Source organism: Macrotis lagotis, chromosome 1, assembly GCF_037893015.1.
Source record: "Macrotis lagotis isolate mMagLag1 chromosome 1, bilby.v1.9.chrom.fasta, whole genome shotgun sequence".
Taxonomy (NCBI): Eukaryota; Metazoa; Chordata; class Mammalia; order Peramelemorphia; family Peramelidae; genus Macrotis; species Macrotis lagotis.
The window spans coordinates 917,621,974-917,693,058 of record NC_133658.1 but is presented as its reverse complement, the minus strand read 5'-3'; the positions used below and the strand labels follow the sequence as shown (position 1 = coordinate 917,693,058).

The 71,085-nt window shown below is 42.8% G+C and overlaps 3 protein-coding genes across 4 annotated transcripts; 1 reads left to right on the top strand and 2 right to left on the bottom strand.

Moving 5' to 3' along the window:
• Window positions 1–8,656: 8,656 nt before the first annotated feature.
• On the bottom strand, window positions 8,657–14,667 carry LOC141509971 (platelet glycoprotein VI-like). The gene is made up of 6 exons (XM_074219886.1): window positions 14,555–14,667; window positions 14,144–14,179; window positions 13,707–13,991; window positions 12,282–12,575; window positions 11,877–11,951; window positions 8,657–10,843 (listed from the first exon to the last, which is right to left on the bottom strand). The coding sequence occupies exons 1-6, from the start codon at window positions 14,586–14,588 to the stop codon at window positions 10,704–10,706; spliced, it is 864 nt and encodes a 287-aa protein (XP_074075987.1). The 5' UTR covers window positions 14,589–14,667; the 3' UTR covers window positions 8,657–10,703.
• Window positions 14,668–41,553: 26,886 nt separating this feature from the next.
• Window positions 41,554–46,430, bottom strand: LOC141509973 (leukocyte immunoglobulin-like receptor subfamily A member 5). 2 transcript variants are annotated; one of them, XM_074219895.1, is made up of 6 exons: window positions 46,294–46,430; window positions 45,900–45,935; window positions 45,448–45,732; window positions 43,971–44,261; window positions 43,537–43,611; window positions 41,554–42,425 (listed from the first exon to the last, which is right to left on the bottom strand). In XM_074219895.1, exons 1-6 carry the CDS (start codon window positions 46,325–46,327, stop codon window positions 42,322–42,324), a joined length of 825 nt encoding a protein of 274 aa, XP_074075996.1. In that variant the 5' UTR covers window positions 46,328–46,430; the 3' UTR covers window positions 41,554–42,321. The 2 variants fall into 2 exon arrangements, with proteins under 2 accessions (XP_074075996.1, XP_074075997.1); XM_074219896.1 differs by lacking the exon at window positions 43,971–44,261.
• Window positions 46,431–57,096: 10,666 nt separating this feature from the next.
• On the top strand, window positions 57,097–60,490 carry LOC141509152 (leukocyte-associated immunoglobulin-like receptor 2). The gene is made up of 4 exons (XM_074218466.1): window positions 57,097–57,194; window positions 57,571–57,606; window positions 57,759–58,043; window positions 60,291–60,490. Exons 1-4 carry the CDS (start codon window positions 57,161–57,163, stop codon window positions 60,488–60,490), a joined length of 555 nt encoding a protein of 184 aa, XP_074074567.1. The 5' UTR covers window positions 57,097–57,160.
• Window positions 60,491–71,085: the final 10,595 nt, after the last annotated feature.

The window sequence follows — 71,085 nt, the reverse complement described above, 5'->3', positions numbered from 1 at the left end:
TCTGAATGTCATTTGATTGAAAAGTGACTAAACTGTCCTTCCCTTTTAGCCCATTGACTTTGCTGTGAAATTTTTCAACCTAGGAAAAAATAATAATGGTGATTAAATGCTTGCAAAACACTTTACAAATATTTTCATTTGTAATTCTTTCATGGACCCTTGGAAGTAGGTGCTATTAGCCCATATGTATCCTCATAAGTATAAAAACTTAAGAATAGGTTAAATTAGTCATGGTCAGCATCAGAAATTGAATTTGAACACAGCTCTTTGTAGATTGAAGGACAGCTCTCAATTCCTGAATGTGTGCCAATCAGCAGCCCATTACAAAAATAAATGCCCAACAACATTTTTTATGCCAATTTACATCATGAAACAAATTGAATAACCATCAACTGGCTGAAGAAGTTATCGTGTAGGAATTTCAAGGCTTATTTTAGAAGAGTAATGTGAAACCCTTGAGATTTCAGAAAAAGATTAAAATCATTTTGAGAACATTATGTAGATTTTTGATGTCTTTTGAGGTCAGTGCTGCAGAAAGAGGTCTTCCCCATTAATCACATCCACAAGTTTTATCTCCATCAAGATTTCCCCAGTTCACAGTCAAGCGTGAGCTCCAGATGAGAAATTTTCCATAATGATTACTTTTATCAAGCTTCTTTCCAATGTGAATATTATAAAGTCTGGTGATCTTATCTTTTGGCAAAAGACAGTTCTTCATAGAACACATTTTTAAGTCTTTTCCTCACTGTTAATTCTGTGATGGAAAGATGATCCTGGTCTGAGGGCCTCCCACATTGAGTCCACATAAGGTTTGTCCCAAGAATTAATTTTCTGATGTCTTTTTATATTCAATCCATCTCATATGATTTCTTTTATGAGAAATAAGAAAGAACTTCAGCCTGAATGATCTTTTACATTGATTATATTAATGGTTTATTCTCTAGTGTGAATTCTTTGATGTTTAAATACAGGAAGAATGTATAGTATAAAAGCTCTACCACATTCCAGACACTCAAAATGTTTCTCTCCAATGTGGATTCTTTGATGTACACATGCCTACTAAAAGTTTAACTACATTCATAACACTCTAGTTTCTTTCCATTGTGGATTCTTGCATATGGAGTAAGAATGGAGCTGTGTTTGAAAGCCTTTTCACATTGATTTCATTCATTAGATTCCTCTCCAGTAAGCATAAAGTTTCTTTCCAGACCTATGAAAGGATGGAAGGAATGATCCCTGAAATTGCTCTACAGGGAAAAAAAAACCCTTAAGAGCTCCTTGGTGGAATTTGCCACTTGAGGCTTTTTCTAAGAAGGACTGCGAATGGGAACCTGATTCCACCTCCTAGTCCCAATTTCTTCTGAGCTCAAGGTGGCAACCTTTGTCTTCAGATACTATTTTTGATTGATGACAACTCAGGAATTACTGGAAATAGAAAAATCTAGAACCTTCCCCACTTTGTGGCCTCTTCAAAAAAGCCATGTCTAGTTTCTCAAGACATTTTCTTCAAGGGAGACTCTCCAGTTCCTGCTAAAGGAAATTCTTTCCAAAAGAGAGTGAAGAGGTCTAGGAAAACAGAAAAATTACTAGTGAGAATGTAAATGGAAAATTTACGACTTAAGTCAAATTTTTTCTCCAAAGGGATTTAAGTCTTCCAAGTCAAGAGGGGAATAACTAAAATTGTAACAAATTTAATAAAAAGAAAAAACTTGAAAATTGGCCTAAAGAGGAAACTTTTAAAAAAAAATTAAATATTTTATTTACTTTTTTTCTAACTATAAGCAATGGTAGTTTTTAACCAATCATTTTTTTGGCAAGTTTTTGAGTTTTAAGTTTTTCTCCTTCCCTCCCATCCTCCCCCTTCTACCTAACAGAAAATAATCTAATATGGGGAAAGGAAAGTTTTCAATGTATACTTCAGTCCTGTCTGTTTATCAGTGCTTCTCTCTGTGTATAGAAAATTGTGGGCCTGGAGATAAGAAGGACAAAGTTTGCCTGGGATGCTTATGTATCTGTTGTGTTCTGTTGTATGGAAGTCTGACTCCCCCCCCCCCCCCCCCTATTAGCAAATATGAATATCCCCATTGTATCTCTGTTCACTGGGTGACTCATCTTGGAGGGGGGGAGATTCCCATGCTTTGTGCAGGTCTTTAGCATAATTGATAAGGCTTTTAATTGATATTCTAAGTTGGAAGGGGGCACTTTCCCCTGACCTCAAGGAATTCCTGATCAGTGAAATCACTGCCCCTAGCAAAAGTGTCACAGAAGCACATTTGAGTTACTTGAGGGTCACTCCCTTGATGACTACCCAGAAGCAGCTTTTTCAGATCCTGCCTTCTAATAGTGTAATGTATAAGATCATTCCCCAGAACTTCAGTTTGGTCCAATTTTCCAGCCGGGTCAGCAAACTTTGAGAAATCTAATAAACTCATATATTAATCTAATTCTTTTTGTTCTTTCTTGAGACCAAGGCTACTGCTTGTCCCTTATAAGGACAAATTCTAGAGGTTGACACTGTGTTTAGTTTAATTCTTTATTAAGGCCAACCTCATGGAGGTATCTGAGGTTCATCAATCATTTTTATTGCCTGTATTTTAACTAACCTTTCCCTATAGCCAGAGGAAAAAGGAATGTTCATAATATTTAAAATGATAGTCTTTCTCTTGATTTTTTACTATTCCTGCCCACTTTGGAGAACTTGGAAAGAAAGATAGAAAGAATTTTTTTCTTCTTTTGCAACAGACTTTTACAATAATTTAAAGCAATTAGAGATAAATCAGAGATTAGAGCAGAATTTCTCTGCTGTGAATTTCCAAATTGTGTATTTTTGCTAAAATATCCAACTGAGTTTAAAGGTAACTTTTCTGTTATTTGTTTTTGTTTTTGTAAGGCAATGGGGCTAAGTGGCTTGCCCAAGGTCACCCAACTAAGTAACTATTAAATGTCTGAGGTTACATTTGAACTCAGGTCCTCCTGACTCCAGGGCCAATGTCCTATCCACTGTGCCACTTTGTTTTAAGGAAAAGTTAAATTGGGAGGAGACAAATTGGTTTGAGACAAGCACTGGATATCTTTCTCTGGGCTTTCCCCTTCACCAGAGAGCTATATAAAAAGACAAAAGAAAACTCCTAGGACTTTGAATAACTCCCTTTAGGAAGAGATTAACAAAAACTTATTAACTAACCAGCTCTAATATAAAAGAAACTTCTTTAACTCTGAGAAGCAATTAGAAGATAAATAAAACTGAATTCTTGCTTAATTTTTTCATGACCCCAATTTCTTCATGACCCCATTTTCTTATCATAGAGTGGTTTGCCATTTTCTTTTCCAAAATATTTCACAAATGAGGAAACTGAGGCCAACAGGATGAATCAACTTGCCCACCATCATGCAACTAGTGTCTGAGGACAGATTTGAATCAAAGAAGATGAGTCTTTCTGATTTCCTACTTTTAAATACTGGGTTTACTTTGGGGATATTGGAGATTCATGTTCAAACCACTGAAATAAAGTGAATATTGCAATAAAGTGAATCATATGAATCTATTGGTTTCCCAGAACACATAAATTATATTTATACTATAATGTAATTTATTAATTATGCAATCATGTTATTTCTTTTCTTGAAAGTACATAACTGGGGCGGCTAGGTGGCACAGTGGATAAAGTACAAGCCTTGGAGTCAGGAGTACCTGAGTTCAAATCCGGCCTCAGAAACTTAGTAATTACCTAGCTGTGTGGCCTTGGGCAAGCCACTTAACCCCATTGCCTTGCCAAAAAAAAAAAAAAAACCCTAAAAAAAAAAAAAGAAAGCACATAACAATTAAAATTACTAACCATTATCTGAGCTTCAAGGACTTGTAATTTTTCGCTAATGGCCGCTAGGTGGTGCTATAGTATACAGAAAGATGGACATGAAGTTAGGAAGACTCATCTTTCATTGGACCTCAGACACATTTTAGTTGTGTAACCCTGGGCAAGACCCTGCTTCCCTCGGTTTCCTCATCTGCAAAATGAGTGGAGAAAGAAATGGCAAACAACTCCAGATCTTTGCCAAGAAACCTCCAGATGGGGTCCCAAAGAGTCTTACATAAAACAACCACCTTTTTTTTTTGGCTGGTGGAGGGTCTTGCCTTCATGTCAACATCTGCTGACTGATATCTTTTTGATCTTCTTTCACCACAAAGGACAGGAACCACCACCACCACCACCACCATTTTTATATTAAACTCCCCATCTCATATGAGCGTCCCAAAACAATTACAAGAGTAGCACCAAAGATCACTGATCACAAATCACCATAACAGATATAACAATAATCATGAAAAAGTTTGAAGCATTTTGAGAATTACCAAAATGCAACATAGTTCCTTGATGTGAGCCCATGGTATCAGGAAATGGTGCCAAAGAATTGCTCAAGGTAGGGTTGCCATAATTTGTTGAAAAGCAAAACAAAACCAAAATAACTCACATTTGTGAAGTACAAGAAAATGAACTGTTTAAAATTTTTTTTAATTGTAAAATCATGGAAACAATCAATAATTTCATTTAAAAGAAAGACAATAATTACACAGCATACAAAATTTGTGGGATCCAGCAAAAACAGAATTTTGGAGAAAATTTGTCTTTAGTTCTTAAAGAAGGCCATAACAATCAGGGAGATGATACCAAGACAAGCACATGAACTGGATTTGAGTGAGGGGGGCTGTATTCAGTGGCCAGATAGGAATCAGGATGACTGGAAATGGCCCTGGATGTGAGGCAATCAGGGTTAAGTGACTTGCCCAAGGTCACATAGCTAGTGTCAAGTGTCTGATTTGAGCTCCTGTCTTCCGATTTCCAAGACCGGTGCTCTATCCACTGCACTACCTAGCTGCTGACTAAAAGAACAGTAAAAGAGAGAAAGAGCTGATCAATTAGTTGGGAATGAAACAAAAAAATAGAAAAATAACAAATTAAAATTTCATAATTAAACAACAAAATGCAAATCTTGAAAAATCAAAGGAGAGATTAATAAACCTAAAATAAAAATAAAAATCAATGGAATAATGTGTAAAGCTAGGAGCTTTGTTAGAAAAAAACAAAAAACAATTAAATAGACAAAAATAAAACCAAACGATCACTATCAAAAATGAAAATGGTGAATGCACCACCAACAATATGAAATGAAAGTTATTTTAAGAGGTATTTTGTCCAATTATATTCCAGTAAAACAGACAATCTAAGTGAAATGGATGAATTTTTTTTAAACTAACAACTTTCCAAATTAACAGAAGAGGCAAAAGAACACAACTCTTTCAAAAGAAAGATCAAGAACTTCTTTATTGGATAATTATTGTGGATCTGATTCTTGTAATGAATCATTTTATCCTTTCCACTATCTAATGCCAATAAACCAGGGACAAAGAAAGATTTTATTATTCTTAGAGTGTGGTAAACTCTATCTACCCTTGAAGAGGAATATCATTCACAGTGTAGGTAGAAATTTTATGCATTACAAGGTGGTTGTCACTGTTATTCAGTTATGTTCATTCAGAAATTCACTTTAGGTGACTTGGACAGAGCACTGACCCTGGAGTCAGAAGGACCTCAACTCACAGTTGCCCTCAGACACTTGATACTTATTAGCTGTGTGACCTTGGACAAGTTACTTATTTCTATTGCCTTGCAAAAAAACTAAAAAGTAAAAAACAAATAAAAAAAAAGAAATTCACTTTCATCACTTCAGGTCTATGTAGAGTCAACTGTTACATGTTACATTTTGGTATCTAGTCTTTGCAAATCATCAAATACTACAAGTCAGGACCTGATGCTTTTGTTGATTGTTTTGCAATTCCTTAAACTTTTTTTCTTTTTTTAACTTCTTTTTTCTTATTTTCTTTCTTTTGCTTATATATTTTTTCAAAAACCAGTTGTTAAATTATTTAGCAGCACACCATTGCCTGATTCCTTCCTCTTTTTAGATAAACCTACTTTAGGTTTCTCTGATGTAGGGATCCTAACAGACACTCTTTCCTCCATCATGTAAAGATATCAGGGGAGTCACTCATTCTTTGGGGTTAGAAAAGAGAAAATGGAAAGGATCAGATAGAAAAAGTTGGAATAAGATGCTGATCTCCCACTAACAGATAAAAGGAGGAACGGCTCAGACAGAAAAAGATTTATGGAGTTAGGTGCTAACAGAGTATCTTTTCCTCAGTCAATAATAATCTTTTCCTCAGTCTTCACAGAGCTGATATCATATATGGAGCTCTGAAAATCACCAACATTCATATCACAAGGGCAAAGGTCTAATGTTAAATATCCTATAAACAAGAGTTTCTAGGTGAGTGGGCAAGACTCATGAAGACTTAACAAACTAAGAGTTCGAAGCTTCAGAGTCTTTTTCTTTCTAGTTCTTAACTAAAACAAAATAAAAGCATTAAAACCATCTATATACTTCTAAATGAACAGTCTAACATATTCATTCATCTTTTTAACAATCGACTCTATAACAATTTAATCTATATTCAAAAGAAATACTGATCTAAAATTACCCAAAATAACGACTTTTAAAGTCAATGCAATTAATAAATTTCTAGGTTCAGGGATCTTTTAAAATACTTACCAAGGCCAAATAGCACAGCAAATTCTGACTTATCAAAAGCATCCTCCTAGAAATGACACAACTTAAAATAAGACTAAAATAAATTCAGTTACCCCAGTTACCCCTACTACTAAATAGTATCATGCAGAACACGAAGGAATAGTTTCAATTATTTAGCATTATTATTTACAAGGTCTAATTATTTCAAGTACTTACAGGGCCTAGAATTTTCAACTAATCTAAGGTCAAAACTTTAAGGTGACAATTTCTCATTTTAGACTCTAATTTACCATGATTGCTAATAAGAGTCATATTTCAATCAAATCATCTTCTTTCCATCCTATCTTTATTCTTTCTTTCTTTCTTTCTTTCTTTCTTTCTTTCTTTCTTTCTTTCTCATCCTCTTTCATTCTTCTCTCTTTCCATCCCTTCTTTCTGTCCTCCTTTATTTCCTTTCCTTCCTTCCTTCTTTATTTCTATCTCTTTCCTTCCTTTTTTTGAGTCTGCTTGTACAAAATGATTAATATGAAACTTTTTTACGTGATTACACATGTATAATCTATATCAGATTGTTTATTGTCCCAAGAGGGGTGAGGGGAAGGATCAATGAATAGAATTTTGGAACTCCAAACTTTAAAGAAAGCAACAAATGTTAAAAACTTTTTTTATATGATGTTGGGGAGAAATAAAATATTATTGTTAAAAAAAGAAAAGTAATGAGGTTAGGGAAGGAGATATTGGAGGAGTTTTTACTTTAAAATGTCTCTGAAGTATGTGCTGAGACATTACTTGCTAAAAATAAACAAAAAACCTGGCAAATATAGAACAAAACACAATTGAAAATTCTTGAAAGATATGTAGCTCTTTTAAAAAAATCCTAACTTTTCAATGAAACAATAGACCATCTTTTTAATGCCTACATTTTTGGGTATTATATAACTTGTAAGCCTGGGAAATCAATGCCTCAAGAATTCAAATTGAGAATCAATTAGAAGATTGGAGAAGTACCTTATATTTTTTATGAATTCTGACACTTAACTGGTCTTTCAAGGCTTCATGGTTTTGTTGAAAGAGGATTTTAAGAGCCAAAAGTAGTCTGCTAAGAGTTGACAAAACCAACAACAGTTTGTACTTCATCTGCCAATTTTATCTTCAAGAATCCTGTTTCCTTCAATCCTTTCCTCCTTTATACAGACAAAAGAGGGCTGGGAAGACTTTGACAGATCCAGGAAGCTGTCCCTTTCTCTTTACCCTATCTGATAAACCACATAGTAGGGCTAGACAAATGCTTATTGACTGATGAAAAAGCTACCATTTTCTTAGGTCAAAAGTAAAGGCAATTCTATCCTTATAAAAACTGATGAGCATCCTCCTGTTCTACCTGTCCAGATAAAACTGTACCATCAGTAACACATCTTCTCTATCAACTGTAGGTGGAATGTGTCACACCCTCTATGTAATAAACTGCAGTGAGATATATCTTTCCCAGTTTTTGCTGTCTCATTGGTATTAGCTATTCAAAAGAATAAAAAGAAATTCCCAGAATAGGTTCAAGGAGTGAAAAAAATCTATTTCCATTAGAAAACATGCTAGAAAAATGATTAAAGTGTCCAGGTCCTTTGACTGAGAAATCCCACCAGGACATCTGTTCCGAGAAGGTCCAAGACAGAAAAATTGACTAATGCATATAAAAAATACTTACAGGTACTTTTTTTGGAGTGGAGGATGGGCACCAACTGCCTAGAGAAAGGTTGAAAAGAACCTGATTCATTAGTATGATAAAATATTATTGTGGAGGAAGAGATAACTAATAGGATAAATTCAGAGACAGAGTATGATAAACAGATGAAGACCAAAACACAAGAGAACAGCATTAAGAATGAAGATGACAACATAATGGGAAAAAAAATCAGTAAAAAAAGAAGTTGAACCCTAAGCAATGGACAAGCCAAGGAAAACTGTGTAAAAGAGATGAGGAGACATAGCTAAAAACTGAATGGGTGACCAAGAAGGAATACAATGCAACCATACTGAAATGTTTTACATTCCTTTTCTTTATTTCAAGGCCGAACATAATGGGGAGGGAGGGGAAGGGATGCAGGATTCTATGATGGAAAGACAAGAGTCTTCCCTAAAGGGGGCTAGGCTAGGAATCAAGAAGAGATCAGGTCATATCTGACCTCAGATAAATATTAGCTGATTCATCAAGGCAATAAACATTGATTAAACACTTATTATTTGCTAGGCAACTACTAAGATTGAGGAATAGTTTGTAAGAGGTTAAGAAGACATTGGAACAGTCATTGGGCGCTACTGAATCATCATCATCATCATCATCATCATCATCATCATCAGCTGCTTCCAGAGTTCTTGGCCCATGAAAGTAAGGAAGTCACAGAGAGACCCTGAGGCTCAGCAGGACAGAGGTTGGGATCATGATGGTCCCTATTGATAGTGGGAAGGTGGAGCAATGACTGATCTGTCTGAGGCTGAGGATGTGACCAGTGTATGCTGGGCTCCCAGTATCTCAGGTCCAATCTCACAGAGGAGGCTTTCCAGCTCGGCACTCACTGTGGCTTCCAGATGATTGCCCCATGAAGGGGGTGGTTTGGGTGACAAGGGTCTAGAAGCAAGGGTAAGCATCAGGGAGGAAGGTCTGAGCAGAACTGAGGGGGGAACTGCCTTTTGGGGACAAGTCCCCCCCCAGAATTTGCCTGGGTGAAATTGAGATTGGGGGCGGCTGGATTGCACACCTGAATGAATACCTATAACCAGATGAGATGATATTCTTGACCTTTTGTTTTTCCAAATAAATTTTGTAACAAAATTAAATAATTTTTGGTACTATATTTGGAATGGCACTGAATATAGAGATAATTTTGGTGAAATTTATTATACTGGTCCTCCCTACCCATGAACAATTTATATTTTCCCATTTACTAAAATATATTATTTATACACAAAGAGTTTTTATGATTTTGATCATGTAGTTCCTGAGTTTCTTTTTGGGAGTTGTCCTCCAGATATTTTATATTGTCTAGGGCAGGGCTGCCCAACATTTCAGATCTGGGCCACATCATCCAACAAAATCTTGCCAAGGGCCGCATATAGAATTTAATATTCATTTATGACTACAATGTAACCCATATTATGAATGAGCATAGCCACAAAATGTAATAATGTAATAAGGCATAATAATAAAAATAAGTATAACAATAAAACATTTACTTTTTAAACAAAGCGTAAGAACCTGAGCGTATATCTCCCATACCAGTGCATCCATCTATATCAGCTTTGCCAGAGGTTGTCGTAATGTGAAGAATATTCCCAAGGCACTTGTCTGGAATTTTTGTTCTATGTTGCTTCAACGTAATCCTCCATTGGTCTTTGAGACTGCACAATGCTAGTTACATGACAAACTTGAGCCATATTGGTTAAGGTTAAGCTGGTCTGGGATGGTGCAATGTGGGTCCAAGGCTCCTCTGCTCGTTCTTGATTCCCATTACCCGATGTGGGCAGCATCAATTGGCTGCCCAAGGGCCTCAGCTTGGTCACAGTAAAGTCTGGGGTAGGCTAAGGCTGGGCTAAAGGTGTCCTGAAACGGTGATGGTCAAAGCCATGCAGAGGGAGGGCCAAGGGATGCCTCCCACCATCATTTTGCTCTCTCTTTCTCTCTCTCTCTCTCTCTCTCTCTCTCTCACTCACTCACACACACACACACACACACACACACACACACAAACAAATATGCAATAATGTTCACTGATGGAGGAAATAATAAAACAGAGGTTTCTATGAGTCCTGAGATGCTTTAGTTTGTTGTATTCAGTATTTTTTCCTCATTCATTATTGAGGGATGTTGTCAATGATCATCTCTGTTGAGAGGTGGGAAAGAAAGTGTGAATATGTGGGTATAGAGTGGAGGACCCCAGTAATGGCAGTGGCCCAGATGGCAAAGTCTGGAGTCAAGGTTGCCCATTTTCAACATGACCAGAGTTAGGTTCCAGGGAAGGCAGGGCCCATCCCTCTGTAGAACTTCACAAAACTCAAAGGGTGCACACTTTCAATGAACCCCAAACTCTGTCTTTCCATCTGTCAGGGAATGCTTCAGCTCCTCCTCACGGTCCCCTCTGGTGCAGACAGGCTTCAGCCAGCAGGACACCCAGGATGATGAGGACCAGCCCAGCTAGGCTGAGGCGCACGAGGTTACCCACGGTGTAATTCTGGGGAGCAGGATCCGGGAGGGGAAAGACTGTCCCTGGAAGGGAGACGAGACTGCCCTGATCAGTGGAGGCCAGCATTCCCCTGTTTCCCCTCCCAGGTTCCTCAGGCCCTGGCTCTGGGCTTGGAGGTTCTAGTCACTCAGTGATTGGGAGCAGGACTGACGATAAGGACTGGGGGGTCCTATGAAGGGAGGGGATGAGGCAGTCTCCTGCTCCTCAGTTCCTCTTCTCTCCCTCATTTTTCATCTCCTGAAATTCTGGCAGGGGAACCCAGGGAGGCCAGGAGGGTCTGGAGGCAGCTTGGGTGAGAAGCCCAGCTCTGCCCAGACATGCTGGTGTGGGATGCTGGACACGACCATCCCTTCTCTGGGTCTCACTTTTCCATCTGTTAAATGGCTGCATTTGCTCAGCGGCCTCTCCTGACCTGTCCATTTATGAGACCTGATGCTTCCATGATTCCTGTGACTCATCTCCTAACACCGGTGTGAGCTATTGGGGCGGGGTGGGGGGGGAGACACAGGGAGAGTAGAGAGGAACTGGACTGAGAGGGAGGGTCCCTCTGGACCCTCAGACTCTTTGTCCTGGTTGCCCCCAGAACCCTGAGGTTCCCTCTCCGCCCTGGGGCTGGGTCCCTGAGGCTTTGCTTTTTCAGGAGGGGCCAGTGTTGGGCAAAGGAGGGAACAGGATTGAGAAGTCCTTCTGAGGCTTCCAGCTTGGAGAAATCGGGGTTTCTGCCAGGGATGACAGAAGATCAGCCCCCTCCCCAAAGTCCCAGCTATGGCTTCATGGATGAGGATTGAGAGGTCACAGGGACTGCCGGGGAAGCAGAGAGAAGGGATTGGGCTGGGGGCTGCCCTGCCCTGCTCTATTCCACCCCCTCCCCAGCCCCCACCTTGCCCAGCCTTGTTCGTCCTTCTTCCCCAGGCTGGAGCTTCCCCTGCCTCTGCCCCTTCCCTCCAGCCCTCCTCATGTCTTGGGTTGCTCTGCGTAAACAGCGCAGGCCTTGACAAGAGATGGAGAGTAATGGGGAGACAGACTACCCCACCCTGAGGGTCACTGGTTACTCACTGGGTAGGGAGGATGTCAGAGCTTGGTGATCCCCAGGGCTTTGTGTGAGGGGAGGGTCCTTTGTGGTGCCTGGAACTGGGAGAGGAGAAGGTGGAGAGCCTGGATGACATTTAACATCCCCCCTCCCTACAGGTTCCACTTCCCACCTCCTGAACCCCTTTTCTGGGACCTGGAAGACACTATCTATCTGTGGGATCAACATCACTGGACAGGAGGCAATTGGAGAGAAGCCAGGGAAGAGAGGCCTCACTGTCTGAGGATGACCCACTGCCCTGGCTCTCCATCCCTTCCCTCTGAGCCTCTTCTTCCTCAGCCCTCATAAGCCCTGGAGTCCCAGGGGCAAGGCCCTGAGCAAGAAGTGTGGGGGTCCCATGGACAGAAAGGGAGTCTTTGGGGGCTCCTCACCTGTGATCCTGAGCACCAGGGGGTCACTGGGCACTGACCACTCCTGGGGGGCATGCCAGTGAAAAGTGTAGCATTGGTAAATCCCTCTATGGGCAGGAGTCATAGCCGGGATGGAGAAGTTGGTCTGATATCTCCACAGGGACTGTTTGGTGTTGGACTGTTGGATCTGTTTTCCATCCTTGTACAGAGCGGCACTGCCATACCATCCCTCTGCCTGGCACTGGAGGATCACATTTTGTCCTAAGTGCACCTGGGAGCTGGGCAAGGCTGAGAGGGAGGGGGCATCATGCAGGCCTGGGGGGAAAGGAGAGTCTGGAGTTAGGACTGTAAGCCCCCCACCCCCTTTTATGGTGTGGGAGCAGATCTGACTGGGGGAAGCCTGGCCAGGGCCTGCCTAGGCCCTGCCTGGGGGTGGGGAGCTCAAAAACTGAAATTTCACAATTTTTCTGAAGGAGAAAAGAACTCATTTCTGGAGGAAATGGAAAGTGGGTGAATGAGCCAGAAAGGGGGGAGAGGGAAGAAGAGACAGACAGAAAGATTGAGGCAAAGGGGAATAATGGAGGGGGGACAGGAAGGGGATGGGAGAGGAAAGAGAGCTCAGGCAAGGAAGGAGGCAGGGACATGAGGGCTGGGAGCCCTGAGAGTCATCCGTGCAGCTTTGTCCAGTTATAGGCTCCCCCAAGTAGACCCTGTTCTCATCCTGGAACCTGGAGAGGGAGACGGGCAGGCCCTGGGACACAGGAGAAGGAGCCCAGGAATCTTGGGTGGGATTCCTAATTCACTCTCATCTTCCTCTCCTAATGTGAGGAGATACCCCTTCCCCCCTCCCTTCTGGACCTGAGCAGCAGGACCGCCTCCCCACCCTTTCCTGGCACTGGGAGGGTCAGGGCTGGGAGGGGGAGATACCCCAACTTCCTCGTTCTCCTCCCCAGGGAGACCCCCAACTCTGTCTGGTCTCAGAACCAGCTTAGCCTCCTGCCTCCTCTCTGGCCTCAAGATGGATATGATTGAAGAGTTGGTGGGCAGAGGACAGACACCTGGGCCTGGAGTCAGGAAGACCTGAGTTCAAATCCAGCCTCAGGCACTTCTCAGTTCTGTGATCTTGAGCATGTCACTTCCTCTCCATTTACCTTAGTTCCTTCAACTGTTAAATGGGGATCATCATATTCTTTCTGGCAGTTTTATTGTGAGGATTCAATTGAGACAACAGGTATAAAGGGCTTGGTATACAGTAGGAGGCACATATATGCTGATTCCCCTCCCCCACCTCCAGCCTCAGAGGGAGAGCAGAGGCAGCGCCAGGGGAGAGAAGAGGAAGGGCAGAACCAGAGGGAAGCTGGAGGTCAGGCTGGGTTAGGAGAAACTTGGTCTGCTGGGACCCTGAGGCTGTCCTGCCTGGGGGGCTTGGGGTTGGGGGGTCCTCACCTATCACCACCAGCTTCAGGGGGTGACTGGGCTGTGACCAGCCAGAGGAGTGATTGTAGCGGCAGGAGTAGATGCCAGCATCCTGCGCTGTCACAGAAGGGATGGGAAACTCGCCCTCTATTCCTGAGGGCTTCATGTCCTGGATCACCATCCGGCCAGACTCTTGTCCTTTCTCCAGTACATACATTTCAGCCCCCCTTGACCCCCGGCACCTGAGGGTCACTCTTCTCCCTAGAGACACTAAAGGACCAGTGTCTGCCCTGAGGAAGGGCCTGGGGGGTAGGTCTAGAGGAGAATGAGAACTGTCAGTTCCAGGGGATCCCCATTCCCTCTGTCCCCCATCCTGTGTCCCCTTCCTTTAAACACTGTTACTCCAGTCCAGGCCCTCCCCTCACTCTCCTAGGGGCCACTGTGGGGAGAAGGAGGGAAGGACTCACCTGCCTGTGCCCACATTCTCTGGTCCAGACATAGCCCTGGAAGAGAGGACTCTGATTGCTCCCAGCCTCCCACATCCTCCTCACCCAACACCCCCGAGGAAGGAGACAAAGGGACCAGAGTCTGGGCTTAGGAGGGGTGTGAGTAAAAGGGACTGGACACGATAAGACACCTCTAAGGGGAATGCTGTTTGTCCCCCTCCCCGACCTCCAGTCCCAGAGAGAGAATAGAGACAGAGGCCCATTTTTCCCCTTCTTACCCTCCTTGCTGTGTAACCTCAGTGGGCCCTTCTCTCTATGGCAAAGGTATTCTTCTGTATAACTGGGGGTTCTTGCATAAATATCTATACCATGTAATGTTTGTATGAATTTGAGGGTTCCTCCTCACTCTCCCCATCTCTACTCAGGACTCACCAAGGCTCAGCAGGGCAGAGAGGATGGGGGTCATGATGGTCCCTGTCCAGAGTGGGAGGGTAGACCAACCGGCTGATCAGTCTGAGGCTGAGGATGTGACCAGGGTCTGCTGGGCTCTGAGTCTCTCAACTTCAGTCTCTCTGAGGAGGGTTTCCAGCTCCTTGCTCAATGTGGCTTCCTGTTGCTTGCCCCATAGAGGGAGGGGTTTAGGTCCTTGGGTCTAGAATCAGGTGTGAGAATAAGGGAGGAAAGGGTGGCTAGGTGGCGTAGTGGATAAAGCACCGGCCCTGGAGTCAGGAGTACCTGGGTTCAAATCCGGTCTCAGACACTTAATAATTACCTAGCTGTGTGGCCTTGGGCAAGCCACTTAACCCCATTTGCCTTGCAAAGAAAAAAACAAAAAAAACCTAATAATAAAAAGAATCAGGGAGGAAGGTCAGAGCAGAACTGAGGAGGGAATTGCCTTTTGGAGACAAGTCCCAGCCCTCTAACACTTTCCCTGGGAAGCATCCCCAGACAAGGCTCAGCCTTCTCTGACTTCCCCAACCCTGAGCAGTGGACAATGGTCTCAGGGAAACAAGAGCTAGCATTTCTAGGGTGCTTTAAACTTTCCCAGGTTGCTACCAAGAGATCTCACTATATCCTCACTACAATGCTGAGAGAGGTAAGTGCTAATATCCCCATTTTACAGATGAGGAAACTGAAGCAGAAAGGCGACTTGCCTTTGGTCACATAGCTGGGATCTGTTTGAGGTGGGGTTGGAACTGGAGTCTTCTTTATTCCAGGCTCAGAACCCTTTAGATATTCTGAAAAGAAGTGAACAGGGTGGGGCTTAGGAAGGATATTGGGGAGATAGAAGGTCCCCAGCACAATAGCAGAATAGAAAAAAGCCCTAAGGAGACAGATTTTCTTTTTTTTTTTCTTTTTTTCTTTGCAAGGCAAATGGGGTTAAGTGGCTTGCCCAAGGCCACACAGCTAGGTAATTATTAAGTGTCTGAGACCGGATTTGAACCCAGGTACTCCTGACTCCAGGGCCGGTGCTTTATTCACTACGCCACCTAGCCACCCCTGACAGATAGATTTTCACAAGCTCTATGTTGGCACTTATAGCTTTAAAGTTGTTAGGGTTTGGGAGGGTTTTTTCCCTTTTTGAGCTCCCAATTCCTTGCTCTGATTTTTTTTTAGTGGATCATAGTGTTGACATTGCATCCCTTCAGTTTAGAATATCATCCCCTTGGTTATTCAGTCTGATCTGGACCCAATTTCTGTTACCACAACTGTCACATTTCCTTCCTCCTTCATTCTTTTCTCCTTTTTCCTCTCTCTCTTTTTCTTTCTCCTTTCTCAGTATCTTGAGGAGACTGGGAAGACTCCTTCCTCTGCCATCAGCTTGAGTCCCCACAGGATGTATTCTTTCCTTCCTTCCCTCCCTCCCTCTAGCCCTTTCTCCATCTTCCTCTATCCCCTCCCCTTTCCTCATTTTCTCCAGTCTTCCATCTTTCCCTTTCTCTCCTTCCTTTCATCTTTCTCTCCTCTTCTTCCTCTTGTCTCTCTATCCCTTCCTCATTGCCTCTTTTCCTTCTCAGGTTTCTTGAGGGGGGTGGGGTCCCTCCCTTCTCTGCTCTTAGCTCACATTCTTCAATCTGTGTTCCCTCATTTCGGGGATTCCTTGACCAGCTTCCTAGTTCCATTTAATGAGGCATTGAGCTTTTACACATGGATATTGGCTTGAAAGTCTGGCAAGGAAAATTGCAAGTATCATAAATGATTCATGAATATAAGTTCAGAGTGATTAAAATGTTTTTTTTAAATAAGACATCTTAATAAATGGCACATCTCTGTCAAGGGAAGTCGGGCAATGAATCCCAGAAATGTTAGGTCTTATATACACTTTGAAAAGTTTGTTCCTGTCCCTTTATGCCAATCATTGGCTGGGGTCACAAATCTAATCTCATGCATTTTCTCCACCCTGCTCATTATACTAAGGAGCAAAATCAGCTCTGTCCTTGAGCATGTGCAAAGGGAGAAGGATGTAGACCCTAGGTTAACTCAGAACTAGATGGGGAAGACCTGGCCTAATCTCAGGTTTTGATCAGGTTGAGGCTAAGGCTTTTGTCTTAACTCACACATCTACCCATAGGCAATAATACAGGCAGACCCCAATCTTTGTAATGTAAAATAACAGTCTCCCTTCACATTCTTGTCAATACCCCTACATTACTCACACAAGCATTATCCCCAAACTTTTAGGGTCCCATTCCCTAGTATTTCATAACACTCTCAGGGGACTGAAGAGGTGGGATGAAGGCTCTCTACCTAGCTCAGCTCACATCAAGTTCACATCCAAAGTGGCATCTATGACTTTGACTGGGCCAGGGTCTCAATGTGACTCTGGAACCAAGGCTGATCACTCAGCTTCTATGGATCTCTTCTTGATAAAACACTGAATTTGTTGATGGATGCTCAAGAAGGAAGTCTAATGAGTTCCTACACCACAGAATCATACTGAAGTAGGGGGCCAGTTGTTCAAGGACCAGTGAGGACAGGCATTGACCTTAGCTTACCCTTGTGACCTGAGATCCATGTAAGATTGGCTGTGGCAAGAGTGGAAAGATCCTCATTCTCTCCAAAGAACCTTAGGGATGTCAGAAAACCAAAGGGCAGTGCCTCTGGCCCATGCAGTAATATCACCCAGGAGAGGGCTGCAATGTGCAGACCAGTCACTTAGACTCCTAGGTCTCTAATGTACTGATTGGAGATCTCATAAATGTTCCTGAGGATCCAACTCTCAGAAACTCTGAAGATTCTGGGACTTCTAATCCTGGAATCTGAAGATCAGTGCAGAAACCCAGGGTCCATAGAAAAGGCCATGTATTCTAACCCAACCATCCAAGAACACAGTAAGGAATATAGAATGGTCATAGCAGAAATCCCCAGGTTGAGAATTAAAACTTGATTGATGAATTAGCCTCATAAAAGGAGCATTATGAATAATACTATGAATAATACTAGAAAATCTAGTATTAGTAATCTAGAAATATTTTCAAAGAAAGAGAAAGTGTGTGTGTGTGTGTATATATAAATTTACATGTGTGTTATGAGTGACAGAGGATGGGAAGGGAGAAGTATTTTCCACAAGGACTTCTTGAGTACCTATATCTCGATGAAATTAAATTAGAGATAAAAAGTGAAGTAAAAGTCATGGACAAAACATTCAGAAGGAGAATAAATAACTGGAAAGCCACAGTAATAATCATTATCTCATTAACACTCTAAATACTAGCATTGACCAAAGAAATCAGTCACCCCTTGTGACAATCTTAGAACAAAGCTAAAAAAAATTAAAAAAATGAGAAGAAAATGTCAAATATCTATCAAAAATCACTTCATTTGAAAAAAGGGACCAAGGAGAGACATTTTGAGAATCAGTGAACTTTCTGAAAAATGTGACTATAAAAACATCCTGGACACTAAATGTCAAGAAATCATAAATGAATTCATTGTATTATATTTCCTAGATTTTAACTTCACGGCAAAATGAAGATGAAAAAGAATGATTGATCAATTCTTGAAAAAAGAAAATAGATTGAATGATATTATGGCAAAAAATCTAGAGTTCTTATATCAAAGAAGAAAAATCTTTAGATTTTCTGTAAGAAACTGTTCCATTGTCCAGAAACTATAGTCAGAATCCCACAAGACCTGCCAGCTTGTATGTTAAATGAGAGACCTTAGAATACAATATTTCTGAAAGGTTGACAACTAAAAATAACATTATCTTTCAAAATTGAGTATAATCTGACAAGAAAAATTCTCTAGTGATCTTTAATGGCATATAAATTTTTGATTGTTTCTGATGAAAAGACCAGAGTAGAAAGGCAGAAGTAAAATCACAAAGAACTGAGAAAATGTGCTTGAGCAAATCCAAAGGATGAGTTAATGCTAATAGGAGAAAAAAAACAAGTGTTTCTTCAGAATCTTCAGATTTCAAAGGGTTTTGAAGAAAAGAATAAGCAAAATGGATTTGGAATGGTTCTGTTCTAAGTGTACGAAGAAAGAAAAGAGAAGAGAGTGTGGTAATTGGAATATATCTATGGAGAAAGGAAGAAGAAGTGGGAGGAACTTGCTATTTCTCATCACTATATTATGGGAGAAGAATATGCCAAGTTACAGGAAGGGACAGAGAGAAAGGGCCACAAATGAACTTTACTTTTTTTTCTGCAGTGAATAAAGTAGGGTGGGATTATGCACATTCTGGTGCAGAGATACATCAAACTTAACAGAGGAAAAAGTAGGGAGGGGAAAGCATTTAGGAGAATGGATAAACTCGGGACAAGTAAAGCAAAAGCTATTGAAAGATTTAACTTGAAAAAAGGTCATTGTCTTTCTAGACATATTTGGAAGAAGATATTACCTGGAGAGGTGATTCAAAGGAAAATAGAAAAAAAATAGTAACTAAAATCAAAGAAGCCAGAATATAAGGTCAGCATGGGGGAAAGATTAAAAATCCTGTGATATGTATGTGAATGCAATGAATATTATTTTGTCATAATAAATGATAGAAAAGATGATTTCAGAAAACTGGATAAAATGAACTGATGTAGAGGGAAGTGAGTTGAAACACAAAAAAAATTGAACATTTTTTTCAAAATAACTCTGAAAGATTTAGAAACTTTGATTGATATAATGTTCAACCACATGATCAAAGGACTGATGATGAAATGTATTACTCACTTCCTGACAGAGAGAGGATGGCCACAAAGTATAAAGAAATACATTTTTAGAAATAGTCATTGTGCATGAATTTGTTTTGATTGTCTTTATTTTTTCCCCTTTTGCTTGCTCTTCATTTTTTAAGTTGGGGAGGTGGTCAGGAAGAGGAGTTAGTGATAATGAAGCTGAAAAAAGTAGTCATGCTGACATTGCAAATCTGGCCAGAAGAAAAAAGAAAAAAGTTCAGAAGGAAGCTCAGACAAATAGGACTATTAGAAGGTAAAGTGTATAAGTGACTACATCCTTACCAAAAAAGTAAAAAACAAACCATGACATGGAGGCTCATAGATTTATATAAATCCCTCTTCTGTCAGTTTAGGTCAATAAATATGTATTGGGTGTGTTTTTAAAATGTAGTCTCCAAATTCTGATTAAAAATAAACTTATATGCGCATACATCTATATGTGTATGCATACATATAAATGTATATAAAAACACACTCACATGCTCACATTAAGAGGTCTCAGCCCTCTTAAGCCAGCAAAAGCAGACTCCAACTCAAACCCAGGTTGTAAGCCTAAATCTTTTGCCTTTTGGAATATCATATTCCAATCTCTTCTTTCTGTAACTGGTAGAAGTGATAAAGCTTCGGAGAATTTTCCAGATTTGGGGAGCAGCACACAACCTGATTCAGTCATATGATTCAGCAGAGTAAAGGCTGACTTTGAAATGGAAAGAAATGAGTTCACATCCCAGGCTTGCTATATGCAACCTGGGGAAAGACAGCTAATCTCCCTGGGCCTTAATTTCGTTTTCTGTAAACTGAGACTATGTGTATAATCAACAAATTTCATTTGCAAATAGAAAACAAAGGATCTTATGGGGTTTTTAAAAATATCCTAACTAGTTTTTCCATTGCCAATGGAAATAGGTTTCAGGCTGTTTTTTGGAAGGAGTGGGGGGAGTGAGGAACCTTTGCTCAGAAGAGTTGACAATTTCTGGGTATTTTTTTTAAAGATATAAGCATAAATGCAGTCACTGCAAAGGTTAAATATTTGGCCTTGTGCATCTCATAGTGTATATTAGAGATACAATCAACACAGTTGTAAATGTAGTCATTTATCAGGAAATTTTTTTGGTGAAAGTATTCCACCTCTGATTTAGTATTTGGGTCTAATCAGTTAAGACCTGGGGTGAGTCACCTTAATTTCAAGAGAGTAATGTCACAGAAACGTAGAAAAGTTTTCAATCATATCAAGGAAAGGAGGGTAAATGGATAGTTCAAGAAAGATGAAGACTGAAAAAAACCATTTAGAATTAAGAGCTTAATGGTAAATTTTGGCAAAGCTATTTCAGGTGAATGATGAACTGGATTGTAGACTGCAGAGATTTAAGGAGAAAGTGGGAAAAGAGTGTAATTATTTATTATAAATAGGTATATCAAGGACTTTGGCCACAAAAATAGAGAAAAGATAGAGAGTATAATAGTGGGAACAGATGGATCAAGTGAAGAGGGTAGAAATATGGGCTGATAGAGAGAGATTCAAGATTATCAAGAGAGTAATTTTGATCATGGGGAGTAGTCTATTGAAGAAAGAAGGATGAAACAGGATTACTTGTTTTCATAGAAGAGTTTGCCTTGTCGAGGAGAGGGGTCAAATCTTCAAGTGTGATAGTTATGAAGAAAGAGCTAGGAGTAGAAAGATGAATAAAATTGTAGGAAAATTTCCATAAAAAATCAGATGGGGAGTCAACCCTCTAATTTTATAGTTGAAAACATAATGATGTAGAGAAATGATTTGTTTAATGTTAGACAGAAAATAGATCTGGGACAGTTCTCTCACCGAAGATCTGTTGTTCTTTCTACCATAACACCCCAGTGGATACAGACATCACAGTTAGCTTATAATTAATCTTAGTAATATAGTAAGTCATGGCTAATGGGGTCAGAGTAAGAATAATAACAGAATCCCTAAAGGATTTGTGCTAAATTAGTTCAAATTTGTTATTTCAGAAAATATATCTGATAATTTTAATCAGTCTCTGTTCAATTAGTTAAGGATTGATAAACAAAGTACAGTGTTATAAATGGCTCAAGTATACTTAGTCCAGAGTGATTAAAATGGTATTTTATTAAGACATCTTAATAAATGGTACACCTCTCTCAAGGTGGGAGAGGGGCGAGGAAATCCCAAAATGCTAGGTCTTTTATGCTCTTTGAAAGGCTTTGTTCCTGCCCCTTTATTCCAGTCATTGGCTGGGGTCACAATGGGTCACAAATCTAATTGATACATTGTCCCCATACTTTCCACCTGCCTTGCTCATTAGTTAGTATAATGAGCAAGAAAAGCTACCTCATTGAGCATGCACAGAGAAGGTCAAAGTCCCTGGGTTAAATTTAGAACTAGGTGGGGGCACACCTGGCCTAATCTCAGTTTTCAATCAGATTGAAGCTAAATTTTTTTACTTTAACTCAGTACCTGCCCATAGGCAACAATGTAAGCAGACTTTAGTCTTTGTAATATAAACCAACAATTTTCCCTTCACATTCTTGTGGAATCCAAACACCCCCATATTCCGCACAATTCCCCCCTTTATTTTATAAGAATTTGGGGTTCCACACCTTATTAGTGACTTCTTTCTTAAATCATAATCTTTGTTATTGAAATGACAACTGACTTTTTCTTCCATCAAGATTTTTACTTCCTTCTCATAAAACTTATAAACTAAGGACTAAATTTTTGAGAGACAGAACCCACAGAGGGACCCAATGAGGCAGTTCTCCTACTCAAGGTAGGGATTGGAGGAGCGGCCCACCAGAGGGGTGGCCCACCAGAGCTTAAGAACTTCAGCCTACCAGAGGCAGCCCTAGGGCACTGGGACCCGCAGATCTATGCCCCGGGGAGCAACGGGCACAACTTGGGGGAACAGCAGGGAGACCTCTGCCAGAGCAAGCACATGAAGCCCAGCCCTCAGGTCACACAGCCAGCAGCATGTCCAAGGCAGTCCAGATCCAGGAAACAGAAGCAGTCAGAGCGCCAGGAGCTCCCAGGGCACGAGCCCACTGAACCTAGGGAAGGGAGTGAAGAAAGAGAGACTGTTGAGCTCTGCCCCTGGAACAGGATGCTGGGGTTCTGATCACATTCATATCCTGATTGCAGTCTAGGACCCCCCACAGAACAGCAGGCCCCCCCCCACCTCAGCCCCTGTGGCAGAGGGGTGTGCTTATGGTCATTCACATACCAGGAGAGAGGACAGAAGTTCACACACTGAGATCCTTGTGGTAGTGTCCCAAAAGCTCAGGAAGCACCCCCAAACCAAGCTCAGGTTGGGAAAATGAGCAAGTAGAGAGACAAGAGGAACACCATTGAGAAATATTTTGCCTATGAGCCCAAGAAGGATCAAAACACTCAGTCTGAAGATGAGGAATCACAAGCTCCTGCATCTAAGACTCCAAGAAAAACAGAAATTGGGCTCAGGCTATGACAGAGGTCAAAAAAGACTTTGAAAATCAAATGAGGGAGTTAGAAGAAAAACTGGGAAAAGAAAAGAGAGAGATGCAGGAAAAACATGAAAATGAAGTCAGCAGCTTAGTCAAGGAGATCCAAAAAATGCTGAAGAAAATAGCATGCTAAAAACCAGCTTAGGTCAAATACATAAAACAGTTCAAAAAGTTAATGAGGAGAAGAATGCTTTAAAAAGCAGAATTGGTCAGATGGAAAAAGAGATAAGAAAACTCTCTGAGGGGAACAAATCCTTCAGACAAAGAATAGAACTCAAGGAGATTGCTGAATTTATGAGAAATCAGGACTCAATACTTCAAAACCAAAAGATTGAAAAATTAGAAGAAAATGTGAAACATTTCACTGAAAAAAACCACTGATATGGAAAACAGATTTAGGAAAGATGATTGAAAAATTATTGGAATACCTGAAAGTCATGATCATGAAAAGAGCCTTGACATCATTTTCAAAGAATTACTACAGGAAAATTGCCCTGATATCCTAGAAGCAGAGGGCAAAATAGAAATGGAGAGAATCCACCGATCCCCCCGAGAAGGAGATCCCAAAAAACCAAACTCCAGGAATATTGTAGCCAAGTTCCAGAACTCCCAAGTCAAAGAGAAAATATTACAAGCAGCCAGAAGAACACAATTCAAATACCGTGGAGCTGCAGTCAGGTAGGGCTTGGAATATAATATACAGGAAGGCAAAAGACCTTAGAATGCAACTGAGAATCAACTACCCAGCAAAACTGAATGTCCTCTTCCAGGGAAAAAGATGGACTTTCAATGAACCAGGGGAATTTCAATTGTTCCTGTCGGAATGGCCAGAGCTGAACAGAAGGTTTGATCTTCAGATACAGGACTCAGGTGAAGCATAGAGATTGGAGGATGAGGGATTTAATGATGATGAACTGCATGTATTCCTGTATAGAAAAATGACACTGATAATACTCATATGAACCTTCTCAATTAACAGAGCAGGTAGAAGGAGATTTTATAGATGAAGCACAGGAGAAAGCTGAATTTGAAGATAAAATATGGTGTAAAAATGGAGTCAATAGGAAAAAAGGGAAATGTAATGGGAGAAAGAAAAAGGAGAGGGGGAATAGGCCAAGATATTTCATATAATAATATTTTTCTTTATTACAATGAGCTATTGCAATGATATGAAAGGGGAGATGACAAGAGGGAATTAGGGAATCTTTGCTCTCATCAGAGGTGGCTAGGAGAGGAAACAGCATATATACTCAATGGGGTATAGGCATCTGGAGTAAGAAGGAGGGGGGACAGGGGGAATAGGGGAATGTGAGTGATGGAGGAGAGGATGGACCATGGTGGGAGAGTGGTCAGATATAATATATTTTCTTTTTTACTTCTTGCAAGGGGCTGGGATCGGATGGCCTGTCCAGGACCATATGGCCAAGTGGATGCTGGGCCTAAGGGGTAGTACAGGGGCTTGGGGCCTCTTGGCCCCAGCGCCAGGGATCTGCCACTCAGGTACCCTACAGCAGAGTCAGAGTGAAAGGAGAGAAAAAATATAGTACAGTAAGTGGAGAAATATAAAAGGAGGGAGTTGCGATCAGCAATGGCAATGGTGGAAAAAATATGGAAGTAACTTTTGTGATGAACTTATCATAAAGAATGTGATCCACCCACGACAGAGTTGGTGGTGTTGGAACACAGACTGAAGCACATTTTTTATTTTTATTATTATTTTGGGGGTCGCTGCAGGGCAAATGGGGCTGGGTGGCCTGCCTAGGGATGCATAGCAGGGTGATCATTGGATGTCTGAGGCCAGATTTGGACCCCAGGTGCTCCTGGCTCAAGGGCCAGTACTCTGTCCACCACCCAGCCACCCCTACTGTTATTAGTATTTTATTTTATTTTGGGTCTTTTTTTTTCTTTTTTTTTGCTTTTTGCAGGACAGTGGTATTGGGGTGGCTTGCATGTCACACAGCTGGGTGATTGTGGGGCCTACAGGGCCGGATGTGGGCTCGGGTGCTTCTGGCTCCAGGGCTGGTGCTCCATCCACTGTGCCGCCTGGCCACACTTACAATTATTACTATTATTTTTTATTTTAATTTTAAATTTTTTCTCTCCCCTTTATCGTTCAAGTGAGTCTATATTTTTGGGGGAGGGGGTATTTTGTTTACTCTTAAACAAGAATATTTTGTTAATGTATAAAAAACATTATTTGTACAAAATGAGAATAAATAAATATTAAATTAAGAAGTGAAAAAAAAAAGATTTTTACTTCCTTATTATCAGAAACATGGACCTGTCTTATTTTTCAGGTTTGTGCAGAAGCGCATGCCAACTTTCTGATATCTTTTACTACTTGCCTATTGTCATCTATCTTTATGCAGCAAAACCTGATAAATTCAACTTGTCACAAACTCTTCCTTCTCCAATCAACAGATTATCTAATACAACTTCATGTTGAATAACTCTCTCATGTTTGCATGGCTTAGCCAGCCAGTAAGTCCAGGGCTGCAGCTGTATAATTAGTAATTAATTCCACTACATCTTAGAATTTAATCTGGACATATAAATTGGGGTTCCACAGCCCCAAATCCTATCCTGTGCCCAGGTAGGAGGCCCATAAGTCTAGATAAGAACTCCCTGGCCAATCCTTGGCAGATGGGTGTATGCAGTAGTAATTGCAATTTTCTTCATCGTAATGGATCCAGACTAGGAACCCAGGTACCATTACTACATCTGGTTTGAGTCTCAGTCCACCTATCTCTGTAAATTGTATAGTCTAGAATATGTGCACCCTGCTTCTGGATATAAGTCCACAGTCATTTACTACTCCCTAGGAAAATATCCTGGCCAGACTGGTATAGACATAGTCACCCTGAACTGACTCAGTCATATGCCACTGGTATTTCTCTCCTCTCAATCAGAATCCTGTGCCACAGTATACCTCTGACCAGGGACTGAAAATCTAGGCCAGACTCAGGGAATTGGCAACCAAAGCCAATTCTCAAACTGCTATGGACTACCTTGTGCAAACCACACCAAAAGACTGGCATTTGACTTCTGTCAGCTAGATTCTCCTTCCACCATTACTAATACACTGTTCTCTAGATCAGAGATAGAACTCTTCCCAGATAGGATATACAGAGTCATGTAGGATATAATCTTGTCACCCAGTAATCTCCCTTCTTTTCTCTTAATGGAGAACATCTACACTCTGCCTCTCCTCCTCCTCCTTTCCATAAAGAGAGGGGCATAACTAGGGGTGTCATACTTAGAGAATCAAGGGAAAGTTATAGGTTCAAATCCCCTGACTAACCAATTTAGACATAAAAGACAACATTATAAGTAACTAGTTTACCTGTCAGATCTATGGAAAGGGGAGCAGGTTATGATTAAGGAAGAGATGGGGAACATCATTAAAAACAAACTAGATAATTTTGATTTCATTAAATCAAAAAGCTTTTGCACAGACAAAACCACTGTAATCAAGATCAAAAGAAATGTAGTAAATTGGGAAACAATTTTTACAACTAATGTTTCTGACAAAGGACTCATTTCTAAAATATATAGAGAACTGAGTAAAATCTTTTAAAAAAAAACAGGCCATTCCCCAATTGACAAATGGTCAAAGGATATGCAAAGGCAATTTACAGATGAGGAAATTAAAGCAATCCATAGTAATATGAAAAATTGCTCTAAATCATTACTTATTAGAGAAATGAAATTAAAACATTTCTGAGGTACCACCTCACACCTCTCAGACTGGCCAATATCACCAGAAAGTTCAATGATCAAAGTTGGAAGGGATGTGGGATATCTGGGACAATAATTCATTGTTGGTGGAGCTGTGAACTCATCCAACCTTTCTGAAAAAGCAATTTGGAACTATGCCCAAAGGGCAACAAAAATGTGCACACCCTTTGATCCAGCAATAGCACTACTGGGTCTATACCCTGAAGAGATGAGGAAAAAGGGTAAAACTATCACTTGTACAAAAATATTCATAGCAGCCCTGTTTGTGCAGTAAAGAATTGGAAATTGAATGAATGTCTGTCAGGTGGGGAATGGCTTAATAAGCTCTGGTATATGAATGTCATGGAACACTATTGTTCTATTAGTAACCAGGAGGGATGGGAATACAGGGAAACCTGGAAGGATGTGCATGAAATGATGCTGAGAGAGATGAGCAGAATTAGAATAACATTGTACACCCTAACAGCAACATGGGGGTGATGATCAAACTTCCTGGACTTGCTTATCTCCTCAGTGCAACAATCAGGGACAATTTTGGGCTGTCTGCAATGGAGAATGCCATCTGTATCCAGAGAAAGAATTGTGGAGTTTAAACAAAGACCAAAGAGTATTACCTTTAATTTAAAAAAATTATCTTATTATGTAATTTGGCTATCTCTTATATTACATTTTTTTTTCCCTTAAGGATAGGAGTTCTCTCTCATCACATTCAAGTTAGATCATGGAAACAAAGTAAAGACTAACAGACTGCCTTCTGTGGGGGATGGTGAGAAGGAAGGGAGATTAGGTGGGAAATTGTAAAACTCAGAATAAATAAATTAATTTAATTTTAAATAAGTAGATAGATATAAATAAATGAACAAATGAATAAACAAACAAATAAATAAATGAATAGATAAACAAACAAACAAATAAATAAACACATAAGTAAGTAAGTAAGTAAATAAATAAATAGATGCACACCTCTCTCAAGGTGGGAGAGAAGAAAGGAAATCCCCAAATGCTAGGTCTTTTTATGCACTTTGAAAGGCTTTGTTCATGCCCCCTCATTCCAAGAATAGACTGGGGTCACAATATAAGTGATTCATTAGCTCCCATACTTTTCCCCCACCCTGCTTATTATACTAATGAGCAAGAGCAGCCAGACCTCCTTGAGCATGTGAAAAGAGTAGGTCAAGACTCTTGGTTAAATTAAAACCAGTTGGGGCAGACCTGGCCTAATCTCAGTTTTTGTTCATATTGAGACTAAGTCTTCTGATTTTAATTCAGTATCTACCCATAGGCAACTCTATAGGCAGAGTCCAGTCTTTGTCATGCAAATTAACAATCCTCCCTTCATATTCTTGTGGAACCTAAATACCCCCATATTCTTCACATACAACATCAAAGGCAAAGAATACTGATTTGGGGGCAAGATCCTTTACATAATTTGATGGCATATTCCACTGCCTCTTTCAAATGAAAAATGTAGCACTAGACTTGATTTCTCTCATTCCCTCTATTGAGTCAGAACTATGATGACATTAGTTAAGTTTACATACAAATTTTTCATTTGAACCTGACATAGCTCCTGTGAGAGACAAGGCTAGTATTCTGGTGGTGGTGGTGGTGGGGGGGTTGCAAGGCAATGGGGTTAAGTGGGTTGCCCAAAGCCACACAGCTAGGTAATTATTAAGTGTCTGAGGTGGGATTTGAACTCAGGTCCTCCTGACTCCAAGGCTGGTACGCCACCTAGCCACCCCTCAAAGGCTAGTATTAATCACTCTTCTCTGAAAGTATACATACATATATATATATATATATATATATATGTATGTATATATATGTATATACTTTCTAATTGTTATAAATGTCTCATAATTATAAAGCTTAGCTTGGAGCAATTAAATGAACCTTTTCTTTCTTTCTTTTTTTAATTAATTAACATCTCTGTAGCAACTGGCAATTTCCCCTACTGGGACAAAGGCTAGAATTGTGACTAAGTCCAGTCTTACATACAATTTGAGAGGTTTTTCCTCTCCTCTGAGCCACCTAATGATCTGAATTTTCAGGGGTACAATGTAATCGATACTACCACCCCATACCCCTCCTTAATATGTTCCCCCTTCTTGTTCATACAGCACTTTTTATATTGATGAGCCTCATTCATTACAGAAAGTGTACAAGTTACTGTACAAGAGTCTAATTACACCAGAGTCCTTGTGTAAGGTCAGGGACCTTAGGTCAACCTGGACTGGTTAGAGCAGGCTTTGTTTAATCTCAGATCTGTCATCTTTAGGTCAGGTTGGAAAATCTCTCCTTTTGGTGATTGATTGTGGTCAATTCCTTTTTCTCCCCTTTTGTCTTTCTTCCAGTCCTACTTGTAGGCTTTGTGCCTTTAGCCATAGACAGACCCCAGTCTTTGTAATGTATATCTTTAACTAAAAGCCTTCTCTTACAACCTGTGGAAACCAAACACTCAGAGATTTCTCACCTAAAGAGACTGTAAACTTCCTAAAGCTAAGGAGAGACCCTTATTCTTTTTCTCTTATCCTTTGAAGCACCTCTTTATAGGATCACTCTTTCTTTTTAAGACTCATCTCAAGTTCATCTCTTGGAAGAGACCTTTCCTAGTTCCTCCAGCTGCCAGTGCCTACTCCTCCAAAGGAATGTTCATTTTGACCACTGAAACTTGGTAAGATATCATGGGGTTTAGGGACTTCCAAATGACTGATTCTTTTTGATTGGCTAACAATAGGTCTTAAACCAAGCCTCCCTTAGTCATTGTTTGTTCCTGATGGCTTTTGGTGAAAGTAAATCACAATGATTCTGTGGGGGGAGTGGGGCTATGCAAAATGTTATTCTTGGGGCAGCTAGGTGGCGCAGTGGACAGAGTACTGGACTTGGAGTCAGGAGTATTTGAGTTCAAATTTGAGTTCAAATCTAGCCTCAGACATTCAATAATTATCTAGCTGTGTGGCCTTGGGCAAGCCACTTAACCCCATTGCCTTGCAAAAACTAAAAAAAAAAAAAAAAATTATTCTTTTCCTCATTCATTTTTACTTGCTGTGAGGAAAAGGTGGCTGTTTGGGTTCCAAGAGAATGTGAAGGGAATTGTCAGTTTACATTACAAAGACTGAGGTCTACCTGTATTGTTGCCTATAGGCAGGTACCGAGTTAGGATAAAAAATTTAGCCTCCATTTGATCAAAAATTGAGGAGATTGCCCCACTTGTTTTTAACTTAACTTAGAGTTTTGACCTTCTCCTTTGTGTATGCTCAAGGAGATCTGCTGTTCTTGCTGATTAGTATGAGCAAGGCGGACCAAATGTATGGGAGCCAATGAATCACTTAGATTGTGACCCCAGCCTATGGTTGGAATAAGGGGGCAGGAAAAAGACCTTTAAAAGTACATAAAAGACTGTATTTTGGGATTTCCCTGCCCTTCTCTGCCACCATGAAGGAGGTGTGCCATTTTGTTAAGGTATCTTAATAAAACCCATTTTAATCACTCTGGACTAAGAATACACGAGCCATTTACAACATTTGCCTTAATCACAGAATAGGCATTGTCTCACTTAAACTGAGTTCTGATAAAGACCTTAGCATAAAAAGATCAAGGTCTCCCTCTACATCCAGAGCCTTTTCTAGTCACCCTGATCCATATCTGGTCACTGGAACTAGATGACTCTGGGGCAACTTTTCACAGAGCTTTCTCACTTAAATCCAATTCGCTTGCACGTCATAGCATGAGCCCTTGATGTCATGATCCTCTTTGGGAAGAAAGGACAAACAACAACACCAATGAGGTCTACCAAAAAATTAACTTGGATCTAAGTCTATAAGTTTTTCTGTGGATGAGTTTTGAAGTCTCCAAACAGAAATTGAGAATTAATGAAAAGTGAATGAATTCATGTAATCCATGGAATTTTATATTACTCGGGGTTTACTACAATATGCTACAAGGTATATAGACTAAAACTTCCTAGAAAAACAACAAAGACTTTGAGGATAGGCTAGGCAAAGTCTGAGAGAGAGAGAGAGAGACAGAGAGACAGAGAGACAGAGAGACAGAGACAGAGAGACAGAGAGACAGAGAGACAGAGAGAGACAGAGAGAGACAGAGAGAGACAGAGAGAGAGAAAGGACAGACAGTCATGAGGGCTAGGGACCATGGTGCTCCAGAGAGCTTAATCCAGAAGCACCTGATCTAAGAAAAAAGAGGGAGATAAAGATATCCTTTCAAGTTTAAGGTAGTGAGAGAACCAGAGGAGGGGCCAGCCATTCTCTTAAATGCTCTTCTGTAGTGGGTTGGCCAAAGGGTGGCACTTGGGTCTAGCACTTGGTTCCACGTGTTTTCCAATAAGCAAGCTATGTACTGGTCCTTCCTGTCCCAAGGTGTGTGACTTAGAAGTCCAACTGTCCAACAAGTCAGCATAAGTTTGACTTATCAATAGGCAAGGATAGGTAACTGGAAACCAGAAGCTGGGGAAAAGGGGGAAGCGGGAGGAAAGGTGAACAATCCAAGGCCACTTCCATCCTGGAATGGAGTCACTTTGAACAACAGAATTCCCCGGATAGGTACAAATTATATTTTTCCTTTTACAAAATTTGTTTCCAATCTCAACATCTTCCCTGCATCATTTCCCCCCCCCTCAAATTATTTAGGACCCAGATTCATCTGGGTCTTTCTGTGTTCATTTGGAGGTGAATGCATTGTCGTGGGAATTCAAGTGAGGCAGTCTATAGAATGTTGGCTATCAGAACTGGCAGTACTGGTTGGCATCCTGCAGAGGTTGCTGTTGGAGACCTATAGCTGGTTACTTAGAGAAATGAAACTCAGGAAAAAACATCTGAGCAACAAAACCAGAAAGGCTATTTAACAGAGGCCCAATGAGTAGGAAAAAGCTAGAAGGGCTATAAAGAACAAGAATTATACTTTATGATCTAAGCCAGTATCAGAATGCTTTTCATAAGAACACGGGTTCTAATATAACAGAGATTCCTTAATGGATGCCACATGGAATTGTCATCAGAAGCTGAAGAATAGTATAAACCAATGTATGAATAACCATTTTATGTATTTATTTAGTTAGTTAGTTTAGGTTTTTGCAAGGCAAATGGGGTTAAGTGGCTTGTCCAAGGCCACACAGCTGGGTAATAATTAAGTGTCTGAGGCCGGGTTTGAACTCAGGTACTCCTGACTCCAGGGCCAGTGCTCTATCCGGTACTCTATCTACTGTACCACCTAGCCACCCCATGAATAACTATTTTAGAACTGCACATGTCTAATAAGTAATTTGCAATAAAAATTGCTATTTTAACTTGAACCATGTTTAGAATGAACAAAAAAATCTACCAGAAGAAAGGATCTCTCCTTTAAAGCAGGTAAAAAAGGTAGACCAATAAGCATTGCCCTGACATTAGTAGTCATGCTGATATTTCTTTTCCCTTAAGGGTTCTGTCACAGCAGGGATGAGAAATTGGCCCCAAACAAGTGAAGGTCATACTTTGACCTAAAGGGGATGGTCCATTGAGGTCACCCAGCATGGTTGGGGGGGAGGTGGAGAATGTGGAACTATTAGTTTTTCTGGTGGCCCTTTTCACTCAATGCCCCCCCAAGTCCAGTCTCTAGTCCCTCTGTCTCCGTCTTGGGGGGGGGGGTTGGTTAGAGAGGATTTGGGTGACTGGGAGTAACCAAGGTCCTCTCTGGTAGGGCTGTGTCTGGGCCAGAGGATAAAGACACAGAGAGGTGAGTTCTTCACCCCCCACAAACCCCCATCCAGAGAAAACAACTGCCCCCAGGGAAGGAGGGGGGAAGTCTGGACTGGAGTGACAGCGTTTAAAGTAAGGGGACCTAGAATGGGCAACACAGAGAAGTGCAGTCCCCTGGAACTGATAGCTCTCCTTCCCCTCCCAGACACACTCCAGAAACCCTACCTCAAAGCAGACCTTTGGTGCCCAGAGGGAGAAGTATGACCTTCACTTGTTTGGGGCCATGGGGGGGCCAATGTGTACCTGCTGGAGAAGGCACATGAGCAAAAGTTTGGATGGATGGGGATCCAGGATATGAAACCCTCAGGAGAAAGGGGCCGATGTCTCATCCCTTCTGTGACAGCAAAGAATGCTGGGATCTACTCCTGCCGCTACACTCACTCCTCTGGGTGGTCGAAGCGCAGCAGCTTCCTGCCCCTGGTGCCGACAGGTAGAAACCCCCACTCACCCCCCACCCCAGGCACGGTTGAGTCCGGGTCCCAATAGCTCTAAGCTTCTCCCCATCCCAGTTCGGCCCCCAGCCTCACTCTAACTGCCCTCCCTGTCCTCTCCCCTGGCTCTGGCTCTGCTCTCCCTCTGGACCCACAGGTGGGGAAGGGGAACAGCATTTATGTAGCAGTTTACCAGGCACGTTACACTTATTATCTCAACTGATAAAATAAATCTCCCAAGTTGGTTCTATTTTGATCCCCATTTTACAGTTGAAGAAACTGAGGCAAACAAAGAGGAACTGACTTACCCAGGATTACAAAACCGAGAAGTATTTGAGGCTGAATTTTGAACCCAGGTCTTCCTGACTCCAGGTCCAGGACTCCGGCCTCTGCACCATCAGTTGCCTCAGTCAGATCACTCTTAGGGACAGAGAGGAGGCAGGAGGCTCAGCTGGGTCTAAGCAGAAAAGACAGAGCTAGTGACTCTATGAGGAGGGGGCAAAGGATGGGGATGAGGCATCTTCTCCTCCTTCCAGTTCTGTCCCTTCCAGAGCCAGTGACCTGCTGCTGCCTATCCCCTCCCCTAGCTCAGGCCTAAGCACAGGCAGGGGAGGGGGGTGTCTCCTCTGGGCATCCCAGGGTCTCTATTGAGCAAGATCGGGAAGTGAGGATGAGAGTAAACCAGGAATTACAACCAAGGCTCTTACTCCCCATTCCCACCCTCCCATCTTGTGGCAGGGTCCCCCTCCTCCCCAGGATCCAGAATGAGGGCAGGGTCTGCTTGGGGGCGCTGATAATTGGACAAAGCTACATAGATGGGTCCTAAATGTGCCACTCCTCCTTGGTGAGAGATTCTGTGACAAAGGAGCAGGGATGGGGCCTCCCAGCCCAGGACCAGGTAAAAAGTTTCCCTGACCCTGCCTCCTTCCTTGCATGGGCTCCATTTCTCTCTTTTCCAGCCCCCCTCTCTCACCCTGTTTTTCTGTCTCTGTTCCCAATCTCCCCCTGTCTCTCTCTTCCCCCACCTGTCTCTCCCCATCTCTCTCTCTCTCTCTCTCTCTCTCTCTCTCTCTCTCTCTCTCTCTCTCTCTCTCTCTCTCTCTCTCTGTCTCTCTCTCTCTCTGTGTCTCTCTCTGTCTCTCTCTGTCTCTCTCTGTCTCTCTCTGTCTCTGTCTCTCTCTCTCTGTCTCTCTCTCTCTGTCTCTCTCTCTCTCTCTCTCTCGCCATCCCTCTCCCCCATTTCCTGCTCACTTTCCGCCCCCCACTCAGAACTGAACTGTTTAAGTTCTTTCCCTCTTCAGAAAACAGTGAACTTTCTCTCTTTCTGCAGCTGAGTGTAGTCCCCACCCCCAGGCAGGCCCAGGCCCAGGTCCCCCCACTCAGATCTGCCCCTCCACCAAGAAAGGGGGTGGAGGAGGATGGGGGGGTGTTACAGTCCTAACCCCAGGTTCCCTCCTCCCCCAGACATCTATCCCCGCCCCTCCATCTGGGCCTTGCCCAGCTCCTGGGTGATGTCAGGACAGGACAGGACGTGACCCTCCAGTGCCAGCCTCCAGTGCCAGCCTCCAGACTGGCCTGGCGCTTCTGCTCTATACAAGAATGGAAAACACATACAAAGTTCTCATTCAAACCAGATTAGGGGGTCTCCGGCCATCTTCTCCATCCCAGCTGTGACCCCTGCCTATGGAGGAGCTTATTGCTGCTACACCTTTGACAGTATGTCCCCGTATGTATATTCAGTACCCAGTGCCCCCCCTGTTGATCAGGGTCACAGGTGAGACAACCCAAGGCCTCCCCGCTCCTCCCAACCCCCTAGGTTCTCTCCATAGCTCTGGGACCACACAATGTCTGCTCAGAGCCCTGTCCCAGGGGACCCCAAGGGCTAGAAAGGGGAAGAGGAGGGTCAGAGTGAGGGGGCAAGGGGCAGTGGGTCATCCTCAGTCAGTGTGGTCTCTCCTCCTTGGCCCCTCGAGATGCCATCACCATCTGCCACCATCTGTCCAGTGATGTTGCTCCCACAGACAGACAACGTGTCTACTATGTCCCAGAAAAGGCAGTTGAGGAGGTGGCAGGGGGATCCAGTAGGGAGAGGTGTCTTAAATGTCATCCAGCCTCTCCCAGCTTCAGGCACCACAAAGGACCCTCACCTCCCCCAAAGCCCTGGAGATCACCAAGCTCTGACATCCTTCTCACCCAGTGAGTAACCAGTGACCCTCAGGGTGGGGGTGGTCTGTCTCCCCATTACTCTCCATCTCCTGTCAAGGCCTCCACTGAGTCCCGCCTTTTCTCAGAACAACCCAAGACACAAGGAGGGCTGGAGGGAAGAGGCAGAGGCAGGGGAAGCTCCAGCCTGGGGAAGAAGGAAGAACAAGGCTGGGCATGAAGGGGGCTGGGGAGGGGGTAGAGCAGAGCAGGGCAGGGCAGTCCCCATCCCTCTCCCTTACCTCCCCTTCCCCAGCAGCCCCTGAGGCCACTCAATCCTCACCCATACAGCCACAGCTGGGACTTTGAGGAGGGGGCTCAGCTTCTGCCATCCCTGGCTTCCTCAGTGATGAGGGAGGGGCCTCTCAGGTACCAAACCACAATTTCTCTAAGCTGGAAGCACCAGAAGGACCTCTGAAGCCCCTGGTCCCTCCTCTACTCGACACTGGCCCCTCCTGAAAAAGCAAAGCCTCAGGGACCCTGCCCCAGGGCAGAGAGGAAACCTCAGGGTTCTAGAGATAGCCCAAGAACCTGAAGGTCCAGAGGGTCCCTCCCTCTCAGTCCAGTTCTCCCCTGCTTCTCCCTGTGTCCACCCCCTCCCCTGCCTCAGTAGCTCAGACAGGAGCTTGGAGAAGAGTCATGGGAATCATGAAGAAGCATCAAGTCTCATTAGTGGACAGATCAGGAGAAGTCACTGAGCAAATGCACCCATTCAACAGATGGAAAAGTGAGACCCAGAGAAGGGAGGGTCGTGTCCACCTTCCCACACCTGCAGAATCTGGGCAGCACTGGGGCTCACACCCAAGGCTCCCTCCAGAGCCTCCTGGCTTCTCTGGGCTCCCCTGCCAGAATTTCAGGAGATAAAAAATGAGCGGAGAGAAGAGGAACTGAGGGGCAGGGGGATGAGGAGGCTGCCCCAGCCCCTCCCTTCCTAGGACCCCCAGTCCTTATCCTCATAGTCATGCTCCCAACCAGGGAGTGACCTGAACCTCCAAACCCAGGACTGGGGGCAAGGCTGGACTGGGGCCGAGGGGCCTGGGAGAGGAAGCAGGGGAATCTGTGCCTCCATAGTTAAGAGCTCCTGAGACAGTCTTTTGCCCTCCTACATCCTGTTCTCACAGATTACACAGTGAGCAATATCGTGTGCCTCAGCCTGGTGGGGTTCGTTCTCATCATCCTCGGGGTCCTGCTGGCTGAGGCCTGGTATAGCCAGAAGGGACCCTGAGAAAGAGCTGCACCATCCCCTGACAGATGGGAAGACAGAGTTTGGGTTCACTGAATGTGTGCACCCCTTGAGTTCTGCAGAGGAATGGGCCCTGCCTTCCCTGGAACCTAACTCTGGCCATGCTGAAAATGGTCAGCCTTCACCCCAGACCTCCTCCTCTGGGCCACTGCTATGACTGAGACCCCACCACCACCACGCTGACTTTCTTCTTCACCGCAATTCTTTCCCACTTCCCAACAGAGATGATCCTTGACAACATCCCTCAATAATGAGTGAGGAAAAAATGCTGAATACAACAAACTAAAGCATTTCAGGACTCAAAGAAACCTCTATATTTTATTATTTCCTCCATCAGTGAACATTAGTGCGTATTTCTGTGTGTGTGTGTGTGTGCAGAAATGATGATGGGAGCCATCCCCTGGCCCTCTCTGCATGTCTTTGGCCAACATCATTTCAGGGCCCCTTTAGTCCAGCTTTAGCCTACCCCAGACTTCACTGTGTCCAAGCTGAGGCCCTTGGGCAGTCCATTCATGCCACCCACATCGGGTAACAGGAACATGAAGGAACAGGGGAGCCTTGGGCCCACATTGCACCATCCCACAGCAGCTTAATCTTAACCAATATGGATCAAGTTTGTCATGTAACTAGCATTGTGCAGTCTCAAAAACCAATGGAGGATTTTGTTGAAGAAAATATAACAAAAATTCCAGACAAGTGCCTTGGGAATATTCTTCACATTACGACAACCTCTGGCAAAGCTGTTATAAATAGATGCCCTGGTATGGGAGATGTACGCTCAGGTTCTTAGGCTTTGTTTAAAAAGTACATGTTTTATTGTTATAGTCATTTTTATTATTATACTTTATTACACGATTACGTTTTCTGGTTATTCCCATTGGTAATATGGGTTACATTGCAGTCATAAATGAATATTAAATTCTATTTGCGACTCTTGACAAGATTTTGTTGGATGATGCAGCCCAGAAGGTCTAAAATGCTGCATACCCCTGCTCTAGACAATATAAAATATCTGGAGGACAGCCACATGAACATAATTTTTAAAAACTTTGCATATAACTAATATCTATTATATTTAATGAAGTGGAAAAATAAAAAATTGTTTGTGGGCAGGCAGGGCCAATCAAATAAAAATTCACCAAAATTTTCTACGTATTTAGCGCCATTCAAAATAAATTACAAAAAATGTATTTAATTTAGTTGAAAATAGTAATAACACGACTTATTTGGAAAACAAAAGGTCAAGAATACATTTCATTAGATATAGATACTCATGAAGTCAAGGCATAAGTTCCATCCCCTCCCCGCCCAGTCTCACCTAGGCAAAGTCCTGGAGGGAGGGGGACTTGTCCCCAAAAGGCAAAGTTCCCTCTTCAGTTCTGCTCTGACCTTCCTCCCTCATGCTCACACCTGATTCTAGACCCCAGGACCCAAACCACCCCCTCTATAGGGCAATGAACAGGAAGTCACAGTGAGCAAGGAGCTGGAAAGCCTCCTCAGAGACAGACTGGACCTGAGAGACTCAGAACCCAGCAGACCCTGGTCACATCCTTAGCCTCAAACTTTGGCCTGATCAGTCTTTGATCTGCCCTTCCACTCTGGACAGGGACCATCATCACCCCTTCCTCTCTGCTCTGCTGAGCCTCAGTGTCTCTCTCACTTCCCTCCCTGTCTCTCTCCTCTCTTTTTCTGTCTCTCTCCCACCCTCCTCTCTCTCTCTCTTCCTGTCGTTCTCACTCCCCCCATTTACTCACCCACTTTCCTTCCTCCCTCACAGCTGTCCAAAGTCCTTCCTCTCCCCCCCAAGCTCTGCTATTTCCATTTTTCTGAATATGAACCACACCTCCACCTTTAGGCAGGGGTCTAGGTAGGCTCACACCATTCATCCTACTAGTCAAATCTGTTCCCTTTCCCTGAAAGATGGGGAGAGGTTATTGTCCCAACTCCAGTAGCTCCTCCTTCCCCAGGTCTCCATGGGCAGCCCTTCCTCTCAGCCTGGCCTAGATCCATGGTGGCCTCAAGGCAGGATGTGACCCTCCAGTGTTAGTCAGAGGGATGGTAGGAGAGGTCTGCTCCATACAATAGTAGAGAAGAGGTCAACCCAACACATGATCCAGCTCCATGGAAGGGCATCTCAGGTCAATGTCCATATCCCTGCTGTGACCTCTGCCCATGAAGAGATTTACACCTTTCAAAGTCACATCCCCCAGGAATGGTCAGCCTCCAGTGACCCACTAGTGCTCAAGGTCACAGGTGAAGTTCATCCCTCCCTACCCCTCCCATCCCCCTGAACTATCTCATTGACCCTATGACACCAGCTGCCTTCTCAGCACATTCTCAGAGGACCCCAGGGACCAGGAGGACTGGGGGAAGAGGAGGCTTGGAGGGAGGGGATGGAGAATCTGGGCAGTGGGTCATCCTCATCCTGGCCCCTCTACACACCCTCACCATCTGCCCCCTGTCCACTGATGTTCATTCTACACACAGACAATATGTCTACTAGGAACCAGGAAAGAGGCTTTAGGCTTCATAGGGGGAACTAAGAGAAAGGTATTTCAAGGGGAGGGGGAAGATTAAATACCATGGGGTACCTCACCCTCTCATCTCCTTCTTGGGCACTCTAAAGGATTTTCATTTCCCAAATTGGACTCAGTCTACTCTCCTCATTCTGGGGTTCCCTGTAGATAGGCTGTCTCCTCTCCTCACTCTGGGAGTTCCCTGAGAAGGACCTGCAGTATCCCTGACAGATGGAAAGATAGAACTGGGGTTCATTGAATGTACATACCCCAAGGTCTCATTGAGGCCTTGAGTTCTGCCCAGTTCCCAACAGAGGGATGGACCCTGCCTTCCCTGTAACCTAACACTGGCCCAAGCTGATAATGGCCAACCTTTGCCTCAGGCCTTAGCTGATAATGCCTTTTGCCCAGGCTCCTCCACTTCCCCACTCCTCTTGCTGTGACACGCCCCCCCCCACAACATGCATACGCAAATTGACACTCACCCCTTCATTTCAACCCCTTCCCATGCACCAAGTAGGGCTGATCAGTGTGACAATATCTCTCAGTAAGAAAACAGGAAAAAAATATTCTCCCAGAATAGTAAAATACCAGAAGAGGCAGAGAAATCTGAAGTTTTATTATTACCTCCATCAGTGATCATTTATGTCTGTGTGTGTGTGTGTGCGTGTGTGTGTGTGTGTGTGTATAAGTGGAAAAGATGACAGAAGCAATCCCCTGGGGCTTCTCCCTGCATACCTTTCACCATCAAGGTTCTGGACACATAAGTCCACCTTCTCTGCATCAAGCCTCACTGCCTTCCTCTCCCCTATGTCTCAAGATAATCTTCCCCTAACATGGCAGAATCTACAGACACTCTCTGCTCCTAAGCTTTCCTCATCTCCACTCCCTGAAGTTGGAGACCCTGCCTCCTAATGTTCACATGAACCTTTATGTTTCTTAGGGATTCTGAGGCTACCAGTGTCAACTTGCTTTTGGTAATATCAAGACTTTGACTTTCCTTGCTTGAGAACTCACATGTGCAGAGACACCTATACTTGGCCATAATGATAACTTGAGGCTCTTTCTCTCAGATACAAAAAATCTGCTCAGCCCATCACCAACTTGTCTGCCCCTAGAGGTGGGCCCTTGACTCAAAGGCTCATCATACAGACTCTCTGGTCAAGGTACAGACTTGGCTCCGTGTCTCTGCCTACATGAGGTGTGAGTGGAGTTAGTGAGAGGGAAGAGAAGAAATATCCACTCTTCTGCCTTCTAGAGAAACGATGGGTCATCCACCCCAACCTCTGTCCAGGTCTCTGAAAGAAGAGAAAGACTCAGAGAATAAAGATCTGAGAGGACTTGGCAGTCTTCATTGGGCACTCTTTCTAGCTTGCTGCACTGGGACCTTTGGAAAACTTCTCCTTAGGGGAGACCAAGGACTCTTTCTTCTGGTCAAGTGGAGCTATCTTGTTTTCAAAAGGAGAAAAATTTCTTTACTTTGTTCTCTGCTAAATCTTCTCCTATGGATATTCTCTCTGGGTTCTGCTATGCTCAGGAGCTGGGTGTGGCTGAGGTGGACACCAAAGGTGGAAAGCAGTTGAAAGGGACGGCAGCTCTCTCACCAAGGAACTAGTCTTCCTTGCACACACCCTAGACCCCAGATTTTACACACAGACTTTGTGAATACCTACCTATACCTACATGATGTGATATTCTTGAACATTTTTTTACAATAAGTTATTACTATAACTAAGTTAGATATTTTTGGATAATTTAATTGGAATGTCACTGAATATATAGACAATTTTGATAATTTTTTATTGTACTGTCTCTACCCATGAACAATTTATATTTTTCCATTTATTTAAATATGGTATTTTAAAGCAAATTTTTTTTATGATTATGCTCATGTAGTTCCTGGTTTTGTTTTGACAGTTGTCACTCAATATTTTATATTGTCTGGAACAGAGATGTTCAACCTTTTAGCTCTTCTGGGCCATAGCTCCCAACAAAATCTTAACAAGGGCTGCATTTAGAATTTAATATTTAGTGTCTATACCCTGAAGAGATGATGAAATAGGGTAAAAACATCACTTGTACAAAAATATTCATAGCAGCCCTGTTTGTGGTGGCAAAGAATTGGAAATCAAGTAAATGTCCTTCAGTTGGGGAATGGCTTAGTAAACTGTGGTATATGTATGTCATGGAACACTATTGTTCTATTAGAAACCAGGAGGGATGGGAATTCAGGGAAGCCTGAAGGGATTTGCATGAACTGATGCTCAGAGAGATGAGCAGAACCAGAAGAACATTGTACACCCTAAAAGCAACATGGGGGTGATGATCAATCCTGAAGGACTCACTCATTCCATCAGTGCAACAATCAGGGACAATTTGGGGCTGTCTGTGATGGAGAATACCATCTGTATCCAGAGAAAGAACTGTGGAGTTTGAACAAAGACCAAGGACTATTACCTTTAATTTAGAAAAAAAACTTATTTTATTATGTAATTGTGCTAGCTCCTATACTTTATTTTTCTTCCTCAACGATAGGATTTCTCTCTTATCACATTCAACTTAGATCAATGAATATCATGGAAACAAGGTAAAGAATAACAGACTGCCTTCTGTGGGCAGGGTGGGTGGGAGGGAAGCAAGATTGAGGGAAAATTGTAAAACTCAAAATAAATAAATATTTCTTTAAAAAAATTAATATTTATTTATGTCTACAATGCAACCTATATTGCCATTAAGTATAAACATAAAATGTTACATTGCATAATACATCACATAAAATGTAATACTTGCATAATACATTACATAATACATGACATGAAATGTAATAATGTATTAAATACTTTTAAATGAATATAATAATAAAACATTTACTTTTTAAACAAAGGATAAGAATCAGAGCCTACATTTTTGATACCAGTATGTCTATCTATATCTGGTTTGCTAGAGGTTACAGTAATGCCAAGAATATTCCCAAGGCGTTTGTCTGGAATTTTTGTTTTATTTTGCTTCAACCAAAAACCTCCAGTGGTCTTTGAGACTGCACAATGCTAGTTACATGATAAAGTTGAGCCATATTGGTTAAGGTTAAGCTGGTCTGGGATGGTGCAATGTTGGCCCATGGTTCCCCTGTTCCTTCATTTTCCTGTTACCCAATGTGAGTGGCATGAATGGACTGCCCAAGGGTCTCAGCTTGGACACAGTGAAGTCTGGGGTAGGCTAAGGCTGGGCTAATGGGCCCTGAAATGATGGCCAAAGACATGCAAAGGGAGGGCCACCATCATTTCTGCTTACACACACACACACACACACAGAAATATGCACTAATGTTTACTGATGGAGGAAATAATAGAACATACAAGTTTCTATGAGTCCTGAGATGCTTTAGTTCATTATTGAGGGATGTTGTCAATGATCATCTCTGTTGGGAGGTGGGAAAGGATTGAGGTGAAGAAGAAAGTCAGTGTGGTGGTGGTGGGGTCTCAGTCATAGCAGTGGCCCAGAGGAGGAGGTCTGGGGTGAAGGCTGACCATTTTCAGCATGACCAGAGTTAGGTTCCAGGGAAGGCAGGGCCCATTCCTCTGTAGAGCTTGGCAAAACTCAAAGGGTACACACATTCAGTGAACCCGAACTCTGTCTTCCCATCTGTCAGGGGATGGTGCAGCTCTTTCTCAGGGTCCCTTCCGGCTATACCAGGCTTCAGCCAGCAGGACCCCCAGAATGATGAGAACCAGCCCTGCCAGACTGAGGCACACGATATTGCTCACTGTGTAATCTGGGAGAACAGGATGTAGGAGGGCAAAAGACTGTCTCAGGAGCTCTTAACTATGGAGGCACAGATTCCCCTGCTTCCTCTCCCAGGCCCCTTGGCCCCAGCCCAGCCCTGCCCCCAGTCCTGGGTTTGTAGGTTCAGGTCACTCTTTGGTTGGGAGCATGACTATGAGGATAAAGATAAGGACTGGGGGGGGTACTAGGAAGGGAGGGGCTGAGGCAGCCTCCCCATCCCTCTGCCCCTCAGTTCCTCTTCTCTCCCTCATTTTTCATCTCCTGAAATTCTGGCAGGGGAGCCCAGAGAAACCAGGAGGCTCTGGAGGGAGCCTTGGGTGTGAACCCCAGTGCTGCTCAGATTCTCTGGGTGTGGGATGGTGGACACAACCCTCCCTTCTCTGGGTCTCACTTTTCAATCTATTAAATGGGTGCATTTGCTCAGTGGCCTCTCCTGACCTGTCCACTTATGACACCTGATGCTTCCATGATTCCTGTGACTCCTCTCCAAGCTCCTTTCTGAGCTACTCAGGGAGAAGCAGGGAGGAAATGGACTGAGAGGAAGGGCTCATCTGGATCCTCAGGCTCTTTGTCAGGCTGTCCCCAGAACCCTGAGGTGCCCTCTCTGTCATGGGGCTGGGTCCTTGAGGTTTTGCTTTTTCAGGGGGCAGTGCTGGGCAGAGGAGCAACCAGGGATTCAGAAGTCCTTCTAGGACTTTCAACTTAGGGAAATTAGGGTTTGGTACCTGAGAGGCCCCTCCCTCATCACTGAGGAAGCCAGAGATGGCAGAAACTGAGCCTCTTCCCCAAAGTCCCAGTTCTGGCTGTATGGGTTAGGACTGAGAGGCCACAGGGACTGCTGGGGGAGGGGAGGTAAGGGAGAGGGACTGGGGTTGCCCTGCCCTGCTCTATTCCATCCCCTCCCCAGCCCCCTTCATGCCCAGCCTTGTTCTTCCTTCTTCCCCAGGCTGGAGCTTCCCCTGCCTCTGACCCTTCCCTCCAGCCCTCCTTGTATCTTGGGTTGCTCTGAGAAAAGGGGGGACTCAGCGGAGGCCTTGACAGGAGATGGAGAATAATGGGAAGACAGACCACCCCCACCCTGAGGGTCACTGGTTACTCACTGGATACAGAGGATGTCATGGCTTGGGGATCTCCAGGGCTTTGGAAATGGTCATGGGCCTTTGAGACACCTGGGACTGAGAAAGGAGAAGAGGGAGATGCTAGGTGGCATTTACCCTCCCTCCTCCCCACTGAATCCCCCTCCCACTGACTCAGCCCCCTTTTCTGGGACCTAGGAGACTCACTATCTGTCTGTGGGACCAACATCACTGGACAGAGGGCAGATGGTGAGGGTGTCTAGAAGGGCCAAGGAGGAGAGACCACACTGACTGAGGATGACCCACTGCCCCTTGCCCCCTCCCTCTGACCCTCCTCTTCTCCTTTCTAGCCCTTGGGGTTCCCTGGGACAGGGCCCTGAGCAGACATTGTGTGGCTCCAGGTCTATGGAGAGAGCCTTAGGGGTTGGGAGGAATGGGGAAGCCTGGGGTTCTCTCACCTCTGACCCTGAGCACCAGGGGGGCACTGGGCGCTGACCACTCATAGGAGGCATTTTTTTGAAAGGTGTAGCATAGGTAAGTCCCTCCTTGGGCAGGGCTCACAGTCTTGATGGAGAATTTGAATTGATTCCCACTCTTGGGGTTTTTGCTAGTATATTGGGTGATTACTCCATCCTTGTACAGAGCAGAGCTGTCATGCCATCCCTCTGCCTGGCACTGGAGGGTCACACTGTGTCCTGAGGCCACCTGAGAGCTGGGCAAGGCTGAGAGGGAGGGAGCATTATACAGGCCTGGGGGGAGAGGAGAACCTTGAGTTTGAACTGTAAGCCCCCCCACCCCCTTTCATGGTCTAGGGGCAGATATGGCTTCTGGGAGGCCTGGGGGTGGGGGCTCAATTCATCTGCAGAAAAGCAGAAATTTCACAGTTCTTTTGGAGGAGGAAAGAAGTCAGTTCTGAGGGGGAAATGGAAAGTAGGTGAGTAAGCAGGAAATGGGGGGGGAAGAAGAGAAAGACAAAGAAAGGGACAGAGATAGGAGAGAGAGAGAGAGAGAGAGAGAGAGAGAGAGAGAGAGAGAGAGAGAGAGAGAGAGAGAGAGAGAGAGAAACAGGAGCTTCTTCCCTGGTCCTGGGCTGGGAACCCCAATGCCTGGTCATTTGTCATAGAATATCTCTGCATGGAGGAGGGACCTTTTAAGACCATCTGTGCAGCTTTGTCCAGTGATCAGAACCTGCTCTCATCCTGGATCCTGGAGAGGGTATGAGGAGAGAGATCCCTGGCATAGGGGGGAAGGACAATAAGGGCCTTGGTTGGGATTCCTGGTTTACTCTCATCCTCACCTCCTAGTCTTCTTGTATGAAACCCTGGGGATACGTAGAGACACCTTCTCCCCTTCTGTGCCTAGATCTGAGCAGAGCAGGCCCACCTCCTCTCCCTTTCCTGGCTCCAAGAGGGTCAAGGCTGGGAGGGGGAGATGGCCCACCCTCCCTGGGCACCCTCCCCACAGCCCTCCCAGTTCTGTCTGGTCTACTCAGACCCAACTGAATCTCCTGCCTCCTCTCTGACCCCAAGATGGATCTCACTGGGGCAGTGGTGGTGCAGAGAGGAGAGCCCTGGGCCTGGAGTCAGGAAGACCTGAGTTCTTGGGCAGATCACTTCCTTTTTTGCTTAACTTAGTTTCTTCAACTGTAAAATGGGAACCATCACATAATCTAGCTGCTAGAATTAATGTGAGGATCCATTGAGATAATGAGTGTAAAGTTTGGTGCTCAATGGGAGTCGTATAAATGCTGATTCCCTTCCCTCAGCCTCTAGCCCCAGAAAGAGAGAGCAGAGGCAGAGTCAAGGGAGAGGAAGGAAGGAAGCACAAGAGGCAGAGGGAGGCTGGGGCTCAGGCTGGGCTGGGGAGGAGCTTGAGCCTCTGGGACTCTGAGCCTGTCCTGCCTGGGGTCCTGGCGGGGCGGGGGACGATCCCTACCTGTCACCACCAGGTCCAGGGGGGCACTGGGCTCTGACAAGCCAGAGGAAATGGTGTAGAAACAGGAGTAGTTCCCAGCATCATTCTTCGTCACAGAAGGGATGGAAAACTTGGCCCCTGTTCTTGGGGGTTGCAATTTCTTGGTTATCCGCCTTCTAAGCCTTTGTACTTTCTCCAATATATACATTTCAGACTCATTTGGCCCTCGGCACGTGAGGGTGACACTTGTTCCTAGAGGCACCAAAGGGCCCTTGTCTGACTTGAGAGAGGGTCTGAGAGGTCTGGCTGGAAGGGAATGAGAACTATCAATTCCAGGGGATTACTCTTCTCTGCCCCCCACAATAGTCCCCTTATTTTAATCACTGTTGCACCAGTCCAGACCTCCCCACCTCTTTTCTGGGGGGGGAAGTGTTTTCCTCCAGGAAGGGGGATTGTGGAGGGGAAGGACTTACCTGCCTGTGCCCATATCCTCTGGTCCAGATACAGCCCTGAAAGAGAAGACCCTGATTATTTCCTGCAACGCCCCCCAACATCCTCCCCACCCAGCATCCCCAGAAGAAGGAGACAAAGGGACCAGAGTCTGGGCTTGGGGGGTTGTGAGTGAATGGGCCTGGAGACCCAAAGACCCCTCTAAGAGAATGCTGACTCCCTTCCCTCACCTCTAGTCCCAAAAGGAGAGCAGATGCAGAGTCTAGCTTCTCTCCCTCCCACACCATGCTGGGTGACCTCACAGAGCCTTCCTTTCTAAGGCCAAAGATATTTCTCTGTAAAATTTGGGGTCCTGGTGTATATATGTGTCTGTACTATGATAAGTCCTTCTTCCCACCACCTCTGCTCAGTACTCACCAAGGCTCAGCAGGGCAGAGAGGATGGGGGTCATGATGATCCCTATTGATATTGGGAGGGTAGCCCAAAGGTTGATCAGGCAGACAGTCCGAGACTGAGGATATGATCAGGGTTTGCTGGGCTCTGAGTCTCTCAGGTCCAGTCTCTCTGAGGAGGGTTTTCAGCTCCTTGCTCACTGTGGTTTCCTGTTGATTGCCCCATAGAGAGGGTGGTTGGGTCTTAGAATCAAGTATGAGCATCAGGGAGGAAAGTAAGAAGAATTGAGGCGGGAACTGCCTTTTGGGGACAAGTCCCATCCCCAGAACGTTGTCTGGGAGGTATCCCCAGATAGGGCTCAGTCTTCTCTGACTTCCCCAACCCTGCACAATGCACAGTGGTTGATGTTCCAGAAATAAGAGCTAGCAATTCTATGTTGTGTCCAGTTTGCCAAGGTTGGCACAATGAGCCACAACACCAACGAGGTCTACAGATAATTAACCTGCATAGAAGCTCACAAGTTTTGGCAAGACTTGGCATAGTTAGAAAGCTTGTTGAGCTTCCATGAAGAAATTCTGGGACTCCACTCCTTTGGGGTGCAATATGAAATTGTACAGCTTGGAAATCACTTTCTGGAGGGGCCCCTGATACTTTCTGAAACATATATCTTTACATCCCAATAAACCACTGGCCTCAATAAAAATAAGCACAAGACTGCCTGAAGATTGATACTAGGGGTCAATAATATTTTTGGCTTTTATAGTTAATGAATTGGTTTACAATTAATGAGCTGGTTTGTAGTAGTCGGGGGATGTCTTCTCCAAGCATGTAAAGTCTTCCACTGGTGGAATGGGCGGAGGAGAACACTTCATTCCAATGACCAGGAAGCCAACTGAAGTAGATACTGTGGAGCACTTAGAATTTGGATGGACATTGAAGACACCAAGGTCCTCCACTGCAACCCTAGAGCCATAACCAGTGGCCTTGATTACGTCTTGTTATGCTGGATCATGATGACTTGGGAAGAGAGAGTGAGGTGGATGACCTCGTGTAACTTGACCTCATTTAAATCCCATTTATTCACACAACAATTCTTCCTTTAACAGTCATCGAATACATAAAGGAACATGTCCTCCTGTCCCTGTGTGTCCTTTAATAGCAAATTGCCATAATCATGCCAGGTGCCACAATTAGGTATCAAAGTAAGCCATTAGAACGCTATCTTCTAAATCCTTAACAGCTGTTTTTTTTAACCTAGGATGTGATTCTTTTTCACAACAAGTTCCCTTAAGGGAAAAGAAATATCAGCATGACTACTAATGTTAGGTCAATGCTTATTGGTCTATTTTTTTACCTGCTTTAAAGGAGAGATCCATTCTTTTGGTAGATTTTTTTGTTCATTCTAAACATGGTTCAAGTTAAAATAGCAATTTTATTGCAAATTACTTATTAGACATATGCAGTTCTAAAATGGTTATTCATAGGGTGGCTAGGTGGTGCAGTGGAGAGAGTACCGGATAGAGCACTGGCCTTGTAGTCAGGAGTACCTGAGTTCAAACCTGGCCTCAGACATTTAATTATTACCCAGCTGTGTGGTCTTGGGCAAGCCACTTAACCCCATTTGCCTTGCAAAAACCTAAAATAAATAAATAAATACATAAAATGTTTATTCATACATTGGTTTATACTATTCTTCAGCTTCTGATGACAATTCCATGTGGCATCCATTAAGGAATCTCTGTTATATTAGAACCCGTGTTCTTATGAAAAGCATTCTGATACTGGCTTAGATCATAAAGTATAATTCTTGTTCTTTATAGACCTTCTAGCTTTTTCCTACTCATTGGGCCTCTGTTAAATAGCCTTTCTGGTTTTGTTGCTCAGATGTTTTTCCCTGAGTTTCATTTCTCTAGGTAATATGCTATAGGTCTCCAATAGCAACCTCTGAAGGATGCCAACCAGTACTGCCAGTTCTGATAGCCAACATTCTATAGACTTTGCCTCACTTGAATTCCCACTACAATGCATTCACCTCCAAATGGACACAGAAAGGCCCAGATGAATCTGGGTCCTAAATAATTTGAAGGGGGGAAATGATGCAGGGAAGATGTTGAGGTTGGAAACAAATTTTGTAAAAGGAAAAATATAATTTGTACCTATCTGGGAAATTCTGTTGTTCAAAGTGACTCCATTCCAGGATGGAAGTGGCCTTGGATTGTTCACCTTTCCTCCCGCTTCCCCCTTTTCCCCAGCTTCTGGTTTCCAGTTACCTATCCTTGCCTATTGATAAGTCAAACTTATGCTGACTTGTTGGACAGTTGGACTTCTAAGTCACACACCTTGGGACAGGAAGGACCAGTACATAGCTTGCTTATTGGAAAACACCTGGAACCAAGTGCTAGACCCAAGTGCCACCCTTTGGCCAACCCACTACAGAAGAGCATTTAAGAGAATGGCTGGCCCCTCCTCTGGTTCTCTCACTCTTCTGAACTCTACCTTAAACTTGAAAGGATTTCTTTAGCTCCCTTTCTTCCTTAGATCACATGCCTAGGCCCTCTGGAGCACTATGGGCCCCCAATGCCATGTGGTCAGACTAAGTCAGCCCTCATGACCGTCTGTTCTCGCTCTCTCTCTCTCTCTCTCTCTCTCTCCTCAAAGTGTTTGCTAGGAGTTTTTAATTTATATACTTTTTAAAGCATAATATGGTTAATCCTGAGCAGTATAAAATCCCAGGGATTACATGAATTCATTCACTTTTCATTAACTCTCAGCTTCTCTTTGGAGACTTTAAAACTCATCCTCCAAAATTAGACTTACATGCAAGTTAATTATCGGTAGACTTTGTTGGTGTTGTTTGTCCTTCCTTCTCAAAGAGGACAATGACATCAAGAGCTCATGCCATGACATGCAAGTGAATTGGATTTAAGTGAGGAAACTCTGTGTAAAGCTGCTAGCTTCACTTTCCCCACCAGTCAAATGGTTCCAGTGACCAGATATGAATCAGGTTGATTGGAGATGGCCCTGGATGCAGAGGGGGCCTTCTTATGCTAAGGTCTTTATCAGATCTCAATTTAAAGGAGTCAATGCATATTATGTGATTAAGGCAATAAAAATGAAATGAAGAAAAGAATAACTTATTGTATAGCACCCCCAAAAAACAATCTGAGAGGGGAAGACTCTCAGGATTTCTGGCCCAAACAGAAACATTGTCATTTACATTCACTTTAAGTTATCAGGACCAAATTAAGTGAGGCTTGGCCTAAGTCATTCAGAGGTTCCTAAACTCCACAATAACTTGCCAAGTTTCAGTGGTCAAAATGAACATTCCTTTGGAGAAGCACTGGCAGCTGGAGGAACTAGGAAAGGTCTCTTCCAAGAGATCAACTTGAGATGAGTCTTAAAAACAAAGAGGAATTCTATAAGGAGGTGCTTCAAAGGATAAGAGAAAAAGGATAAGGGTCTCTCCTTAGCTTTAAGAGGTTTACAGTCTCATTAGGTGAGAAATCTCTGAGTGTTTGGTTTCCACAAGTTGTAAGAGAAGGCTTTTGGTTAAAGATATACATTACAAAGACTGGGGTCTGTCTATGGTTATGATTAGACTGAAAGGCATAAAGCCTCATGCAAGACTGGAAGAAAGACAAAAGGGAAGATAAAGGAATTGACCACAATCAACCACCAAAAGGAGAGATTTTTCCAACCTGACCTAAAGATGACAGATCTGAGATTAAACAAAGCCTGCTCTAACCAGTCCAGGCTGACCTAAGGTCCCTGACCTTACACAAGGACTCTGGTGTAATTAGATTTTTGAATAGTAACTTGTACACCTCGTGTGATGATTGAGGCTCATCAGCATAAAAAATACTGTATGAACAAGGGGGGGAACATATTAAGGAGGGGTATGGGATGGTTGTATCGATTACATTATACCTCTGAAAATTCAGATCATTAGGTGGTTCAGAGGAGAGTAAAAAACTTCTCAAATCGTATGTAAGACTGGACTTTGTCCCAATTCTAGCCTTTGTTCCAGTAAGAGAAATTGCCAGTTGCTACAGGGATGTTAATTAATTAAAAAAAGAAAGAAAGAAACAGTCCATTCAAATGTTCTAGGCTACATTCTATTATTATGAGACATTTATAACAATTAGAAAGAATACACACACACACACACACACACACACACACACACACACGAAACATTTAAAGAATAGTGGGGCTTATGAGGTGTAAGTTCAGAGAAGAGTGATTAATACTAACCTTTGCCTCTCACAGGAGTTGTGTGAAGTTCAAGTGAAAAAATGTATGTCAATCTAACCAATATCATCATAGTTCTGACTCAATAGAGGGAATGAGAAAGGTCAAGTCTAGTGCTACATTTTTTCATTTGAAAAAGGCAGTGGTATATGCCATCAAATTATGTAAAGGATCTTGCCCCCAAATCAGTAATCTTTGCCTTTGATGCTTTATTTTATCAATCCCTAACTAATTGAAGGGAGGCTGATTTCAATTATCAGCTATATTTTCTTAAATAGCAAATTGAACTCTAATTTAGCTTAAACCCTTCTTGGATTCTGTTATTGTTTTTACTCTGACCCCATTGGACCTGACTAGCTACGCTAAAAAGATTAATTACAAACTAACTGTAGTGTCTGTATCCCCTGGGGTGGAATGGTGGTGGAAAGAACAATAGATCTTTGGTGAGAGAACTGTCCCAGATCTATTTTCTGTCTAACATGAAGAAAATCATTTCTCTGGGACATCATTTCTCAACTATAAAATTCGAGGCTTGACTCCTCATCTCATTTTTCATGGCCATTTCCCCACAATTTTATTCAGTTTTCCACTACTAACTCTTCCTTCATAACTACCTTACTTGAAGATTTGACCCTTGTCCTTGCAAGGCAAACTCTTCTATGAGCACATGTGATCCCATTCCCGCCTTCCTTCTTTAGTAGATGACCACCACTCTCAACCCTCCTCTCAATAATCTTCCATCTCTATCAGCCCATATCTCTACCCTCTTCACTTAATCCATGTATTCCCACTAGCTATTATCCTCTCAATCTTTTCTGTATTATGTGGAAAAGTACTTGAGAAATCTAATAAATAATTCCACTTTCTTTCCTCTTTTCCCTTTTTAAACCTCTGCAGTCTACAATCCAGTTCATCATTCACCTGAAATAGGTTGCCAAAATTTACCATTGAGCTCTTAATTCTGACTCCAATGGTATTTCCAGTCTTCATCTTTCTTGAACTATTTAACTTTAACTATCATTCACCCTCTTTTCTTTGAGACGACTGAAAACTTTTCTAGCTTTCTGTGACATTATTCTCTTGAAATTAAGGTGACTGCCAACCCAGGTCTTAACTGATTAGACCCAAATACTAAATCAGAGGTGGAATACTTTCACCAAAAAAATTTCCTCACAAATGACTACATTTACAACTGTGTTCTTAGTTTCTCTAATAGACATCATGAGATGCACAAAGTCAAATATTTAACCTTTGCAGCAACTGCACTTTTGTCCAGGTCTTTAAAAAACATCCCAGAAATTGTTGTCAACTCCTCTGAGCAAAGGCTCCTCACTTTCCCCACCTTCCAAAAAGCATCCTGAAGCCTATTTCCATTGGCAACAGAAAAGCTGGTTAGGATATTTTTAAAAAGTGCCATAGGATACTTTGTTTTCTGTTTGCATATGAAATGTGTTGATTATGCACATTGTCTCAGTTTACAGAGACGTTAATTGTCTAGTCCAAGGTCACACATGTCAAGCCCAGGATTTGAACTCATTTCCTTCTATTTCAAAGTCAGCCTCTACTCTGCTGAATCATATGACCGAATCAGGTTCTCTGCTATTTCCAAAATCTGGAAAATCCTCCAAGGCTTTATTGCTTCTACCAGTTAAGGAAAGAAGAGATTGGAATATGATATTCCAAAAGGCAAAAGATTTAGGCTTATAACTTGGGTTGGAGTTGAAGTTTGCTTCTGCTGACTCAAGAGGGCTGATCATTGAATTTTAATGTGAGCATGTGAGTGTGTTTTTACATACATTTATATATATATATATATGTATATATATATGTACACATACAACCACACACACATATATATATAGATAGATAGATATGTATATAAATATTTATTTTAATTAGAATTTAAAGACTAAATTTTAAAAAGAGAATTTCCATATGATATATCAAATAAAAACTCATTGATCTAACTTGACAGAAGAAGAATTCATGTAAATCCAGGAACCTGCATTCCATAGAGTTGTTTTTTGCTTTTTTTTGGTAAGGATGTAGTCACTTGTACACTTTGCTTTCTAATAGTCCTGTTTGTCTGTGCTTCCTTCTGAACTTTTTTCTTTTTTCTTCTGGGCAGATTTATTATGTCATCATAACTCTTTTTTTCAGCTTCATTATCACCAATTCCTTCTCTTCCTGACCAACATCTCACCATAAGAGTAAGCAAGAGAGGAAAAAAAGCCTTTCAATGAATAAATGAAGACAATCAAAACAAAATGCATGCACAATGACCATTGCTAAAAATGTATTTCTTTACACTTTGTGGTCATCCTCGCTCTGTCAGGAAATGAATAATATGTTTCATCATCAGTCCTTTGATCATATAGTTGAACATTATATCAGAGTTCTAAAATCTTTCAGAGTTGTTTTGATTAAAATGTTGCCTTTTTCTGGTTCTACTAACTTCCTTCTAGATCATATTACACAGTTTTCTGAAATAATTTTTTGTCATTTATTAAAATAAATAACATATATTGCATTTACATACATATCACAATATTTTCAATCTTTCCCCCCCAATGATGCCCATCTCCTTATATTCTGGCTTCTAAGTTACTCTGCTTTTCCTTCTTAACTTTGAATCACCTCTCTAGGTTATGTCTTCTTCCAAGTATGTCTAGAAAGACAATAATCATTTTCAAGCTAAATCTTTCTTTTTTTTGTTTTCCTTCATTCTTTTTTTGTTTTGTTTTATTAAAGATTTTCTTTATTTTTAGTTTTACAATTTTCCCTCCATCTTACTTCTCTCCCCACACCCCACCCAGAAAGCAATTTGTCAGTCTTTACTTTGTTTCCATGTTATACATTGATCCAAAAACAGTGTGATGAGAAAGAAATCATATCCTTAAGGAAGAGACAAAAAGTATAAGAGATAACAAGATCAGACAATAAGATATCTGGGTTTTTTTCTAAATTAAAGGGAATAGACCTTGAATTTTGTTCAAACTCCAAGGTTCTTTATCTGGATACAGATGGTATTCTGCATCGCAGACAGCCCAAATTTGTCCCTGATTGTAGCACTGATGGAATGAGCAAAGCGATCATCACCTCTATGTTGCTGTTAGGGTGAACATTGTTTTTCTGGTTCTGCTCATCTTGCTCAGCATCAGTTCATGCAAATCCCTCCAGACTTCCCTGAATTCCCATCCCTCCTAGTTTCTAATAGAACAATAGTGTTCCATGACATGCATATACCACAGTTTGCTAAGCCATTCCCCAATTGAAGGACATTTACTTGATTTCCAATTCTTTGCCCCCACAAACAGGGCTGCTATGAATATTTTTGTACAAGTGATGTTTTTACCCTTTTTCATCATCTCTTCAGGGTATAGACCCAGTAGTGGTATTTCTGGATCAAAGGGTATGCACATTTTTGATGCCCTTTGGGCATAGTTCCAAATTTCTCTCCAGAAAAGTTGGATGAGTTCACAGCTCCACCAACAATGTAATAGTGTCCCATATTTCCCATAACCCTTCCAAAAATGATCATTATCCTTTCTGGTCATATTGGCCAGTCTGAAAGGTGTGAGGTGGTATCTCAGAGAAAGCTAAATCTTTCAATAGCTTTTGCTTTACTTGTCCCTTGGTTTATTCTTTCTCCTAATTGTTTTCCCCTCTCTACTTTGTCCCTGTTCAATTTAATGTATCTCTGCACCAGAATGTGTGTATCCCACCCTGCTTTATTTATTGCAGAAAAAAAAGTGAAGTTCATTTGAGGCTCATTCTTTCTACCCCTTCTTCTAGCTTAGCATATTCTTCTCCCATAATATAGTGGTGAGAAATAGCAAGATCCTCCCCCTTCTTCTTCCTTTCTCCATAGATACATCCCACTTAACACACTCACTCCCTCCTTTTTTTTCTTTTTCAGATGCTCAGAACAGAACCAAACATCTCTATTCCAGATTTCATTTTTTCCTATTCCTTTCTTCAATGGAAGGTTTTGAAGAGAGATTTGTTTTTTCTCCTCCTATTAGCATGAACTCATCCTTTCTATTTGCTCAAGCACATTTACTCAGTTCTTTGTGATTTTACTTCAGCCTTTCTACTCTGGTCTTTTCATCAGAAACACTCAAAAGTTTTATAGACCTTTAAAGATCCATAGAGAATTTTTCTTGTCAAATAATATTCAGTTTTGAAAGACCATGTTATTCTTGGTAGTCAACTTTTAGCTATATTGTATTCTAAGACGTCTCATTTAACATACAAGTTGGCAGGTCTTATGGAATTTTGACTACAGTTTCTGAACAATGGAACTGAAAATCTGAAGTTTTTTTCTGGAACTCTGGGTTTTTGTCATAATATCATATGGTCTATTTTCTTTTTTCAAAAACTGATCAAAAATCCTTTTTTATCTTCATTTTGCCTTGAAGTTAAAAATGTTTGGAGTTTTCATTTATGGTTTCTTGGCATTTAGTGTTCAGGATTTCTTATATTCACAATTTTCACTGATTCTCAAAATGTCTCTCCTTGGTCCCTTTTTCAAATGAAGTGATTTTGATAGATATCTGACATTTTCTTCTCATTTTTAATCTTTTAGTTTTATTCTAAGTTTGTCACAGGGGGTGACTGATTTCTTTGGCCAATGCTGGTATGCAGAGTATTAATGAGATAAGGATTATTACTGTGGCTTCCCAGTTATTTATTCTCCTTCTGAATGTCCATGACTTTTGCTTCACTTTTTGTCTCTAATTTAGTTTCATCTAGATATAGGTACTCCTGAAGTCCTTGTGGAAAATACTTCTCCCTTCCCATCCTCTGTCACTCATAGCACACATGTAAATTTACATACACACACTTTCTCTTTCTTTGAAAATATTTCTAGATATACAGTATTTTTTCATAATGCTTCTTTTATATAGCTAACTCATCAATCTAGTTTTAATTCTCAAACTGGGGCTTTCTGCTATGAACATTCTATATTCCTTACTGTGTTCTTGGATGGTTGGGTTAGAATACATGGCCTTTTCTATGGCCCCTGGGTTTCTGCACTGATCTTCAGATTCCAGGATTAGGAGTCCCAGAATCTTTTGAGTTTCTGAGAGTTGGATCCTCAGGACCATTTGTGAAATCTCCAATCAGTATGTTAGAGACCTAGGAGTCCAAGTGACTGGTCTGTACATTGCAACCCTCTTCTGGGTGATATTATTTCATGGGCCAGAGGCCCGTCCCTTTGGTTTTCTGACATCCCTAAAGCTCTTTAGAGAGAATGAGGATCTTTCCACTCTTGCCACAGGCAATACTACATGGATCTCAGGTCAAAAGGGGAAGCTAAGGTCAATGGCTGTCTGTTGGGAGCCAGGATCTCTAAGCTGCTTGACACAGTCACAGCAAGAAGACTCAAGGTGGCTACGTCACCTGATGGTATAACATTTCATTCTTCAATATATATAAGGATTTCATGCATACCAATATTTGTAGGACTAATATTGATTGCAAAACTTACTCATCCAAATAGTGGAATGACTTATAAAGGAAGGATTCCAGAGAAATTCCTTGAATAAAACAGATTGTGAACTCTGTCCAAATTTAACAGGATTGCCTCTCCCCAAGGCATATAAAAGGTTCCAAAATTATGCAATCTCTGGAAAACCCAACACTGGGAATTCCAAGGAGATATCAGAATATATACAGGGAAAACAGATACAAGATGGGTTAGGTAGAATTCCTGGGATATCAACAGTTTTGCCCCCCTTACCATACATAGGAATATATGATAAAGATGGTGTTAGAACAGCTAGTATAGGTGACCAATATATGAACTTTAACAGCCTTAGTTTATTGGGAAAGAATAAAAAAGTCACAAAAACTGTGGTTTCTACTAACAAGGGCTGAAAGGAAATTGGTTATTGAAGGAGTCAATGGATGGGTGGATAAATACAACTAACCTTACTATAGGTTGTCAAGGGAGAGAATCAAAAAACATTATATATACAAAAACATAAAAAACATTCCATTAAAAGAATTTCATAATTAATAACTTTAAATGAATTAATAATTTTACAATGCAGCAACAAACTAGGTAGCAGGCAGGTTGAGATTATCATGGTCTGAGCAGGGATAAAAATTAACTACGTGATTGATAATCAAACTTGTAACCACATGAACTACATGATCAAACTTGTAACCACATGAAATATATGATTGATAATGAAAATTGTAAACTTTTGTACGCAAGGAAATGATCTTAGCTTGCTTGTTGATGCTTATATGATTCTTTTTTTTTTTTTTTAGTTTTTTGCAAGGCAAATGGGGTTAAGAGGCTTGCCCAAGGCCACACAGCTAGGTAATTATTGAGTGTCTGAGACCAGATTTGAACCCAGGTACTCCTGACTCCAAGGCCGGTGCTTTATCCACTATGTCACCTAGCCACCCTTTCCTCCCTTATTCTCACACCTGATTCTAGACCCAAGAACCCAAACCCCTCCCTCTATGGGGCAAGCAACAGGAAGCCACAATGAGCAAGGAGCTGGAAACCCTCCTCAGAGAGACTGAAGTTGAGAGACTCAGAGCCCAGCAGACCCTGGTCACATCCTCAGCCTCAGACTGATCAGCCGTTTGGTCTACCCTCCCACTCTGGACAGGGACCATCATGACCCCCATCCTCTCTGCCCTGCTGAGCCTTGGTGAGTCCTGAGTAGAGATGGGGAGAGTGAGGAGGAACCCCCAAATTCATACAAACGTTACATGGTATAGATATTTATGCAAGAACCCCCAGTTATACAGAAGAATACCTTTGCCATAGAGAGAAGGGCCCACTGAGGTCACACAGCAAGGTGGGGAGGGAGGGGGAAAAACAGGCCTCTGTCTCTATTCTCCCTCTGGGACTGGAGGTCAGGGAAGGGGCAAATCAGCATTCCCCTTAGAGGGGTCTTATCGTGTCCAGTCCCTTTTACTCACACCCCTCCTAAGCCCAGACTCTGGTCCCTTTGTCTCCTTCCTCGGGGGTGTTGGGTGAGGAGGATGTGGGAGGCTGGGAGCAATCAGAGTCCTCTCTTCCAGGGCTATGTCTGGACCAGAGAATGTGGGCACAGGCAGGTGAGTCCTTCCCTCCTTCTCCCCACAGTGGCCCCTAGGAGAGTGAGGGGAGGGCCTGGACTGGAGTAACAGTGTTTAAAGGAAGGGGACACAGGATGGGGGACAGAGAGAATGAGGATCCCCTGGAACTGACAGTTCTCATTCTCCTCTAGACCTACCCCCCAGGCCCTTCCTCAGGGCAGACACTGGTCCTTTAGTGTCTCTAGGGAGAAGAGTGACCCTCAGGTGCCGGGGGTCAAGGGGGGCTGAAATGTATGTACTGGAGAAAGGACAAGAGTCTGGCCGGATGGTGATCCAGGACATGAAGCCCTCAGGAATAGAGGGCGAGTTTCCCATCCCTTCTGTGACAGCGCAGGATGCTGGCATCTACTCCTGCCGCTACAATCACTCCTCTGGCTGGTCACAGCCCAGTCACCCCCTGAAGCTGGTGGTGACAGGTGAGGACCCCCCAAGCCCAAGCCCCCCAGGCAGGACAGCCTCAGGGTCCCAGCAGATCAAGTTTCTCCTAACCCAGCCTGACCTCCAGCTTCCCTCTGGCTCTGCCCTTCCTCTTCTCTCCCCTGGCGCTGCCTCTGCTCTCCCTCTGAGGCTGGAGGTGGGGGAGGGGAATCAGCATATATGTGCCTCCTACTGTATACCAAGCCCTTTATACCTGTTGTCTCAATTGAATCCTCACAATAAAACTGCCAGGTAGAATATGATGATCCCCATTTAACAGTTGAAGAAACTAAGGTAAATGGAGAGGAAGTGACATGCTCAAGATCATAGAGCTGAAAAGTGCCTGAGGCTGGATTTGAACTCAGGTCTTCCTGACTGCAGGCCCAGGCTCATGCCTCTGCCCACCAGCTCCTTAATCATATCCATCTTGAGGCCAGAGAGGAGGCAGGAGCCTGTTTGTTCTGAGGAGACCAGACAGAGCAGGGGGCTCTCTGAGGAAGAATTCAGGGTCGGTGGGGCATCTCCCCTTCCAAGTCTTGACCCTCTCAGACCCAGGAAAGGGAGGAGAGTGTGGACCTGCTGATGCTCTGCCCCCTCCCCCAGCTCAGGCCCAGGCAGAGGGGGAGAGGGGGTGACTCCTCAGTGTATCCCAGGGTCTCTGTACAGCATGATTAGGAATGAGGATGAGAGTGAACTAGGAATCTCATTCTCCTTTGTCATGGGTCCCAGGGACCCCCCACTCCAGGTTCCAGGATGAGGACAGGGTCTGCTTGGGGGAGCACAAAACTGGACAAAGTTGCACAGATGACTCTTCATTGTGCCCCTCCCCCATGGAGAGAGAGTCAGTGACAAAGGAGCAAGGATCAGGGCTCCCAGCCCCCTACCAGGGAGGAAGCCCCCTTGTCTCTGCCTCCTCCCTTGCCTGGGCTCCGTATCTTGGTCTCTCTTCCCTCTCGCACCCTCTTCCTCTCCCCCTCCATTATTCCTCTCTGCTTCAGTCTTTCTGTCTGTCTCTTCTTTCCTCTCCCCCTATTTCCTGCTCACTCCCTCACTTTCCATTTCCCCGCAGTTCTTTCCTCCTCCATAAAAAACTGTTAAATTTCTGTTTTTCTACAGATAAGTGGAGCCTCCACCCCAAGGCAGGGCCTATGCAGGCCCAGGTCAGGCCTCCCCCAGCCAGATCTGCCCCTACACCATGAAAGGGGGTAGGGTGGTGGGCTTACATTCCTAGCTCCAGGCTCCTACCTCTTTCCCCCCAGGCCTGCATGATGCCCTCTCCCTCTCAGCCTTGCCCAGCTCCCAGGTGCTTCAGGACACAATGTGACCCTCCAGTGCCAGGCAGAGGGATGGTATGGCAGCGCCGCTCTGTGCAAGGATGGAGAACAGATCTGACAGTCCAACACCAAACAGTCCCTGTGGAGGTATCAGACCAACTTCTGCATCTGGGCTGTGACCCCTGCCCATGGAGGGACTTGCCAATGCTACACCTTTCACTGGCATGCCCCCAGGAGTGGTCAGTGCCCAGTGGCCCCCTGGTGCTCAGGGTCACAGATGAGAAGCCCCACCCCCCACTCCCTTAGGATCCCTCTCTGACCATAAGACCCCCCATACTACTTGCTCAAGGCCTTGCCCCAGGGCAGGGGGGTAGGGCAGGAGCTAGGAGAGCAGAGGAAGCAGAAGCTCAGAGGTAAGGGATGGAGTCTGGGCACTGGGTCATCCCTCAGACAGTGAGGCCTCTCCTCCTTGGCCCCTCTAGATGCCTTCACCATCTGCCCCCTCTTCAGTGATGTTGGACCCACAGATAGATGACATGTCTGCTAGGTTCCAGGAAAGGGGGTTCAGGAGGTGGGAGGGGGAACCAATGGGGAGGAGTGGGGTTAAATGCCACCTAGCCTCTCCCCCTTCTTCTCTCCCAGTTCCAGGCACCACAAAGGAACTTTACTTCACCCAAAGCCCTTGAGATCCCCAAGCTCTGACATCCTTCCCACCCAGTGAGTAACCAGTCACCCTCAGGGTGGGGGGTCCTCTCTCTCTCCCCATTACTCTCCATCTCTTGAAAAGGCCTACACTGAATCACCCCTTATCTCAAAGCAAATCAAGACATGGGAGGGCTGGAGTGAAGGGGCTGAGGCAGGGGAAGCTCCAGCCTGGGGAAGAAGGAAGAACAAGACTGAGAAGGAGGGGGGTAGAGCAGAGCAGGGCAGGGCAGTCCCCATCCCTCTCCCTTACCTCCCCTTCCCCATCAGTCCCTGTGGCCTCTCAGTCCTCACCCACACAGCCACAGCTGGGACTTTGGGGAGGGGGCTCAGGTTCTGCCATCCCTGGCTTCCCCAGTGATGAGGGAGGGGTCTTTAAGGTACGAAACCCCAATTTCTCTAAGCTGGAAGCACCAGAAGGACCTCTGAAGCCCCTGGTCCCTCCTCTGCCCAACACTGGCCCCTCCTGAAAAAGCAAAGCCTGAGGGACCCAGCCCCAGAGCAGAGAGGAAACGTCAGGGTTCTGGAGACAGCCCAAGAGCCTGAAGGTCCAGAGGGGACCCCCTCAGTTCAGTTCCTCCCTGTTTATCCCTGCATCCCTCGCCTGCCCCAGCAGGAGCTAGGAGAGGTGTCACAGGAATCATGGAAGCATCAGGTCTCATAAGTGGACAGGTCAGGAGAAGTCACTGAGCAAATGCACCCATATAACAGATGGAAAAGTGAGACCCAGAGAAGAGAGGGCTGTGTCCACCATCTCACACCCAGAGAGTCAAGGCAAAGTTGGGGCTCATGCTCAAAATTTCCTCCAGACCCTCCTGGCCTCTCTGGGCTCCCCTGCCAGAATTTCAGGAGATTAAAAATGAGGGAGAGAAGAAGAATTGAGGACAGAGTGAGGGTCCCAGAAAAAGGGACCTAAGACTGATAAAGGGCCCTGGAGAGGAACTGAGGGGCAGGAGAATAGGGGAGGCTGCTTCACCTCCTTTCTCAGGTTCCTTTCCCTGGGAGTCACAGTCCTTATCATCATACTCATGCTCCCAACCAGGGAATAACTAGTACATCCAAGCCCAGGGTTAGGGGCAGGGCTGGGCTGGGGCTGGGGGTGAGGAATCTGAGAGGGGAAGCAGAGGAATCTGCCTCCCTAGATGGGGTCATGAGACAGTCTTTCCCCCCCTCCCAGATCCTGCTTCCCAGATTACCCTGTAGGCACCCTGGCTCAACCTGGCAGGACTGGTTCTCATCATTCTGGGGTTCCTGCTGGCTGAAGTCTGATATAGCTGGAAGGGACCTGAAGATGAGCTTCAGCATCCCCTGACATATGGGAAGACAGAACTGGGTTTCATTGAATGCGCACACCCCAAAGTCTCCCTGAGGCCTTGAGTTCTGCCTAGCTCCAGACAGAGCGATGGAACCTGCCTTCCCTGTAAACTAACCCTGACCCAGCTGATAATAGCCAACCTTTTCCTCAGGCCCAAGCTGATAATGGGGAGCCCTTCACCCAGATCTCCTCTTCACCACTCCTCCTGATGTGACCCCTCCCCCTTCCATACACACATTGGCACTCTCTTCTTCATTGCATTCCCTTCCCACACAACAAGTAGGGATGATCAGTGACAATATCTCTCAGTAATTAAAGAGGTAACAACATTCTCCCAGAATAGTAAAACACCAGAGGAGGAAGAGAAATCTGAAGTTTTATTATTACCTCCATCAGTGATCATTATTGTACGTTCATGTGTGTATGAAGGAGAAAAAAATGACAGAAGCAATCCCTCTGAATCTCCCCCTGCATGCCTTTCACCATCACAGCTCTGGATCCCTAAGCCCACCCTTCCCCATACCACACTGCTTTCTTCTCCCTTTTGTCCCAAGATAATCCTCCCCTGACATGGTAGGGTCTACAAACACTCTCTGCTCCCAAGGTTTCTTCATCTCTAGTTCCTGAAATGGTAGACCCTGCCTCCTAATGTTCACATGAACCTATATGCTTCTTAGGGATTCTGAGGTTACCAGAGTCAATTTGCCTTTGGTAACATCAAGACTTTGACTTTCCTTGCTTGAGAACTCACATGTGCAGAGACACCTATATTTGGCCATTGTGATGACTTGAGGTTCTTTCTCTCAGATACTAAAAATCCCCCCAGCCCATCACCAACACATCTGCCCCTAGAGGTGTGCCCTTGACTCAAAGGCTCATCATACAGACTTTCTGGTCAAGGTAAAGATTTCACGCCATGTCAGTTTCCTGCATGAGGTGTGAGTGGAGTTAGTGCTAGGGAAGAGAAGAAACATCCCCTTTTCTGGATTCTAAAGAAAAGATGCTTCATTCCAACCTCTTTTCAAATCCCTAAAAGAAGAGAAAGACTCAGAGAATAAAGACATGAGAGGAACCGACAGTCTCCATTGGTCCCTATTCCTAGCTTGCAGCACTGAGACCTTTGGAAAACTTCTCCTTGGGTGTGATCAAGGACTTTTCCCCTCTGGTCCAGTTGAGCTACCTTCTTCTCAGAAGACAAAAAAACTTCTTTACTCTGCTGTCTGCTATATCTTCACCCATGGATACTCATCTTTGAGTTTTTCTTTGCTATAGATCTATAACCATTAGAATTAAGGGGATCAGAAGTCAGAATAGAATGTAAGGAGATGGTCATCATTGAGAGAATGACTGAAAAATATTGTGATATGCATGTAAATTGCAATATTATTGTGTGATAATAAAAGACAAAAAAAGATGATTTCAGAAAACAGAGAACTATTAATTGATGTGGAGGGAAGTGAGCAGAACCAGAAGGAAAAAATATACATCATTTTATTCAAAACATCTCAAATGATTTAGGAACTCTGATTGATGTAATGATCAACCATGTGACCAAAGGACTGATGATGAAACAACTCATTTCCTGACAGAAAGGGAATGAGTGCAAAGCATAAAGAAATACATTTTTAGAAATGGTCATTGTGCATGTACTTGTTTTTATTGCCCTTATTTATTGAAAGGTTATTTGTCCCTCTTACTCATGCTTGCTTTTAAAGTTGGGAAGGTAGTCAAGAAGGGCAGGAGAGGGGTGGCTAGGTGGTGCAGTGAATAGAGCACCGGCCCTGGAGTCAGGAGTACCTGGGTTCAAATCTGGTCTCAGACACTTAATAATTACCTAGCTGTGTGGCCTTGGGCAAGCCACTTAACCCCATTGCCTTGCAAAAAAATAAGAAAAGCAGAAGTTGATGATAATGAAGCTGAAAAAAAAAGAGTCATGGTAACATTATAAAGCTTTCCATAAGAAAAAAACTCAGAAAGAAGCACAGACACATAAAGATTATTAGAACTGATTACATCCTCACCAACACAGCAAAACACAAGCTCTATGGAATGGAGGCTTATGGTTTTACATAAATTCCTCTTGTCAACTTAGGTCAATAAGTATTTATTAGGTGTATTTTATGGAGATTCTCTTTTTTAATTTTGGTGTTAAAATTCTGATTAGAAATAAATACTCACAAGGGGCGGCTGGGTGGCGTAGTAGATAAAGCACCGGCCCTGGAGCCAGGAGTAACTGGGTTCAAATCCAGTCTCAGACACTTAATAATTACCTAGCTGTGTGGCCTTCAGCAAGCCACTTAACCCCCTTTACCTTACAAAAACCTAAATAAATAAATAAATGAATGAATAAACAAATAAATAAATAAATAAATGCTCAGGGGCAGCTAGGTGGAGTAGTGGATAAAGCACCACCTTTGGAGTCAGGAGTACCTGGGTTCAAATCGAGTCTCAGACATTTAATAATTACCTAGCTGTGTGGCCTTGGACAAGCCACTTAACCCCATTTGCCTTGCAAAAAAAAAACCTAAAAAAAGAGAAAAATACTCATATACACATATACTGATATGTGTATATATGTTTATATATACACTTACAAACACACTAAAATTCAGTGATCAGCATTCTTAAGCCATCAGGAACAGGCTCCATCTCCAACCCACATTATCAAACTAAACCTTTTCCTTTTTGGAATATCATAGTCCAATATCTTCTTTCCTTAATGGGTAGGAGCTATAAAGCTTGGAGGATTTTCCAAATTTGGGGGATAACAGAGAACCTGTTTTAGTCATGTTAGTTCAGCGGAATGGAGGCTGGCTTTGGAATGGGAGGATATTAGTTCAAATCCAAGCCTTGCCATGTGTGATCTTGGACTAGATACTTAATCTCTCTGAGCCTCAATTTCTTTTTTTCAGTAAACTGAAATTATTTGTATAATCAAAAAATAACTTATGAAAACAGAAAATAAAGCATCTAGTGTTTTTTTTTTTAATATCCTAACTAGCCTTTTCATTGTTAATGGAAATAGACTTCAAGCTGCTCTGGAAGTTAAGAGAGCTGAGAAGCCTTTGCTCAGAAGAGCTGATAATATTTTTTAAAAAAAAATAGTCACTGCCAATGTCAAATATTTGGCCCTGTGGGTCTCATGATGTATGTTAGAGATGCTACCAACACAGTAATAAATACAGTCATTTGTTAGGACAATTTTTTTTGGTGAAAGTATTGCACCTCTGATTTAGTATTTGGGTTGACTGTCACCTTAATGTCAAGAGGGTAATGTCACAGGAACTCTGAAAAACTTTCAGCCATCAAGGAAAAGAGGATTAATGATAGAGTCAAAGACTCTATTTTGCAAAGATTTCAAGAAAGATGAAGATTGAGGGAAAATTATATTTTCAATTAAGAGCTCAATGGTAAATTTAGGCAAAGCTATTTCAGGTGAATGGTAAGTTGGGTTGCAGACTGTAGAGATTTAAGAATTGGAAAGTGAAAAAAAGTGGAATTATTTATTTTAAATGATTTCTCAAAGTCACTCAGTTATGACTTTGGTCACAAAATAGAAGAAAACTAGAGAGGATAATTGCTAGTAGGAATAGATGGATTAAGTGAAAATGATAGAGATATGGACTGATACAAAGAGAATGAAGATTGTTGAGAGTAGGGTTGATGGAGTAATCTACTGAAGAAGCAAGGATGAAATGGGATCTCTTGTGCTCACAGAAGAGTTTGCCTTGGCAAGAAGGGTCAACTCCTCTTATGAGACGGGGACGAAGAAAGAGTTAGAAGTAGAAAGCTGAATAAAATTGTGGGAAAATGGAGCCAACCCTCTAATTTTATAGGTGAAAAACAATGATCTATAGAAATAATTTGCTTCATGTTAGATAGAAAATGGATCTGGAACAGTTCTCTCATCAAAGTTCTATTGTACTTTCCACCATTATACCCCAATATATACAATCACCACAGTTAGATTGTAATTAATCTTATTTACAAAGCCAGCCATGTTCAATGATGTGGGAGGAAAAGACATAACAGAATCCAAGAAGGGTTTATGCTAAATTGGAATTCAAATTTGTTATTTAAGGAAATATATCTGATAAGGTAAATCAGTCTCTATTCAATTAGTTAGGGGTTGATAAAAAAAATAAAGCATCAAAAGCAAAGATTACTGATTTGGGGCAAGATTCTTCACATAATTTGATGATATATACCACTGCCTTTTTCAAGTGAAGAATGTGACACTAGACATGACTTCTTGCATACCCTCTATTGAGCCAGAATCATAATGACATTAATTAGGTTTACATAATTTTTTTCACTTGAACCTCACATAACTCCTGTGAGAAGTAAGGCTTATATTAATCATTCTTCTCTGAACTTTTCTTGCATTTATTGCTTGTAATAATCTAACATCTCATAGATCACACTATTATTTTTTGTATTATTTTTGCAAGGCAATGGGGTTAAGTGACTTGCCCAAGGTCACACTGCTAGGTAATTATTAAGTATCTAAGGTCAGATTTGAATTAAATCACACAGCTAGGTAATTAAGTGTCTGAGGTCAGATTTGAACTAAGTCCTCCTGACTCCAGGGCCAGTGTTTTATTCACTGCACCACCTAGCTGTCCCTATTCTCTAATTGTTTCATTATAAATGTTTGTGTGTGTGTGTGTGTGTAATATGAATGAATATATAGATATATATATATTATTTTTCTAATGAGACAGTAAACATTCTATAGATAAGAAGTATACCTTATTCTTTTTCTTTTCTCTTTTAGAGGATTTCCTTATAGACTTTCACTTGATTTTTAAGACTCATCTCAAGCTCATGTCTTGGAAGAGACCTTTCCCATTCCCCCCAGCTGCCAGTACCTACCTCTCCAAAGGAATGTTTATTTCAATCACTGAAACTTGGCAAAATATCATGGGATTTACAGAGCCAAATCACTCTGGTTCTTCTAGATTGACCAAGAATAGGTCTTAGGGGGGCTGCTAGGTGGCGCAGTGGATAGAGCACCAACCTTGGAGTCAGGAGTACTTGAGTTCAGATCTGACCTCAGACACTTAATAATTACCTAGCTGTCTGACCTTGGGCAAGTCACTAAACCCCACTGCCTTAAATAAATTTTAAAAATAAAGAAAAGAATAAGTCTTAAGCCAAACCTCACTTAGTCATTGTTTGGATCCTGATGACAAATAATAAACGTAAATAGTGAAGTTTCTGTTTGGACCAGAAATTCTGAGTGTCTTTGCCTACTAGATTGTTGTGCGTGTGTTTTTTTAACTATGCTAGAAGTCATTCTTTGCTTCCTTTAATTCTTACCTGACTTAGTCACAGAAAGGGCATTGCCTCATTTAAACTGAGATCTCGCTTAAAAAGGTCAAGGTCTCCTACTGCAACCTGGGCCATCTCCAATCATCCTGATCCATATCTGGTCACTGGAACCAAATGGCTCCTGGGAGAAAGTGAAGCTGGATACTTTACCCAGAGCTACCTCACTTAATCCAAGTCACTTGCACGTCATGGCATGAGCCCTTGATGTCATGGTCCTCTTTGAGAAGGAAGAACAAACAACACCAACAAGATCTACAAATAATTAAATTGCATGTAAACTCACAAGTTTTGCTAGGATTAGCATATTTAGAAAATTTGCAGACCTTCCATGAAGAAATCCCAGAACACCACTCCCTTGGGTTACAATCTGAAACACTGAAGCTTGGAAATCACTAGAAGGGACCCTAATACTTTCTGAAATATATATATCTTTACATACCAATAAGTCATTTGCCTCAATAAAAATAACCTCATGACTGTCTGAAGATTCATACTGTGGGTCGATACCATAGCTTTTTCAGGTAATGAACCGGTTTACTGTAGGATAACAAAAAAAAAATCAGTATACAATGGACATGCTTTTATGTGTTTTCTTATGACCCCAAACATTTCCCCTGACAAATGACAATACTCAATTCTTTGGAAAAATTCACAGAACTCCAGTCTTCCAAGGGAGGTGGCAGGAAGTATTCATTGGGCTTTGCAGAAACACTTTATGGGCATAGTAGGTACCCTTTTTCATTGATCAGCACCTTGTCCTTGTTCCTTGTTTCTAGGCAGCTGGTGGCCCAGAGGAACTCTGAACCTGGAGTCAGGAACACCTGAGTTCAAATCTTGCCTTATTCACTTCCTAGCTGGGCGAACTTGGTTATCTCACCTTACCTCTGTCTGCCTTAGATTCTTCTCTAAAATGAGTATTGTGAAAATCCAATAAGAGTATTTGTGAAGTCTTTTGCATTTCTTAAGGGGCTCTAGAAATGTTAACTCTTTAGGTTATTATCTCCTTGACTGAGGAATCAGTCTGGACCTCGGTGTTACTTGGTTTGGCATTGGCACCATGAAGTCTTTTTTTTAAGGTTTTTTGCAAGGCTAATGGGGTTAAGTGGCTTTCCCAAGGCCACACAGCTAGGTAATTAAGTGTCTGAGGGCAGATTTGAGCCCAGATACTCCTGATTCCAGGGCTGGTGCTTTATCCACTGCGCCACCTAGCTGCCCCTTCCATGAAGTCTATGAAGTCTTCTTACAAACACATGCTGCCATATACATCAGCTCTCAAAAGAATATTTCTCCATGATATGTCCACAAGCTGTATAGGACCTATTCCCAAATAATTGCTCTAGGGTTCAGCAACACTTTCCTCTGAAATCTCATAAAATTATTGGAAAATAAAGTAATTTGAGTTCATTCGTGTCTATGTAGTTTTCAATTTTCACTGCCTCTCAGACCCTTTTCTGATTCCCTTAAAGACAGAAACTTTTCTCTGAGATGGTTTCCCCTTTATCTTTCCCAGTTTGTACATCACTGTTTGCTCCTGGTTGTTCACCCCTATCAGCCTGGAAGTTCCTTGATCACAGAACCTGTTTTTGGCTTGTTTTGCATATTTTCAGTACAGAGTAGGGTGCTGGTGAATAATAGTTGCTGAATGAATGTTAATGATTGACTGACAACAAACTGGGTTCAGAAACCCTCATCTCAAAGACATAAAATCTGTCACTGTCTTGGAATGCAGAATCATTGTAAGAGAGACAAGATTGAAACCATAACAAAAGCTCAAAGGATTTTCTAAGAAAAACCATTGGAAGGTTTGAGCTTAGTAGGGTGGCACATAGTAGTACTAAGTATTTACTAATGGCTTATGTTTAAGTATCTGAGTGAGGACCCAAACAACTGGATCTGCTGCCTTTCTTTCAGCCCAAGGGGGCCTGCTTAATGGAAATAATTCCAGCCTAAAAGTCACTGGATTTGAGTCCTTTGAAGTTGGTCTGTTTTACATCCAAGATGTGAAATATGTGAAAGTAAGATTCTATGAAAACTTTTGTTTTGATTAATATGGATTTATGTTTAATATAGTTATACATGTATAACCTATATTAAATTTCTTTTTGTCTGGGGGAAGAGGGAGGGAAAGGAGGGAGGGAAACTCAAAACCTTGCCAAAAAATGATTGTTGAAAGCTATCATTGCATGTAGTTGGAAAAATGAATAAACAAAGTATTTTTTTAAAAAGAAACTTGTGTTGGATATACATTATCCAAGATGTAACTCTTGGAGTTTCAAATGCTTTAGAAATTTTCTGATACCTTTACCTTGATATTAAGGAGGCAACTTTCCCCTCTATAAGAGGTGAGAATCAAGATGGCCTGCTGTGGGGTTAGCCCTTGAGGTTTAACCATAAACTCTTTTTTTTTTAGGATTGAATTTGGCAAGTTCAAGGAAACATGTTTATAGGAACCAATATTCCCTGATTTGTGTGAAAAAAATATTCCACAAGATTTCTCCAATTATAGAAGTGTTTTGAAAGTCTGCCATCATTCTCTTCCATCCAAAGGATGGAATAATTCCACCAATGACCCAGTAAAATAGTTGCACTAATTTACTGAAATTAGTCATAGGATCTGTCTAGGACCTTGATAATCTTGGATGATGGTGACCTTTGGTCCTAATGATATCATCTCTCACAGTTTTCTCTGTGATCCTGGAATCCATTTTCCATGTTGCAAGCAGAGGGAACCAGTGCTAGGTCCATGATGGAAGATGAAAAGAGAGTCTTTGGAATCCCTCATAGTAACATTGACCTCTGGAATGATTGGGGATGGGCTGTGAGGTTTTTCCTGAAGAAGACTTCTTATGTTCATAAGAATATGTCTTTGGGACAGTGTGGTGGTAAAGTGAATAGAACCCTGACTTGGAGTCAGGAGGACCTGGGTTCAAATCCAGCCTCAGATACTTAAGATTTATTAGTTGTATAACCTTTGGCAAGTCTCTTAACCCCATTGCCTTGTAGAAAATAAAAAAGAGGGGAATCTATCTAAATGTGGATCATAGGGAGACAAAAATCAACACTTGCAGTAACACCTCCCTCCCACATCACTTTTTTTTGGGTTGTTTTTAGGTGGTTTTTTTTTTTTTTGCAAGGCAATGGGGTTAAATGGCTTGCCCAAGGCCACACAGCTAGGTAATTATTAAGTGTCTGAGACCTGATTTGAGCCCAGGTACTCCTGACTCCAGGGCTGGTGCTTTATCTACTAAGGCCACCTAGCCGCCCCCACATCACTTTTTCAAGGGAGACTTTGATTTCTGCCAGAAAGGGACATAAGAGGTTGGGACCAGAGGTTACTCTGGCTACCAGAAAGAGATGGGTAGCTGGACTAGATTTCTATCTATCTGTTCCCTTAAACATTATTAATCTAAAGGGGATGACTTTTAGATTCAAGTAGTCCTGATCTCTGTGGTTCAGGAAAGGTGAACTGCAGGTTCTAACTGAAGTTTTTCACCTTTCCCACCAGAGGCCAATTTCACATAAATAAATGAAGTCAATAGCAAAGAACCCATTGATCCAGATTCATAGCAATGTTGAACTCAGAGAGAGTATCTATAGAAGATATAGCTGACAACAAAGTAAAGAAGTTTTTCTCCCTTTGAGAATGAGGTAGCTCAGACCAGAAGAAAGAGTTCTAAGTCTCCCCCAAGGAGAAATTCTCCAAAGGTCCCAGTGCTGCAAACTAGCAAGAGTGACCAATGGAACCCGCCAGATCCTCTTGTATCTTTATTCTCTGAGTCTTTCTCTTCTTTCAGGGATTTGAACAGAAGTTGGAATGAAGCATCTTTTTCTCTAGAAGTCAGAAATGTGAATATTTCTTCTCTTCCTTCTCACTAACTCCATTCACATCTCATATAGACAAGAGACATGGAACCAAGTCTGTATGATGAGCCTTTGAATCCAGGGCACACCTCTGGGGCAGTCATGTTGGTGATGGTCTAGGGAGATTTTTAGTATTTGAGAGAAAGAACCTCAAGTCATCATGATGGCAAAGTATAGGTGTCTGCACACATGAGTTCTCAAGCAAGGGAAGTCAAAGTCTTGATGTTACCAAAGGCAAATTGACTCTGGTAACCTCAGAATCCCTAAGAAGCATATATGCTCATATGTACATTAGGAGGCAGCGTCTACCATTTCAGAATCTAGAGATGAAGAAATCTTGGGAGCAGATAGTTTATAGTCCCTACCATGTCAGGGGAGGATTATCTTGGGTAGGGGAGAAGAAAACAATGAGGCCTGGTGCAGGGAAGGGTGGGCTTAGGGATCCAGAGCTGTGATGGTGAAAGGCATGCAGGGAGAGGCCAGGGGGATTACTTCTGTCATCTTTTCCACTGACACACACACACACACACAGACACACACACAGACACACACACA

Bases quoted from the DNA above. Each gene is read 5' to 3' on its own strand.
- LOC141509971 (XM_074219886.1), bottom strand. From the start codon at position 14,588: ATGACCCCCATCCTCTCTGCCCTGCTGAGCCTTG. The intron at 13,992-14,143 runs GTGAGTCCTTCC...ATTCTCCTCTAG, and splicing joins GAGAATGTGGGCACAGGCAG to ACCTACCCCCCAGGCCCTTC. The intron at 10,844-11,876 runs GTGAGTAACCAG...TCTCCCTTCCAG, and splicing joins TCTGACATCCTCCCTACCCA to GGACAGTCTTTCCCCTCCCG.
- LOC141509973 (XM_074219895.1), bottom strand. From the start codon at position 46,327: ATGACCCCCATCCTCTCTGCCCTGCTGAGCCTTG. The intron at 45,936-46,293 runs GTGAGTACTGAG...CTTCTCTTTCAG, and splicing joins CTCTGCCCTGCTGAGCCTTG to GGCTGTATCTGGACCAGAGG. The intron at 42,426-43,536 runs GTGAGTAACCAG...CTGTTCTCCCAG, and splicing joins CATGACATCCTCTGTATCCA to ATTACACAGTGAGCAATATC.
- LOC141509152 (XM_074218466.1), top strand. From the start codon at position 57,161: ATGACCCCCATCCTCTCTGCCCTGCTGAGCCTTG. The intron at 57,607-57,758 runs GTGAGTCCTTCC...ATTCTCCTCTAG, and splicing joins GAGAATGTGGGCACAGGCAG to ACCTACCCCCCAGGCCCTTC. The intron at 58,044-60,290 runs GTGAGGACCCCC...CTTCCCCATCAG, and splicing joins CCTGAAGCTGGTGGTGACAG to TCCCTGTGGCCTCTCAGTCC.